Below are 70,189 nucleotides of genomic sequence, written 5' to 3' on the forward strand. Positions count from 1 at the left end.
AGTGCTCATTTTCACCGAACGCAGCAGGGCCAATACAAAGAAGTAACATGAAAAACCTCATGTCTCCTTCCAGGCCCCTTCATTACCTCTCACCCTGTCAAATAATCCCTTAACCTGAAAACCTCAGTTCTCACCAAATTACATCTAAGTATGTGACTCTAATAAGATAATTAATACTGTCTGGGACGTTCACCCATCTTCAGTTTTGTGACATGAGATGGTAGTTTTCTTTTGTTGTTTCTTTACATATTTTTCTCTATCTGTGTGCATTCTCTCTCTCTTTTTCCTTCCTCCTGTTCTTTCCCTCCTTCCTCTCTCACCTTTCCTCATTCTCTTTCTCCCTCCCTCCTTTTCCCACCACCCTTCCAGATGATTTGAATTTTGTATTTGGATTATTTGAATGTGGGTCTCCTGTCTCATTCTCTATATCCCTTCCTCGCGGCTTCTCATTTCCATCTCTCCAGGTTTTTAATATTGTGAACAATTTTTTTCCACCAGATCTTCTGGATCTCAGATTTGCTCAACCTGGCTCACTTTCCTTTTGGTTTAGTTCTTAAGTTTAACTTCCATTGACTTCTGGGAAGTCTGTTTTCAGACACTGATTGGATCCTCTTGAATGCCCCCCATCAATGGTGTTTTCCAGCTTCTTTTATAGGTTCATGTCCTTGGAGCACAGGCTTGGTCTTTCTCCACTCATCTTAGAGACCCTTAACTGCTCATGACTTTACAGTCCACTGTCAAGCAGCTTAGACATGAAACATTCATCAAGCTGTGGCAAAGCCAGCAAACAATGGGAGGCTTAGAAGTACCTGCTCTTTGGAGCCAGGATTAAACTAACTGGTCGACCTCAGCTCTGTGGCTTTGAGCAGCGCCTCTTCTCTGAGCTCTTCCTGGATCAAAGTCTAGATCTTGAAGAATACAAAGAGATAGGAATGGTGAACAAATTTAGGAGAGGTATCTTCAAATCAGAGAAGGCTCTACCTTCTCTAAGCCTACAGGACTGGCGGGGAAGACCCTGAGTATCTGTCAGTTTGTGGGCAGCAAGGTGGCTTCGTGGTAAAGATGAGCTTGGGATCTTGAGCCACTAGGACATCTTTTGGTGATGCTATCCCAGAAAGCCATAGACAAAGTAACCTTACAATAAACAGAAAATCATTTGGCTTATTGTTCTGGAGGCCTCCAAGCTCAAGGGTGATGAGTCACAGGTAGTGAGGGCCTTGTGCTTTGTATTAACATGGCAGACAGCATCACATTAGTGAGACCAGGCCAAGAGAGATGGAACCTGCAGCCTCAGGCCCTGTCATAAATGACATGAGTCCACCAGGCAAGTGGAGTTCTCATGACCTACAAGCCTCCCATTACATCCCACCTCCCAACAGTCATGTTAGAGATTTCTTCCCTCAAATGCCTGCCAGGAAGACACAAGCAAACCACAGCAGGTGGCCATCTGAGAGAAATAGTCTTGCTTCCCACCTCCCTAAGATTTCACCTCTGGTGGTCAACTCACACTGCTCACTGCTTGAGCGTGGGTTGAGCAAGGTGTCAGGAGCTATGGGGTGAAAAGGAGAATTAGGGACCCGCTTCTTCTCTTCCTCCTCAATGACTGATTGAGATACCACCTTCCTCTGAGCCACTGGGCTGCTGTCATTTGCTTGCTTCCCCTGTAGGGTTCTGGAAGGATGTCACAGCTGCCCTGGCACGGGAGGATAGCCTGTCCCTGCAGGCACAGCAGGCTCCACAGGAAGGCCTCTAGGCTCTGGCTGCCCTGTGATGCCCTTGTTTTGCTTGTGGTGGGAATGAGACTGTAGGAAGAAGCCCAAGGCCGGGCTGGGGACACAGCTGGTTCTCTGAGGAGGGTCTATGGGAAGTCAGTCAGAAAAGGTCCAGCCACCAGGAGCAGGAGACCTCTACCCACACCACTGCAGCCTTTACCCACTGTCTATAGCACAACTGCACCAAGAGTGCTGAGCTAGCCCACCACCTTGACATGGCCAAACCACCACCACCACCACATACTTCTAAAGGCCCTGGCCACCTTGAGACCAGAGAAGAGAAATCACAGCAATACTTAGACTTTGTGTTTGTTTTTGTTTTTCCTGGAAAGACTAAGCAAAACCAGAAAAGCTACCTAGATTTTAGTTACAAAGCAAATGAGATGACACATTAATCTTTCCCTTATTAACCAGCAGTAAAGCTCAGGAAGGAAACCAGGAAGCTTTGGAGACTTTATTTTATTTTCCACTCAGGCAAGTTCTTCTGTGAGTTTGAATTCATCACCCACTCACTCACACACACACACACACACACACACACACACACACACACACACACACACACACAATTTTTGTGTCTGTGAAACCCTTTCTTTACCCCATGGGCTAGTGAGTGGTCTCAATTCCATAGGCCTCAACAACCAAAATATACATAACTTGTATAAAAAAATGAGTTAAAGACTTTTGGGGAACCAAAGAAGATATTCAAATGGCCAACAAGCAAAATATAAACCAAAACCACAATGAGACACTGCTTCACATCCATTAAAATGGTCACAATTTAAAAAAGAGAGAAAGAGAAGAATAGAAAATAATGTTGGCAGAGATGCAGAAAAAAAAAATAAGAGTCCCATACTTTGCTGGAGGGAATATAAGATGGCAGGTCCTCTATGGAACATGATTTGGTGGTTTATCTTATCAATAAATTATACCTAGAATTATCATATAAGCTCACACTTTCGCTGCTATGTATATATACAGTCCCCCCAGTGAAAAACATGTCCTCAAACCCAAACTTGTACATAAATGGTCTCATCGTCTCTGTTTATAACAGCCAAATTATTATTTACAAATGTCTATTTACAGGCTAATAGCTCTTCAAAGTGTGGAATATTCATACACTTGAAGGTAAGCTCATAAATAAAACGTTGGCATGTTACAAGCTAAGTGAGCCTTGAAAACATGGTGCTGAATCAAACAAAATGAAAACCCAGACATAAAGGTCCTATGACTCAGCTCATAGGAAGTATTTAAAATAAGTAAGTCCCCTGATACAGACATGAGTGAGTGGTGGCCAGTTGTTGGGGGAGGGGGAGGGGGGCAGGTAATTATACCACAGTATTTTACAGAAATCACGAGAGGCAATATAGCTGAACTCTATCTCATAGCAAGAGCCTGCCTTCGAAGGGCAGTGCAGGCTGAGTGATTGGTGTGCACTGGCCTCTTTGAGCCTCACATGGTCCTAGGAGGTGATACCATCTCTCTCATTTTGCAGGAGACAGAGCAGAGAGAAGCAAAGCCATGAGTCGTGTCTCCGTGACCATGTGCATCCAGCAGCCAGGTGGGACACCGTATCTTCAACATGTCTCGGCCTTGGAGATGGAGATTCTTCCACTCCAGCACGTCACATTCGTTCCCAATAAACTTAGATCTGCTGAGAGAGGGGGATGGGAACACACGACGGGGAGCCAAGGTTCGCCCAGAACTGTCCCAGTGTTCACTTTGGGTTGGCAGCCAGTTCTATTCCCACTCTTGCAGATCAGCCGCAGCCCTGGCTGCTGAGCCTGGTCTCCCTGGAAGTCCAATCCAGAGGTCCCATCCGCAAAGCCAGCACCAGGGGGTACACGCCTGAGAGTCAGCATGGTGACTTTTTGGCCGTGTTCAGCATCCATACCACAACCCTGAGTACAGTGTCACCCCTCTCTCTTCTCAGACACCTTCTAAAGACATTCTGTTTGCGTGCCTTCTGAGCTACTGAATTGGAGCTTTCATATCAACTCCTGTCCATTTGTTCTGGCTTCTTGGAGATCAGCATTGAGAAGGATTCTGGCTCTATGCCATCACCTTGGTAGTAAAGATAACCACTGTTGATTAGTGATGCCTGCCGTGGACACAAGAATACAGCAGAGGAGTAACTGGTTCCAGACAGTTGACCACTACTAAGATGGCGGCCTACCTATGGATTGGGATAAGCATCCTGTTTTGTTCTCAAAACATGGCTGACAAAATCTAGGGAGGTGAAAAAGCTAACACCCCTCTCTTCTCCATACTCCATGCTCCTGGGAAGAGCAGCAGCTCAAGGAATACCTCCCCTCCTTCCCTCCCCAGGAAGCACACTGATTGTGGACCGGAGGTGTAGGGCCTTTTCCTCCAAGGCTGCTCTGGAGCTCTTGTTTGCCCAGGGCAGCTGCGGCCTGCCGTCTGTTTCTGGTCTTGCGGAGCCAAAGCTTCTTGGAGCCCAAGCTAAATACCGAAGGCTACAGACCATCCAGGAGGTTTTTTTGGTTTGGTTTTTGTTTTGTTTTGTTTTTTCATGGGCCCCTGGTGAATTGAAAACCAGAAGCCAGCAGCCCACCTGCCAATTATTACAGTTAATTTGGTGCAGACTGGACTAGGCCGCCAGGACAGAGAGGGTTCAGTCTGCTGCAGGGGGTGTGCAGAGCCGGCGGGCGGGGGTGGGGGGTAGCTGTGGCCACAGGGCAGTCAATGCTTCGGTGTGTGCCCGGCTGGCCTGCTTTGCACCGTGAGCTTGGCCGGGAGTGCGTCTCCAGAGGGGCCTCTTTCTCCTCCAGTCTGCCTCTGAGATCGGAGATTTTATGTGCCAACAACTCTTCCTTCCTCCTGCCACTTCCTGTCCCCTCAGAAGGCCAGTGACCATCACTTGCTTTCGTTCTTTCCAAAGAAAAAGCGAAGAACAACCCCCAGCTGAGAACAGTGGGCTTTTATCTATTGTCTTTTCGCTTGTGACCCAGTTGCCTGAAAAGACCCCAGGAACGTCAGGCAGAGAGCAGTCACCCTTAGCTGCGGGAACCCCTGGCGTGGGGCATGGTGGAGCTCAGCCGTGATCTTGCCATTTGGTGACATTGGTTCTGGTTTTCTCAGGGCATTCTGTCTCTGTCTCTCTGTCTGTCTGTCTGTCTCTGTCTCTGTCTCTGTCTCTCTCTATCTCTCTCTATATATCTTCCTCTCTCTCTTTTCACTGTCCTTCAGGCCTCATCTGCACATCCGTTAGTTCATCCATTAGTCCATTCTTTGTTAGGCACTGGGACACTAGGAGGAGAGGAGCAGATGGATTTCTCACCCTTCCCCAGGAAAACAGACAGGAAAAGAACAGCTGAGCTCTCTGCAAGGGGCAGGCTTAGGAGTCCTGGTCAGATTCCCTGGGGTCAAAACCCAGCACTGCCCCTCAGTGGGGGCAGAGAAGGCATCCACAGAGCAGCCTGGGTGTGGTACCACAGGCAAGAAGCGCGGTTCATCTAGGTGGAAGGGAGATGCTGCCCAGGAAGCTGTCTTTGAGGAAGTGCGCTCCATTCGTCCTGAGCAGTAAGGGGATGAGGCCGAGTGTACACAGGGAGGAAATGGGGTATGAAGGCGCCCACAACTCACAGTGCCTTATACATCTGAGACGTCCTGGAGGGCAGAGCTTGTAGACTCCTGTGATGCAAGCTGCAGCCAGCAGGGGGCGCCATGTATGGCCTAGGAAGCCATGATGGGAGCCTCCTTAAGGAGGCGGAGTTGATTGAGGGTAGGCAAAGGCTTGGATACTGAGTGTGCCCCCCCTGCCACGCCCCAACCTCCAAGGTTCATGTCTTGGGGGCTTGGTGTAGAGAGGGTGGACCCAGGTGAACCCCACAGAAGAAGGTCTTCCCTGGCCTCTCCCCGACTCTCTCGGTTCTCTGTCTGGTAATGTGGTCGTTCTCACATCTGTCTCTGCCATGGTGGTGCAGAACCTCACCAGAGCTGAGCTGGTGGGAGCCCCTCCCTCGAATATGTAGAAGATGAGATAAAGGAACCTCTTTTCTTCACACAGTTATCCAGCCTCAGACATTTCATGATCATCACAGAAAGCAGACTGACATAGGCAGCCCTAATTTGGGGCATAACAAACGCTGTCACTTTTGCCCTCTGGATTTTAGTCCCTAGATGACAACGGAGAAAAATTAACCATTTGGAGTCACACATCCCCCTGGGTGAAGTGGAGAGACAGAGAGATTGCCAAGAAAGACTCTGTGACTTCTGGTGGGAGGGGTTGGAGACTAGGGAGGAGAAAGTGCGCTTGAGCTGTATCTCCAGGAAGAGCATCTGGGAAGAAGGCCATCACAACCACGAGGCTGGGCTTCCTGAGGTGTGAAGACATGGTGAATTGGAGACCAGGGCTTCGAAGGAATGTTTGCTCAGCCTGTATGTCTCCTGACTCGGGAACATTCAAACCTCCTATTAGCTCAGACAGTAGGGGGCTGTGTCAATCACCCTTTGAATGGACTATCTCTGCCCTGTGTGTCCATCAGCAAAGAAAGGATGCTGTATGATGCGTTTCTCAGTTTTCCCAGGTTGGTCCGAGAAGAGCCTATCTTGGGAGACTTCTGGACCAGAGAACTAGTCTAAAAAATGTCCTACCTGCCCAGGGCCCCCAGAGAGCCTTGTACTGCCCTCTGGCCTCCACCGTAATAAACATCTCCTCAGAGGGACCCAACTCCCAGTAGCCACCATAATCACATGGCATAAGTGTCTATTTTAGTTCTATAAACAGAGTTGTCTACATTTGGATTCCAGGGCCGGCTGCAGGAATTTGTAAACACCGTGGTGTACGTGTTTCACAGAAAGTTGCCAGGACAGGCCTCCTTTTCCCACTGCGTGTCCAGTTTTCCCTTTTATGGCAAGTCTGACCAGGAAAGAGACAGAACTTGGGAACAGAGGATCATCTCTCAGGCAGATTCTTTTCCCCAACTTCAGCCACTGCAGCCTCCTTTCCAAAAAGCTTCTTGAACATGGAAACTTCAGGAAGATCAAGTTTGGATAGATTCCAGAATGGAAGCAAGGGAGATTGAGGCTTGAGACAGATTGTTTAGACTGTTGGGCACTGATGTGTGCTCTGAGCCAAGCCCCACTGTAGCATCATGGTGTCCTGTGTTGTTCCCACCACCACCACTTTTTTTTTTTTTTTGTCCATTGTGGGGCTTGAACTCTGGGCCTGGCCCTGTGCTTTTCAGCTCAAGGTGAGCACTCTACCACTTGAGCCACAGTGCCACTTCCAGTTTTCTAGTGGTTTATTGGAGATAAGAGTCTCAAGGACTTTCCTGCCCCGGCTGGCTTTGAACCATGATCCTCAGATCTCAACCTCCTGAGTAGCTAAGGATTACAGGCGTGAGCCACCAGCACCAGGTTTGTTGTCCCCCTTTTAATCCCTCCCAGGGTTGGCCTCAATAGGCATTAGGAGATAGAAAGCATAATGTGCTGGCATCAGAGCACTGCAGTGGAAGGTGGAGAGGTTGAGTCGCGTAGATGAATGGTAGAGGAGCTGAGAGCTCCTTACATCCTAGCTGAATGAAGGCGTAGGTGAATGATCACTGTGGTTGAGAAGAGAGCCTGCAACCATGGTTATAGTTGAATTTCAATCTTAAATGACTGCAAGTTCACTTATGCTCAGATTCAATGCCCGAAAGCCAGATGCCAGTGACTCCTAACTATAATCCTAACTAATCAGGAGGCTGAGATCTGAGGATCATGGTTCAAAGCCAGCCTGGGCAGAAAAAAAAATCTGTGAGACTCTTATCTCAAATTAACCAGCAAAAAAGCCAGAAGTGAAATTGTGATTCAAGTGGTAGAATACCGTCCTTGAGAGTGAAAGCTAGGGACTGCCCCCAGACCCTGAGATTAAGCCCTAGCACACACACACACACACACACACACACACACACACACACACACACACACACACACAATCTGTAATTCAAACGTTTGAAGATAAAAGAACCTGGTCAAGGTCATCCTTTGTACCACCTCACAAAATGAATAAAATATAGCTTAGTGATCATAGTGGCCTTCCCATCATTATTATCATGGCTTAAATGGGCTCTTGTCTTAGGTTTTATACCTGAAATGTGGGTATCTGCCTGTAGGGGTGCCAGAGCAGAGTTCTGGATCAGCTAGACACCCCAAGAACACAATCAATTGATTGCACCACCCTTGTGCACGTTCCCAACTCAACTCTAGTGTTTCTAGCACATTAAGCTCAAAATCAAAGTGACACATATCCTCGCATCATTGGAAATCACTGTTAGCATGTGCACATCTTTATTAGAGAGTAAAAGAGTGCAGTATTCAATTGTAATATAGAACCTGCCCACTAAACATCAATTCTTAAGACACACTGACTCTAATTTCAATTTTTCTAAATATGGGTACTCCTGAGAAATAATTGCTTCAAAGCCTTATTCATCAAGAGTGATTTTAAAACCACACATTGTTTCATTTGCACAGATCACTATAAAGTAGCTCTGGTTCCTATTGTTTGGGGGTGTCAAGAATGGAAACCCTTAGGTTTTACATATAAATTCCCAATTTCTCATAGCCTGTGAATTTTCCCAATTCTTTCTACATTAAAAAATTATTTTCTGCTTCTCAATTCTCCCCTACTAAAACCATGAATGGAGAAAACAAATGGTTTCTCATGCTCAAAGGCCTCTCATGATGATATTTCCCGATTTGGGTAACTTCCTACACAGGAACTTTTCTTCTGAGTTTTCTTTTCTTCGAATTTCAAGTAGTATGACTAATGTGCACTAGTTTGTTTGGGAACTTTTCCATCCTGAGTTCTAAGGAGCCCTTGGGCCCCAGCAAAGAGGATGGTTTACAATTCTAGCTTTTTTTTTTCTTTACTGGTACTGGGAAAAATTAGTTATTCATATTTACATTATTTGGATGAATCTTGAAGATATTAGATTGAGTGGGAAAAAGTCTGTCTCCAAAAGTTACCTATTGTGTGTTCAAATTCTAGAACATTCTTAAAATGACAGATTTATATGAATAGGTACCCTATTGGAGAGAAAGAGGCCATATTCCCACTAATGGGAAAATTCTGTTCCTTGATGATGGTGGTGGTTCCCCAAATCTAGACATCAGCTACACACACACACACACACACACACACACACACACACACACACACACACACACACACACACACACACACACACACACACACACACCTTGTAACAGCAGTGAAATGTGACTGTGGTCTGTGGTCCCGTACTGGTATCCATGTGCGTTCTTTTTTCTAATATAATACTATGGACATGAGAAATCTTTACCATTTGGGGCTCATTAGAAGTTCCAGAGTCTATAATTATTTCAAGAAATTTTTTTAATGTATAAATGTATAAAGAAATATTCTCTCTGGTCTACCCCCTTCCTCTTTTAATGTAAAGATTTTTCTTCTTTGTTGTTTGTACTTAGGGTATACCAAATGATATTTTCACACACACACACACACACACACGCACACACACGCACACACTGAAATGATTACTACAGGCATGCATTGTGTCCATCACTCTTCAAAAACAAAAAATGCAGTCTTCTGGTGGGCTGCTGGCGCAAGGGCTGAGGAGGGGGTGCAGCCTGCCCAGAGCCTGTGATCCCTGCTTTTCCTTGTCGACAGGGGTAAAAACCTCTGGAGGCCGACTGCTTGTGTGTGAACTTTGCACACTCCACAGCACCGTGGGGACACGGTGTGGCCGCCAGGAGCACCACAGCCTCTAAACTTCCATTTTCTCTCCCCAGTTGTAGTGGAGAAGAACCTGTGGTGAACATCCCACCTAACCAGGATTGAAAGAGAATAAATTTGAATGTGATCAAAAGAAATCTCCCAGAAATACTTCCACACCTGGACAACCCACACCTTTTCTAGGCATTCAGTGAAGCTGTGGTCTCCTGGTAACTTCTTGTCAGAAGCAAGTTCTTTTGTTGTTGTTGTTGTTCCAATCATGAGGCTGTAACTCAGGGCCTGGCACTCTTTTCTAGCACTTTCCTTTCCCTCCAGCTGGCAGAATTCCTTAACATTTATTTATTTATTTTATTTTTATTTTTTTGTCGGTCGTGGGGCCTGAACTCTGGGTCTGGGCACTGTCCCTCAGCTCTTCAGCTCAAGGCTAGTGCTCTACCACTTGAACCACAGCACCAGTTCTGGCTTGTTTCTGCTTCTGTGGTGCTGAGGAATCAAACCCAGGGCCTCATGCACGCAAGGCAAGCACCCTACCACTGAGCCACCTTCCCAGCCCCCCCTAACATTTGTTATAGGTCTGCTTTAGCCTTTCCTTTAGCCTTAATTTTGCCATCACACTTGAAGAATAGTCTTTGAAGAGATAGAGCTTGAGCTTGATCATTATTTCCTTTCACTACTTTGAAGATGTCGTTCCATTTTTGTTTTGAAGATTACATATTCTAGTTTTAAGATTTTTTTCCCCTCCCTTCTCTTGGCCTTCTACATGATTTCTATCAAGTGGTCAAGTGCAACTTTCTTTGAAATAAGCCTAATGCTTTCCATACTTATTTAACCCATGGTTTGATTAAAATAACAATAATAATAATAATAATATTTCTGGAAAAAATCTGGGTCATGATTTTATCAGAGATTGCTTCTGGTTTTGTTCCTTTTCTCTTTTCTTCCGGAGACTGACATTATTTTAGTCTCTTCCTTTATACCACTCAATTCTTTCTGGTATTTTCTCCTATCCCCTCTCTTCCCCCCTCCCCCCTCACCTCTGCACTTCACTCCAGATATTTTTTACTGCCTAAGCCTCTAATTCACTAATCCTCTCTTCAGCTTCATCTGCCCAGCTAGTCAATCTGTCTGCTGAATTGGTACACTTAAAAAATAGGTTGAAATGAACTTCATAGTACAATAATTGTCTAGCAATCATGAGGCCCTGGGGTTTAATCCCAGCACTGCAAACATAAAACTCTTTGGTAATGTTGATATTGGAAATTTATGTTATTCTGAGAAATTATATATTTTACCCAAATTTTCAAATGGTTTTTATTAGGCAAATTTTTAATTGGTTGATTTTTTTTTTCTTGCTTTACCTCTGTCAATTTCTGTTCTTACCTTAAAATATTATTTATTCTTCACTTTTAGTATATAGTTTCGTTGCAGGGGTCTAAATTTAATTTCATTTTAGATTTTTCATTCAAATAAATGCTTTTATGTTATCAACTCTCCTTTAAGACTTGCGTTCCAAACAGAGGTTTGCATAGATGCCATTTGCTTTGTCATTGAGAGCTTAGTATTTTTATATTTTATCTTTAACCATGAAATAAGTCATAATGTACTTACATTTTGGTTTTCAGATATATCAGAGTATATTGATTATATTTTTATTGCTTATAACTTAATTGTGATCAGAGAAAATTTAATGTTTAAAATTATTTAAAATTTTTGGTAATTTAGTATATGGTCAATTTTAAAATCATTCCATGGGAGCTTATAAAAATGCAGATTATTTGTTGGTTGGATATAGCAATTTTTTCTCTACCTCTTAAATAAGGTTTATTATTAGTTATTATTTTGCCAGGAGTTGGACTCAAGGCTTTATTCTTGCTTGGCTTGCTTGCTCATGGCTGGCACTCTATCACTTGAACCATGCCTTCAGCCTAGTTTATTTTGTCAGTTGTGGGGCCTGAACTCTGGGCCTGGGCGCTGTCCCTCAGCTCTTCAGTTCAAGGCTAGTTCTCTACCACTTGAGCCACAGCACCACTTCCAGCTTTTTCTGCTTATGTGGTGCTGAGGAATTGAACCCAGGGCTTCATGCATGCAAGGCAAGCACTCTACCACTGAGCCACCTTCCCAGCCCCAGCCTAGCTTTTTGCTGGTTAGTTAGACATGGAATCTTATCGACTGTTCTCAATGGACTATCTTCAAACCACGACTCTCAGATCTCAACCTCCTACATAGCTGAGGAATGTAAGTATATCTTATATGTTGAGTCTACACAGAACCCCATAATTACTGTCTTCCTGACAGATTGTTCCCTCTATAAAATTGTTATGGCATTTACTACCCTATGAATCACCTGAAATTCTATTTTTCCTCAGATCTCTGTGGTTGAGGTTTAGCTTTCTACATTTTTTCATAGTTATTTTCAACTTTTTGTTTTTATTTTAGAAGTCTGTCTTTTAAGCATATAGCTAGATTTCAGTCTTACTTAAGATAAGTCTTTTAATGTGAAGTTATTCTACTTAAGAATATTGTGGTTACTGATATATTTGGGTAATTTTTCTGTCAGCTTTAGTTGGTGATTTGTATTTTAAAAACAGTTTTCCCATTCTTACAGTATTTTAACCATCTTGTTATCATTGATTGGACAAAACATTGTAGATATGCTTTTTTCTCTCTCTCTTTCCCTCCTTCCCTCCTTCCCTCCTCCCCCCTCTCTCTCTTTCTCTCTCTGTTGAGATTTGTGTTCCCTACTTCAGCCTCCCAAGTGCTGGGATTACACCCATGTACCACTACACCCAGTTTACATTTGCTTTTATTTAGAGAAACTACTTTTGCTGTGTCCCAGTTTGTAACCTACTTTCCTTACTTCCTTCTACCTCCCCTCCTTCCTTCCCTCCTCCTTCTTTTCTTCCCTTCCTCCTTCCTTCCTTTCTTCTTTCCTTCCTTCCCATCATCTTTCTTTTCATGTTCACTCACCCTTTCTAACATGAAGTCAACTGTTACTGAAAAGTAGAGTGACGCCCTGAATTCAAACCCCAGTCTAGGGGTGAGGAGTGGGGTGGGAGGAAGAAACATATCCAAAGAGAGGGCTGAAGAGCCTTCTTGGGGCGGAGATGAGTGGAGACGTGAGGAGGAGAGCTGTGGCAGGCTTAGGAAGCAGCAGAGAGGGAGAAGGAAGCGAGTGTCTCTGAGGTTTTCTCTTGGAAAAATTGGAACAGCTTATCTGGCAAATGAGACTATGTAGAAAATATCACCGAAAGCATGACACATAGCTGGCGAGGACTTTAGGGAGAGAGTCAAAGGTATCTAAGTAAAAAATGAAAGAAAAAAAACAGGAATAATTATTCACTTTTCCTAGATACAAACTTGTATCATGGGGGATGAAGGGAATTGAACTTCCAGGCTTTGTTCATCGAGGAAAGCTCTATATGTATTACAACATGAGTGCTAAAGTTGGATTTAACCTTTAATTGAGATGCAACTGTATTCAGAGGTTGTGGAGAGGGGAAGAGAGTGTGGCCATATAAGTACTATCAGCAGATAGCCGAAAACCATGAAACCATAGGAGTAGAGTAGCCTTTACTGAAGGCTAGAGAGAGGATGGAGGCTGAGGAGGGACTGCAGGACAGAAAGCTTCAGATGGCAGACGTAAGCTTGAGTTGTATTTCTGCAGTCTATGGCATGGTGTGCTGACTAGATAGTAGCTGATTGCTGTTTATTTCATTACAAGAAGGAAAATGGCACGTGTTCTCAGCATGAACCATGACAAGCTGTTGAGGTGATGGGTAGGTATATTAGCCTGACTTAATAATTTCACATTCAGGGGCTGGGAAGGTGGCTCAGTGGTAGAGCGCTTGCCTTGCATGCCTGAGGCCCTGGGTTTGATTCCCCAGCACCACATAAGCAAAAAGAAAAAAGCTGGAAGTGGCGCTGTGGCCCAAATGGTAGAGCGCTAGCCTTGAGCTGAAGAGCTGAGGAACAGCGCCCAGGCCCAGAGTTCAGGCCCCACAACCGGACCCAAAAAAAAATAATTTCACTTTCAATGAAAACCGTAATGTCATTTTGGACTGTATAAAACTATACAGCCATAATAGCAATATTTGCTTTTAATCCTGCCCATAGCAGGATTGGCTTAAGGCAAAGAGGGAGAAACGAATTCAAAGATCCCCCAAGAAAATAACCCAACTCCATGCCCCACGCCCCCCCCCTCCCCCTGTCATCTGACAGAAGCGGTCAGTCTGTGTAAGGAGTTCTGGCCTCCTTGCTCTGTATCTCTGGGGGGACCCGAACAACAGTGATTAGTGGCTGGAAAGGCAAAGTTGACTGGAAACATAACCTCCTACGTGTCCTCTCTCTTAAAAGAATTCTGGGCTTTGTTCCTACTGGTAGTGGGACCAAATAACATACAATTGTAAAATCCAAATGCAGTCTGAACTTCCTGCATTCAGAACCATGAGCCGTCCGGAGGCAGAAGGGCCCTGTTAAAAGTGGGGGCTGCGATTTGATTTTTGAAAAGAACATTTGGCTTTTCTCTACCTTGTTTCCTGGCAGGTGCCATTGTGCTGTCTGGTTGGAAGCAATCATGTGCCCTGTGAGGAGAATGCTCTAGAGATGAAGGAGGTTGGAGCCCGCTGGGGGGAAAAGAGTGTGTTAACTCTTTCCTCTCCACCTCCTCCTGGGACATGCTTAGACTCCTACTTCTCCATCTGTTCCTTCAGGATCCTGTCTAGCTGACCCCCAATCTTAGTTTTGTGAATTGTGGAGGGAGGAGTATTTAAATGTAAATGACTAAAGAGCTGCTCTTTATGTGGTGCTGGAATATTCTTTTCCAGTGGGAAGGGCTGGTTAAGCTCTACAATTTTCACTGGCCTGACTTTTTGCTTATTTCTTCCAAAAAAGAAGAGCAAAAGCTACTGTATCTAGTGTGCATGTCAACTTTATAGATATTGCTGTTTTATTGAGTGCTGAGTGTTGTCAGTCCTTATTTAATGATAGCTCATTGAGGAAAGAACTTTTTTGTTGTTGTTGTTGTTGTTTTGGTTGGTTGTGGGGTTTGAACTCTGAGCTTGGGTGCTGTCCCTGTGCTCTTCAGCTCAAGGCAAGCGCTCTACCGCTTGAGCCACAGCACCGCTTCTGGTTTTCTGGTGGTTAATTGAGATAAGAGTCTCACAGACTTTCCTGCCTGGGCTAGCTTTGAACTGTTATCCTCAAATCTCAGCCTCCTGAGTAGCTAGGATTACAGGCGTGAGCCTCCCAGCTGGAAAGAACTTTTTTATTCATTAGCTCCATTTTCCAAATGAAGCTTTCCAAATGGCTTCAAAACTTCCCATTTTTCCTTCAATTCCCCAACTGCAGGCTCACCACTGTTTTCCTTGGCACTAGAATTTAAAGGTGAAGTTAGACCTCAGGTGCTGCGTTAGGTCGCATCCGTTCCTCTTTCTACCAGCAGGTGGCACACTCACCCAGTGAAATCCTCTGAAATTGAGCTGGACCATTGCTCTGGAGGTGCAAACTGCTCAGTTGGGTTATCAGGCCAGCCCTTTCTGGTTTTGGGCTTGTCTTATTCAGTGAAGATAATCCATGTGGTCAAGCAGTGACTGTGAAAGTCCTGCAGCATTGTATTACATTGCATTAAACTACAGCTTACATTAAAGTTTCCTTTACCCTACATGATACACATGCTAACACTACCTTTGTCACCCACTATGCTTCAAATCATGTAGTTCAGAGAGCCACTTGATGAGAAAAACCACCTAAGACCAAGTTAACTTTCCACTTACACAGTCCTGACCAGCTGTATGATCTTCGAGTGACTGGCTGACCCTGTGCGGAACAGGTTCAAATCCTGAGTGTACTAGACCACCCTGGCCTCTCCATTCTTCCACCTGGATTCCGCACCTGTCAAGATCACCACCATTTCAGTTTTGGGTGTGGCACCGCGAGCATGACGCTGGTACACCCAGCTCTTGGGGAAGTCGTACCTGGCCCGTGGTGAGTATGGATCAGCAGGAGTCCTCAGGAAGCCCCCCTGCCCCCACCCCAATTCCAGGGCTTCCCATCTGCTTTGGTAAATCCAGTTGGTTTAGCTCTTTGTACGTCTTTATATACTTGGTTGGACTTGGTTCTAACTCCTCAACTTAGTACTGCTGGTGTCCAGTTTCTATTTTATGAGGAAGCAATGGTACAAAATCACTAGGAATTGTCAGAGGGAGGGGGGGTGGGAGAAGGGGAGAGGAGAGGGGGAGGGGGCAGGGGAAAAGGAGGAGGGGAAAGATGAGTGGGAGAGGGGAAATGGAAGAAGAGGAAGGGGAGAGAGGAGGGGAGAAAGAGGAGAGGGAGGGGGAGGGGGAAGGGGAAAGGTGAAGAGGGGGAAGGGGAGAGGAAGGTAGAGGAGGAGAGGGGGAGGGGAGAGAGAATTTAACAAAGTGTAGTTTATGGAAAACCCTCCGAAGAGCAACACTTCCCCCTAACCTTCTCCTCAACCGACACCAGCCACCCAGAGAGAGCTGTGTTCATCTCACCTGCCCCAGGCCCCGTTCGTTCATATTTCCTGCAGGGAATGGCACTGTCTCCCGGTGCCCTGCCAAGAAAACTAAGAGGAATCTGGAGAGAGATGTTCACTGTGCCCAGGTACTGTCCAAGCTGGAGCTGGTATCGCCGGGCTCCAAGAGAGAACTTGTCCCACTCTGCCCAAAGCCAGGTACCCTTCCCACCACCCCTTCCCGATCAGGCATCAAGGTTAATTCCCACCTGCCAGCCAGTATTTAACTTTCCATGTTAAGATTAGATTAAACACTTGGGTTTGCAAGAGCTTAGGGTTGCAGACTGCAGCTAGCAAGGGCTTAGGTGGTTACAAGCCGAAGGAACTTTCAGACTTGCGTGCAATTGTGAAGAGCCTGCCAACACCCGCAGACAGGCTTTGCAAAGGGATCCAAGTGCCCACACACTGTCATAGGTAAGTTTTATGACAAATTTTTAATTGTTTAAGGAATTATGTAGCAACATTTATCTATTTTTCTTTCCCAGAAAAAAAATGAAAAGACATTGTTTTGCTGGCGTATGGCCTGGCTTGAATGCTTGGTTTTTGCTGGCGTATGGCCTTGGCTTGTATGCTTGGTTTTTCTCCTTTCCTCCGTCTCTTTCATGTCATCCATCCTTTCTGTTTTCCTTGCTCATTTCTTCAATGCCTTTAGATATAAATGTTGAAAAATCGTATTTCTAGATTTATGCTAAATTGAGAAACTCATATCTCTTTGTGTCTGTGGTATAAAGGTAGAAGACGTCACTGTCTTTTGCAGTGTCTTTTGCAGGTCCAAGCAGTAAGATTGTCAATGCCTCTGGCTACATCCCCACTCCCATCACTTATTAATGAGTCACTGATTTGTTTGTTAAGTGCTTGTTGTGGATAAACCATAGTGCTAGCTGTGGTGAAGTTTATAGGGTTTTTTTTCTTTTCTCTCTCTCTCTCTCTCTCTCTCTCTCTCTCTCTCTCTCTCTCTCTCTCTCTCTCTCTCTCTCTCTCTCTCTCTCTCTCTCTCTCTCTCTGTCTTTTGTGGGTTGTGGGCTTGAACTCTGGGTCTGGGCGCTGTCCCTCAGCTCTTCAGCTCAAGGCTAGCACTCTGCCACTTGAGCCACAGCACCACTTCCAGTTTTCTGAGTTTTCTGAATGGTTTATTGGAGATGAGTCTCACAGACTTTCTGCCTGGGCTGGTTTTGAACTGCAATCCTCATATCTCAGCCTCCTGAGTAGCTAAGATTACAGGCGTGAGCCACCAGTGCCCAGTGGGTTGTTGGTTTTTTAAGAACAAAAGCAATACAAGATTATTTATGAATATTTTGGCCTAAGAGCAGAGCATAATGAGCAAAACGATATGTATATCTGTAAGCATACCACCCCTTACCCACATTTCCATCTAGTTATTTTATCTTTTTCCCATTTTCATATGCATTTGTCTATTTATTTACATAGGTATGTGTGTCTAAATGCAGCTCTATGCCCCTCGATTCCAGTTTTATTGTGAACAGTCATGGATGCAAAAGAATGAATAAAATGTATAGGATCTGTTCAAAGACTAACCAAGTGTGCATTCAGTCAACTGTGAAGAGGGCTAGGAAAAAAAATAATATTACTTCTCTCCTTGTGTCCCCCTCTCTGAAAGTAGCCAAATGGGCAAAGGATCTTAACCTCGTGCATCTATGTTATCATTTGAATTGCAGCAGGAGGGAGCCATGCCTACGTTATCCAACTTCACCCAGACTCTGGAAGATGTCTTCAGAAGGATTTTCATCACCTATATGGACAGCTGGCGCAGGAACACAACGGCCGAGCAAGAGGTGCTGCAGGCCAAGGTGGACGCCGAGAACTTCTACTATGTCATCCTGTACCTCATGGTGATGATTGGGATGTTCTCCTTCATCGTCGTCGCCATCCTGGTGAGCACGGTGAAATCCAAGCGGCGGGAGCACTCCCAGGACCCCTACCACCAGTACATTGTGGACGACTGGAAGGAGAAGTACAAAAGTCAGATTTTGCACCTCGAAGAATCCAAGGCCACCGTCCATGAGAATCCAGGTGCGGCAGGGTTCACGCTGTCCCCGTGATGGGGGGAGGTGGGAAGCAAGCCACCGATGGCTGACTGGCGCAGTGTTTTTGTGCTGGAGATCTCTTTTACTGTCCATGCAATGTAAATGTCATTCAAATCAATGTCAATAGTGAAAATAAAGGCAAACTTGGATGTCAAGGACCTGGGACAGTTGGCAGTGGAAACAGAAGGAGAGATATACAAATCACTGAAGCTTCTCTTTCATAAAATATGAATGTTGGAAGTGACAAGTTCAGTGTAGGAACAACTCAAATGTATTATGTAGAAGGTGAGTTTCCCAAATCTATCACTTGCTCACTGCATTGATATAGGAACCCTGGCTTGTTCATTATGAGTGCAGCATCTGAAATGATGCATGGACTAAAGGTGAGGCGAGTTTACACTTATTGTTTTCCTGGTATGTAGTTTATTTGGAATTCTGAAGGCAGAACACGAATGGCAAAGAGCACACGTTCACACTATGGAAGACAGAAAGAGCACACATACACACTATGGAAGACAGAACGAGCACACGTACACACTATGGAAGACGGTTATTTCAGAGCCACCCAATGCAAGACAAGAGTATTTGTAAACTAGCATCTAAATTTTTGTAGAAAACAAACATTTGAAAGTTCCTGGGCTCTGGTGGCTCACACCTGTCATCCTAGCTACTTAAGAAGTGGAGATGTGAAGATCACTGTTTGAAGCCAATCTGGGCAGAAAAGTCCATGAGACTCTTATCTCCAGTTAACCACTAACAGTTATAGGTGGAGCTGGGGCTCAAGTGATAGAGCACAAGCCTGGCACAAAAAAAAGCTGAGGGACAGGGCCTAATCCTTGATTTTTAAGCCCCAGGACACCACACACACACACACACACACACACACACACACACACACACACACACACAGTTCTTGGTGCTTGCTTCAGATGCTCAAGATCATGAATTTAAGTCCCAGTCCTCCACACACACAAAAATAATTCTCAGTATTTGAGGAAAAAATTACCAAAGTATGGCATTGCTTTGTAAACAACATCTTTTATTTTGTTCTATTTACAGTCACTTAGCTTATATTTGCAGAGACTAAAGCTATAAAGTATCTAAATTTCAGATGTCAGTTGCAAAGCCAGACTGCTTAATGTTGTGCACCATGGAGGGAAGCAGTTGGTCAAAGAATATGACACACAATTTTAGTCTGTTAGGAAGAATAAGTATGGTATGGTGACCATAGTTAGTAACAATATTTTGTATTCTTGTGTGTGTGTGTGTGTGTGTGTGTGTGTGTGTGTGTGTGTGTGTGTGTGTGTGTGTGTGCATGCCAGGGCTTAATCTCAGAGCCTTTCATTCTTGCTCAGTTTTTAGCTCATGGTTGGCACTTGAGCCATGCCTCCAGTTCTGGTTTTTAGCTGGCTAATTGGGGATCAGAGTCTCCAGGATTTGTCTGCCTGGCTGACTTCAAGTGAAGAAGCTTTTAGCCTCCAGGGTAGCTTGGATTATAGGCATGAGCTACCAGCACTCTAATAGGCATTGTATTCTTGAAAAACACTGAGAGAGTGGATATCAAGTGTTCTTATCATCAAATGATAACTGTGTGAGTTAGTGTATATCTTAGTTAGCTAGGTTTAATCATTGTACAATGTGTATTTGCTGCAAATCATCACCTCATACTTGATAACCACACACAACTTTATTTGGCCCTGAAAATAATAAAAGGAATGACTTGGCACCATGGAGTGGGTGATATCAAGGAATGTCAGAGGCACCTGAGGGATGATTCTGTTCCAATCAAAGCACTTTATTTATAGATGAGGAAATGGCTTCGCCGAGATGAGATGATTGTGAATTCAACTGGACAACTTGCATCTACGGGCGGGTGATCTTCCCGGCCCCCAAGGAAGGTGGAGATGAATGAGGTCCCTGAGTGGAGGATTCTCACACAGGACAGAGGGAGTCAGATTCCTAACAGAGTGAGATTAGGAAGAAGAGAGATCAGCACCAAGTAAAGTAAACAGGACCTGGAGGTGGTCTTCCTGTCCTTTCTTGGATTAAGGGCTCTCTCTCAGAGCAGCTGAGAGTGGGAAGGGCATAGCACAGAGATGGAAAGGAGTCTAAGCATCCTGTAGCTTCTGGCTTCATGTCCTCCTCTTTCACTAGCCAAGGCCCAGCAGTTTCGAGCCTCAAGCAACAACAGCAGCAGCAGCAGCAATCCAAAACACAACTACAACATCCAAAAGAGGAGCTCCTCAAAACTACTGCAGGACAGCTGGGCATGGGAGTGGATGTCAATAATCGCAGCTATGTGGGAGGCATGGGTAGGAAGATCTTGGCCTGAGACCAGCCCCTGGCAAAACACAGAAGCCCATCTGAAAAATCAAAATCAAAATTAAAAAAAAAAAAAGCCAAAAGGGCTGGAGATGTGGCGCAAGAAGTAGTTTCCAAACAAGGGCAAACTCTTGAGTTCAAGTCCAAGTTCACAGAGAGAGAGAGAGAGAGAGAGAGAGAGAGAGAGAGAGAGAGAGAGAGAGAGAGAGAGAGAGAGAGAGAGAGAGAGAGAGAGAGAGAGACATACAGACACACAGAGACAGAAACACAGAGAAAGGGAACACACTTAAAGGGCTCCTTAACCAACCAACTTATTCTGCTTTCCGTTGCTATAACACCACCTCTGAGACTGGGTAATTCATAAAGAGGGTTGTTTTGACTCCTGGTTCTGGAAGTTGGTTGGAAGCCTCAAAGCCTGGCACTGGCACCTGCAAGGCTTCTGGTTATTTCTACTTAGAGCCGAAGGCAGACGGCTACGCAGGTGTGTAGAAGAGGCAAGTCTGTCACCGCCTCTTTCCTGGGCGGCTGACTTAGTCCCTGACAGGAAGAAGTCATTCTCACAGGAGGGTTTGTCCTTGCGGTGAGGCAAACGCTCACGATCCAAATGCCTCCTCGCCGCCTCGCCACGCCTCCAACAACACTATTCCACCCAGGACCAAGACTCAATGTGAATTTGGGTGGCGGCAAAACAGATTCAAACCATTGCACCAACTACAAAGTTCCTTGCTCTAACATGATGGCGTAGGAGACCTTCAAAGCACGTGTTTCCAGTGACAAACTTGTATTTATGCTGCCAGAAGCATTAGTTATGTATTTAGAAAGTTGTTCATCTCCCAAGAGCAGTTGTGGCCGGAGAGGCCTCCTCAGATCAGAATCCTACATGTGCTTTTGCACTCAGGCGGCTCCATGCCAGATGGTCTGGAGCTGGACTTCAGCTAGAAACCCGGGGCCTCAGGTCTAATCCAGACCCTCCCCATACAGCCCTTCTTTTTGATTCAACTCTGGGCAGGCTTTTCTGAGCCTTCTTCTAGGCTTGGCTGGAAACTTGACCTATAAATACACAGACTCTTGGTAGGAACAATTTCCACACACTAAGAGACTTAAACAAATACCAGCATTGTTCCTAACCACTCAAGGCTGGGTCCTTGTGGAGACTCCAGCCCCCCGAGCCTCAGGAAAAATGAACACTGCAACAAGAATTTGATTGTTCGAGCCTAAACTTGGTGACAGGCAGGCAAATCTCCTGCTCCCCTCTGGGGGCAACTCAGCAAGCTTGCAATTAGAAACCCTTTCTCCCTTTGAAGTATAAATCTTCTACCATTGAGAAAGGTCTCCTTGTGCTGTCTCTGAAATGCAAACATTAGAACTCTCCCTGCTGGGTGTGCACTGGGCGCAGACTTATACCAGGGGCCCCGCGTCCTAGATAAGATCAATTGATTTCTTTGCCTGATAGCAGTCAGAGCAAATCACACAGACCAATGACCTCTTGCTTTCCCTTCCCTGATATTACTTGAGCTCTGAAGAGTAGAGCGAAGTTCATGCTGGGGCCTCTTCTCTGAGGCAGTGAATGCTCAGTTTAGACTATCCTTTCTCCTTTAGTGTCCAGCTTTGTTTATCTTTGATCCAGGAAAACAAATAGAGGGGGGAAAATTCTAGGCTTCCAGAGTTAAGTATATTTTATTATCATCATTAAAAATACTGGAGTCATTACTCGAAATCTATGAAATGTGCAAAAAAATGGTTATCAGTCAACTTCAACTGTTAACTTTCCACTTTGGGGGAATGGGAGAAAGACCAAAAGTTTGGAATCATGTTGAGTGTACAGTCGGCAAAAACATCTACCCCAGTTTCTCCTCCAGTATCAACACTCACCAAAATGGGGCTTTTCAAATGCCAATGCCAATTCAAACAATCTGATGTTTGTTTTTTCGACCCTATTTGCTTACTGTTCTAGAAGAGAACTACTGACAGTCTTGAGTATCACTTCTTAAAGCTCAGCTCAGAAGCTATTTAAAGCTGTTTAAGTCACTACCCCAGTGGCTGATCTGGTAGATTCGAGCCCCCCTTTTCCCAGAGTGGGTCCCATGTCTGGTGTTTGCTGGTATTAAATTCTGGACAAATTAATCTCTTTGTGTCTTTATTTCTTTATTTGTTCAATGGTTCTCATTATAGCACGTCCTTTATAGGCTTCTTATGACAGTTTTTATATTAAAAGTGTGTCAAAAGGACTTTAGAACACGGGTGTTTCTGTTCCTTTCCCCGGGGACACTTCCCTTGTTAACCGCGCTCAGTGTGTTCCCCGCTGGTGTTCCTTTTCAGTACTCCAGTGCCACAGAAAGTCATGGATGGGATTTGGAGCTAGCCTTCTAGGTTCACTATGAGCCCTTCCACCATAGTGCCTGCGTTTCGTGGCCTCAGTTTCCCTTCCATCGAAGGCTGCGCTGGAGCGTGTGGTAGAACGCTGTGGTCAGCAGCCCTGTCCTGTGGGGGCCTTTGCGCTCGGGTCCGCGGTGGGAACTGAGCATGCTCACGCTGCTCTGCAGGGGTCGGGAAGGGCGTGCTGAGGACGGCGGGATGCACGGCGTGGCGGGCCGAGGCGCCCTGTGTGCAGGCACTGCTGTCCACACGCATTTAAAGGCTACTTTTAAGACGTGCTTGTTGCACGAACAAAGAACCATCTGAGACGCTACTCCTGGAGCATCTCAGTCATCCTACAGGAAAACGCACGCGAGCTGGCCTCAAAGGAGCCCCCACGACTCCCGGCCTTCCTGCCGCCACTCTCCTCCACGTCAGCCAGGGACCAGAGAAGGCTGTGGATGAGCGCCCCAGCCCACACCACACCCCAGGGAGCGCCCCACCCTGGCGGCCACTGCGCCTGCGTCCGGAGCGGTCTCCCCCCCCTCCCCCGTGTGCGCCAGAAAGCTGCATGGACCCACTGCGCCTGCGTATGCTGCGGCACGCTTCATTGCGTCGGCGCGAGAAGCGGTGCATTTCGGGACTTGTAGTTTTCCCAGCAGGATGGGGCGGGGGAAGGGGAGGTCTGGGGTGGCGGCGGGTGGGGCAGAGGGCTTGGCGCTGGAGGCTCCGCCGCCGGGAGTGGTGAGTGTGTGACGTCGGGGTTGGGTCGAACCTGAGCGGAAGCCGCCAAGCTCTTTGTAGGGGGGGCGCTGGGGATCCGGCGGTCGCCCCTGGTAATGGTTGCTGGCCGCCCGCGGCGCTGAGGCGGGGTGGGTGGGCCCGGGAAGGTGGCGGCCGCCATGGCGTGGCCGCCGCCGCTGCGCTCGGGCGCGCGCCCCGGGTTGATGGGGCCTGAGGGGGTCGTCATGAAGTCCTTGGAAATGTGCCGCGAGCAGCGTCAGCCCTCGGCCCTCGGGATCCTCCGTGGGGTGGGGGTCCCCTCCCGCGGGTCCCGGGGTGCGGAGAGGCAGAGGCCAGACCCGGGTCCCGGGGCCGCCGGAGCGCAGCGGCCAGGGCCTGGTCACCCAGGCTCAGCGGCCAGGAGAACGGCCGCCGGGGACGGGCCTGGCCCCATCGCTCTCATTAGCCTAGCCCGAAGGAGTGAGCAGCTTTGTTTCTAAAGAAACCTGGCAGCCGGGCTCCCACCTGCAATCCTAACTGCTCAGGCGGCCGGGATCTGAGGATACAGGTTCAAAGCCAACCCTGGCAGCAAAGCCTGTGAGACGCCTGTGTCCAAGTAGTGAAGCTGTGGCTCAAGTGGTAGAGAGCCAGCCTGGAGCAAAAAGGAAAAAAAGAAAACAAACGCCAGCTAAGGACCAGGACCCCACACACCCACTCAAAACAAAAGCAACACACAATAGAAAACCAGAATCGTTGAAAGACAACAGAAATGTTGGCCGTTTGCTAACTATTGCGTTTAAAACTAAGGCTATGGCTAGTGCTAGGGTAGATCTGAATTTTCCCTACAGTTCATAAATGGTATGTTCCTGGAAACGGTCTCTATCCTGGTGGGCTTTGCAGTTCCCCCTTAGATACCAGCCGCTTTATGTTTCTAATCAGGTGGATATCTGGTATCAGAGCAAATGGCTTCCTGATATTTTTTAGCTTTCTTGATTCTTTTCAGGAGACCTGATTTTTGAGGGGAGGGGGGTAATAAAAATGGCTGACCTGGAACCTGTCATTTTAGGGAGGTGGGGAAACTTGAAATTCAGATCAGTGGCAGGGAATGAACAGAGATGACAAGGGTGGTTTGAAATCTTTTAATGCTCTCAGAATATTACGATTTACCCATCCACCCAGCAGAACATTGATTCGTACTAACTGCAAACCAAATATGTTAATGTATGTTTGTAGTCAAGTTCTCTGATATCAGAGAGTTGTTGATCCCAAAACTGGGGACTCATTCTTTGTGGATTCTGATTTTTACCAGTATTAGCACCTCGGTATTTCCCACACATTTTCTGAAGGTGCACAGCTTGTCCTGGGTCATCTGCTGCCCTTGATGCTACCAGGAACAGAGTCCAGATCTCTGGTCCTCCTCATTGTCCGCATTATTCCTTGTTTCATGCCATGTTGTGCAGTGACTGGATTGGGCCCTGGATGTCACTTGCTTAATACCATTCAGCTTAGCTTACCCATTAATGGGAGGAGAGGGATTTATCATAAGACTAGTGGCTAACATTGGACTTGGAACTTTCTATGTGCTGAACATGGTGATTAGTGCTTACCAGCCAATTTCTGAAGGAGACTTTTCAGAGGAAGCTTAAGGGGCCACCTGTCTCCTCCAAGGTCACATTGCTAGTACATGTGACATGTTTGTCGCCCCCTGCATGTTCTTTTATTTCCACTGATAAATATTTTGGGCCTATTATTTCCTGCTTGACCTTGGAAATCAATATCCTGCCTTCATCAGCACATAAAGTATGTCATTTTGCTTCAGGAAATTTGTAGGAAACACCAGACTCACCTACTGTATTATAAAACCTGCACATAACTCAATTATGTCCAGAATTATAAAAATAAAATGTAATGAACCAAAACATTTTGTTTCATTCTCCAATATAGCTAATCCATAAGATTTTTAGTGATTTCATTTATTTCTAGAAACATGTTAAGGATGTCCTTCTCCAGGATAGGTCAGAATCCATTATTACTTAAAGCAAGTGGGCCATTCATTTATACATGACGGTAACGAAGGCGCTCACCATTGTCACATTTAATCAGAGCTGTGCTTTGAAGTCCTGCCCTGAGCTTATCTGACTTTGGAAAAGTCATGGGGGAAACTGGGTTATCTTGTGCCAGTTGCTAGGTTTTCCAGGTAGTATAACCTTCAGTAGATGAGACTGGAACATTTTATTTAGATGCTCTTGTAATTGAAAAATTTTCTAACACATCTCCCGAAAGTTCATCTAAAGGAAGTCCAAAGCCCTGTGACATTTTCTGCTTTTCTTAGTTGTAGGTTCATTTAAAGAAAAGTGTTGCCATGATTTTTAAGTGCAAAGCTCTCTGCCTGCGACTCGAGAGCACTGAGATTAAGTGTGCAGAGCCAGACCGGGTCGGCTCAAATCCCATCTAGATGTATTCCTTAAACTTTGTTTCCTCTTCTATACAGTGGAGATAATGAATAGTAAAGTGTCTGATGGGGAAATTATATAGGCTAAGTGGATTCATTCACCTAAGCTCTTTAGCACTGCCTGGCATAATAGAGTTACATGGTAACTATTGTGCCATCAGGTTTCAGAAAAAGTAGGGCCCTTACTGGCCTGTCTTCACTTACAGTTGAACCAAGGTCCTAGAAGAAAGTCCCTCAGCAGAGCGTGGTGGTGATTTATCTAGAGTTACTCTTGATATATATATATATGTCATATTCTAAGAGTAGTGACCAGTGAGACCTCAGAGCAAGCCCGGTGCTTGGACTCTGCCTCTCACCTCCAGCCCTGACTTCTACAAGGTCTCCTTTACTCTTTAGAGAGAACTTCGTATAAATTGCTTTCATAGGACATTTTGTTTCCTCCCCTCCAGAAAAACTTCTTTAAACTCAAGATGAGCTCAGTGGGAGACTTTAAAAACAGAAGGACATTCATCTCCAAACCAGCTAGTGTTCTGGGCAGGAGGTGGGGGGCGCCTTTTAGGGTTTTGGGGGGTGTTCTTAGGTGCAGGAGGAATGGGGTGGGCGCCCACGTTCCTTCGGAGCAGCGCCATCACCTCTGCTGGGACTGTGAAGAGTCCCAGGAGCGCATTTTGCTCAGAGGAGCCAGCCCAGTGTCGGCCCTGTCCCAGGCTTCTGCTCACACCGGGCTTTGGTTGCCTTGCTGCGAATAGTAATCCCAAAGCAGTCTGCCCTGAAACCTCAAGTTGATACGTTTTTCTTCCACCCCAGATCCGAACTTCCAGCTCCTGGACCTGACCTTTCCACTCCTGCTCATGCCCTTGTCTTGGGGAGCTACGTTGATCAGCAGTGAACTTATAGTTGGCCCATAATGAACTGGAAGGTGAGAATGGTTTTAAACATTTATAGCTTGGGTTTCTTTTCCTGCCTATAACTCTCTGACATCCCTGAGATACTTTATAGATAGAAGAGACAAGGCTGCTTAGTGATTGCAGTCCAGGGTCACTTGGAGACCTCCTTGCACGCCATACCCTGTGGTAGGGGTGCCCAATGGCATGATGGGGCTGTGGGGGAGTAACCTGGGACCACAGTCCCATAGTCCCATAGTCCTCTCTGCAGGCATGTCTCCAGGGACCAGAGGCTGTCCCATAAGGCCTCACTTCCTAAACGTCCACAGCATCTTAACAGCACCAGCCAGGCGGCCAAGCCTTTCTTTCATATACGGCCTTTGTGAGACATTACCCACCTTCAAGCCGAAGCTCCTGATGGTAAACATCACAACTGTTAGTGAGAATAACAGTCTTTATAAGTAGACTGATTAAAACAGGAAATGAGGCTGACACTGGTGGCTCACGCCTATAATTCTAGCTATTCAGGAGGCTGAGATCAGACGATCATGATTCAAAGCCAGCCTAGGCGGGAGAGTCCATGAGACTCTTATTTCCACTTAACTGCCAAAAAGCCAGAAGGAGAGCTGGGGCTTAAGTGGTAGAATGCCAGTCTTGAGCAAAAATGCTCAGGCCCTGACATCAAGCCCCAGGACTGGCAAAAAAGAAAAAAAGAAAGATTGTTGATCAAATTGAGCAATAGTTCTCTTTTTCTTCCATAAAAGTAGGAAAAGTCCAGTGTCTCAAGGATCACAGAGGTCATTAGACACAGCTGAAGCCGGAGACTTTCCCCCACCCCCTCTCCACAGAGCACTCCAAGGTCCTTTTGGGGTCCTTGACCTCAGCTGCTGTCATTCTGCCTTCCTTTTGGTCCTGAAACTCCTCCTGTCCCTTCTCTTCTCCATGCTATAAAAAGAAAGTCAATACCGAAACCACTTGCCCGTGTCTGTCAGCTGAGGTTTCCTTTCCGATGAGTCTTCAAACTTCTCATTCAGATAACACAGCCTCACGAGTGCCAGAGCCAAGTTTCAGGTTTAGACCAGGCTGTCTCACGTGAGCTCCAGGGTGTCAGCCACGGAGATGAAGTGCATGGGCAGAGAAGGCCAGCCAGCCTAGAACACCTCAGGTGCAGCAACATTCCATTCCCTTTGCCCCTGGAATGCGAACCTTTAGAAAGTGGGTGGAAAAGGCTTGTGGGGCTGGGCGAGGCCTGGCAGCCAAACCAGAGCAAGTCATTCCTGAAACCAGGGTAATTGGTGCCAGTACTAGTGTCACGCTCTCACCTGTCATTTGGCTTTTAACTCAAGGCTGGTGTACTCCACTTGAGCCATACCTTCACTTCCTGTTTTTTGCTGGTTAGTGATAAAGAGTCCCAAGGACTTTTCTGCCTCCTGGAAAGCTAGGATTCCAGGTGTGAGCCACCAGCAACCAGCTTCTACTGGGTTACAACCGTCTACTGCTGTCAGAATCATCTTTCATAGTGCATGGTTCTGTTTCTACAGGTATCTCATTATTGAATTAAATGAAAACAACTTGAATAGCTGGACTGCCCATCACGGGTGGTATTCAGTGCATAATATAAGTACACCACGCGACAGCCGTCCTCAGAGGTCTATGCTAACAATTAAATAACGTCTGCAGTATTAGGCCTGGTTACCTTTTGTAAATTCAGGAGCTGAGCATTGTTGGTTTGCGTGATTTCAGGCAGTGCTGGTGGCGGGGAGGAATGCATGGTCTGTATTAGCAGCTTCAAGCTCCAGAACCGTCTGGTGTAGACCAGACCCTTCCCTACCTGTTACTGACCTTCTGAACTCTTCAGTCTGGACCATTTGCCTGCCCCACGATGGCAGAGAGAAATCTACATATGGCCGTCCGCGCACAGGAAGTTCCCTGGCAGCTCTATGCAAACTCCTTGTCTAAGTTTTGAGCACAGAGAACTGAGATAAAATGATAGGACTGTAGCTGGGCGCCTGTGGCTCATGCTTACAATCCTAGCTCCAAAGAAGCTGAGATCTGAGGATCACAGTTCAAAGCCACCCCGAGCAGGAAAGTCCCTGAGACTCTTATCTCCAAATAAACCACCAGAAAACGGGAAGTGGCACTGTAGCTCAAGTGGTAGAGCTCTGGCCTTGAGCTGAAGAGCTGAGGAGCAGCGCCCAGGCCCAGAGTTCAGGCCCCACGACCACCACCAGCAGCAGCAGCAACAAACAACAAAAACAAGAACAAATTATAGGACTGTAACTGTGTATAAGTGATTTCACAAATTCCATTTCATTCAGAATCAGAAATTGACCTGTCTGGGGTTAGAATCTTCCCTTCCAGTTTTGGAATGGATTAGCACAGGAGTGAGCCATGTGACAAGGGCAGGACTGTCAACTTCCATCAACTTTACTTCCTTGTCTTTTGTTTGTTTGTATCCTTGTGCTGGGTAAGGACTTGAACTCAGGGCCTTACACTCTCATTTATTTTTTTCTTGTCAAGAATGGTGCTTTACCATTTGATCTGTACCTCAACTTCTGGCTTTTTGCTGTTTGACTGGGGATAGGAGTCTCATGGATTTATCTGCCCAGCCTGGCTCAAACTGAGATCCTCCAATCTCCGCCTCTTGGGAGTCAGCGAGTGGCAGAACAGAGCTGTAACCAGAACTCAGCTACTCTGGAGCAGGGGCCTCCGGTCAGTGCATCACATTGTACCAGCCAGACTTCATTATGTCTGGAGTTGCCGGCTGTTCCCCTGTGAGAAGTCGAGAACAGGAGGACAGAGCTGTTAGTGACATGGGCAGGGAGCTGAGACCTTGTGTAATATACGTCTCCAGTGCCTAGCCTCGGGCTTGTAGCATAACAATTACTCAGTACATATCTGTTGGGTGAAGGAGCCTACGAGAAACATGCCGTATCGTGAATGGAACACTTGGAATGATTTCTTTCTTCCTGAAGGTCCTTGAACACGTGCCTCTGCTGCTGTATATCCTGGCTGCGAAAACACTGATTCTCTGCCTGGCATTTGCAGGAGTAAAAATGTACCAGAGGAAAAGACTGGAAGCAAAACAGCAAAAGCTAGAAGCTGAAAAGCAGCAGCAATCAGAGAAGAAAGACAACTGAAGGTACCGTGCAACTCACTGAGAACTCTGTGACGCTTAGACCTGCAGGGCAGAGGGCGGGAGGGGGCTCCTGCAGACAGGCCTGTGGGGCCTTGGGCTCCTGAATACTGTAAGGACCGCTCTGGGCCTTCTCCACAGAGAAGCCAACATGCCAAGATCATCAGCCATGGTGCCTACGTTTGCTCGTGTGCATAGAACAGGGGAGGCAGGGACCCTCAGGGCTTGCGAAGCCCCAAGATTAAGGGGCTCTGATACCAGACGAAGTCATCCCCAAGACTCTGGCATGGCAAATAAGTTCCTTCCCAGTCTGTCCTTTACCTAACTGAACGTTACTTTCCCCTCTGCTGCCCACGTTGCATCCTCCTGCATTTCTGGACCGTGATCTTGCAAACATTTTCATGTCCTGGCCTTTGAGCCCTTCCTGCCAACCTCGTCCCCACGCCTGAGTGCTTGGTTGTCCCTGGAGCCGGCTACCCCACAGTGTCCACAGGAGCGCCCAGACAGTGCTTGTGTGTTCCAAGACCAAAGGTTCCAGAAGCGGTAGTTGAGGCTGTGACTGGCCGGGTGTCCTCCAGCTCCGCGTGGGCCACATCCACGGTTACAGCTGAGCACCTGTTCTCTTGAAAACCCCTCAGAGGGTTCTTACCAGCAGCAGGTTACTGTGGAAACCACAGGGTTTGGTGGCTCCAGAGCCCTGCCCACCTGCAATGCTGTGTTTCTGAAATTAGGCTTTCCCTCAGCTCCAGAGCCATTTTAAAAGCTTTCAGCTCCTGGAGCTTAAAGGCAGGTATATTCGTAACAGTAGCAGTGCATGATGGGTGTGTGCTGTAGCCCTTCTGCAGATTCTGAAAAAACATGATGAAAGCAACCAGGTGAAACATGCAGCCACCCTGCCCAGCCCTGGACCGCACCGAGCCCTGAACTTCTGTCCCCCACCAGCCTGCCTCCACTCGCTCATCCTCCCTAAGCTGTGGGCTTTTGCCAGGCCAAAGTTACCGTTACAGGACCTTGTCTTTAAAAAGAATGTTTTTATTAATGGGAACGGAGGAGTAGCCAGACCTAGAAATACAGAAAGTTCTTGGGGTCATTGCGGATGGCCACATCCAAAATGTTTTATCTACTATTGGGTGGAGGAAGAGGGTGCGCTTAGAAACTAGGAATGTTGACGGAAGAGAGTTTTAACCAGCATTGATTGGACTTATATTCTAGACAGTCATCAAAAGGGCTTTAAGCTACAAAGAGGAGGGAGAAATGAAGTGGGAGCTCATAAATGCCTCGTTCCTCCTGCAGATGTCACCAGAGTCAGTGATATTAGGTGGCTGTGAACAGACGTGTTTGGGGCTGACTCAGGAAGCACGCTGCTTTCCTCGTAGGCCGCTGGCTTGTCAGAGGGCTCCTTGCCTTACTCAGCTAGAAGGAGAATTGTGACACCCCGAACAGATTCACTAAGAGATAAACCAATTGTTTCTGTTTGTTGATGCTAACCACCCAAACATTGGGTTAATGTGGACCAAGAAAGGCCTTGGCTATAACTTCAGCAAACCTTCCCTACTCACCCTCACCCCTTTGGTCTTCCTTTCTAGATTTTGCTATTGGAATGGCATCTTGAGTGGATTCCAGCTGTGAAGAAAGAGAAGAAAGGCTTAGTAGTTACTGAATATGTCAGAGAATAAACTCCCAAATGCATACTTCTAACTTAAAATGAGGGCAGTTTTTTTATATAGTTAAAAAAAATCAAGTATTTTGTTCTTGAAATAAAAGCAGTCTCTGGTCTTTTGAATACATTTAGTCTCTCCTCTCTCTCTCTCTCTCTCTCTCTCTCTCTCTCTCTCTCTCACACACACACACACACACACACACACACACACACACACACACACACGGTTGTGGGAGAGGAGAGTTTTGCGTGCCATCTTTTTTGAAGTATTTCCTAGTGGGAGAACAGGTTTCAGATCCATTTGCACAGAGGCCTGGACACACAAGTTTCCCTACTGTGTGGGATGAGATCCTGCAGACTGGAAACTTCTGCCTGCGCCTCCTCACCCCTGCTCCCCCCACACTCCCACTGCCACAGTTTGTTGCCATCCTGAGTGCCATTCTCGCCATGTGCTGTGCGCTGCTCCAGGAGCGTTGGTCCCCGCTGGCCCGAGAAGGGAGTTAGGGACAGATTCCTGTGTCAGTGATCCTGTTAACGCTCATTTCACCCCTTCCAGCTGGACCTGAGTCATGCGCTGGCCGCCACCGCCATTTCGAGGCCCAGCCCTCTTTAAGCCTCCTGAAGAAATCCATACAACTTCTTTTATTTCATGTGATTGCTGAGCTAGTCTAGAATGACAGTTCCAAGTAGAGTGAATCCTGAGCTGTGGTGCCCAAAGTGTCTAGAGGAGACGTTCTTGTTCTTTTTCTTTTCTATTATTCTTAAGTAGGTGTAGAAAAGGGTTTCAATTCATCATGCCAGTTTGTAAGAACAATGCCTCTTTATCGGTGTCCCCCATCTCTCCCAACTCCACCTTGCCCCTCAATTTACCTGGTTTGATTTACCCTCCACCTGAGCTCCTTGGAGAGGCCTGCTCAGCCTTGACAAAGTGTTCGATTGGTTCCACTGAGGCCAGCACCCTCCTAGCATGAACAGAGAGGCAGAGGTCTAAAGCTTTGGACTCCAAGGACTTCCAGGTGGGGCCCACACCACGGCAGGTCCGCTCCCGCCCCTCACCTGCGCCAGGGCCTCGGCTCCGCCTGCTGCCCACCCTGCAGGGCTAGGGCACCACCTGTTCTCAGCATGTATGGTCCAGACTGCAGGCACCATTTTGTTCATACACAACCATTCATGTGCCTCCAAAACTTGAGATAGAGCATCGGCTATTGATACAGAATGAAGTTTGCTTAACCAGTAGATAATCATTTATTTCAAATACAGAAGCCTAACTAGACAGCTATTTAAGGCTTGGCTTTGGAATGTGCAGAATATCTAGCTTCTTTAGTAGACGTTGAGTACAGGTTGAATAAAAAGCCATGGCTTTCCTGTGAACCGCTTGGGGTTGGTGTGTTCTGCGACACGGCCTGGCACTCTTGTACCGCTAGGGGGAGATGACCAGCAGCTCACTGGGGTTGGCATCACTTGTCTGTACATTTTGGTTGTAAATGGTTGGACACAATGGATGGAAGTAGGTAGGTAGACGGTTTGTAAAGCTCGGCCAGGGCTCTTGTCAGGACCGTGGCTGTCCAGTGGCTCTGGAGTAACAGGAGTATGTGGGAAGCAGACAATCATCTTGGAGCAGATGAAAGATTCCACAGAAAGCCTGAACTCAGAACCACATTTTCTACCCACGGCACCAGCCAGGACCTCTCCTGCAGCTCCTGATCAATGTTACTGCATGCGTGCCTGACATAGCTACTTCTTTTTTTAAAGCTTAACAACACATTAGGAGCAGAGGGAAGAACGGCTGTTGGCAGCAAGCATCGCTTCAAGTAAGAAATCCAAACAGATCAGGCCTGAGAACTCATTGTCTTCAAAGCCGCCAGGTGGAGCGGCCCACAGTCCCCACCAGGACGCGCTGATGAAGATGGCCTCAGTCAGGAAGAAGAGGTTAAACTGCGGTGTGCATTAGGAGTTTGAGAAGTCAAATAACCTCACCAGAGAAGAGGATTGTGGTCCACGGCCAGCCAAAGCAAAAAGATGAATGAGATCCCCTCTCAGCCACCAAGCCAGGTCTGATGGCCACAGGTATAGTCCTGGGAGCAGGAAGGACTGTACTTCGGAGTGTGGATCATGAAATCAGCAACGTCAGTGACACTGGGGAGGCCGGGGTGAAACGAGGATCTAACGAGACAGGGCCGAGCTCACGGCATGCAGAGCTCACACCCGTGCAGTGGTGCGTGCACCTGTGTGCACACTCGCTCACGTGCACACGCACCGCGTCTGCTCTCCCAAGGCCAAGCGCTCCCACTGGGCGTTCATAGTGGGCGTGCAAGGTGGGCACGAGGAAGCAGCAACCGGGGAGAGCGGGCTGGTGAGCACAGGGATCTTCTGTGAGGGTTGAACCCGGCCATCCCTGTGTTCACTCAGCTGGACTGGACTCAACTCTTTAGGAGCAGCCGCTTGGTTTCAGCATCTCCCTTGTTTCCTGAAGGTACCCGTGGCATTTAGCACAAGTGACTCCATCTTGGTGTGGATGTGGCCAGGAACTCAGCGTTCTTCTATCTTGTCCAGACACAGGAGTCCTAGGCTTGGCACACTGCCTGGGGGGAGGTAGAGGCCCTGCCTCCTCCCCACCCCCCATGAAGTCCCCCTCCTCTCCGTCTCGGCTCCAGGCTCTCCCTTCTTCTGGAAGCTTTTCCCCCAGTCCGCAATAACAGGGCCTGGACTCAGCCTTTACTGCCAACATCTCCCATCATAGAGCAGTGGTCCCACCTCTGGGCTGTGGCTGCCTTGGGGACCCTGGCTTATTTTCTTTGAGGTCCCCAGCCCTGGCACACCCTTCCACATCTGCTGAAGGCCCTGCAGTGTTTGATTCTGGTTCCCACCGCCCTGTGACTAGCTGCACGGGCATCTCGGTGAGTTACCATCCAGCCTTGCCTTTGTAAATTGAGCTTAATGTCCCCTGTCCTGTGTGTTGCTTGTCTGAACTGAGGTCAAGATGTGAAAAGCCAGTTGGTATGTAAAAAGTACAAGTGCTCACACCTGGAGGGGAAGTGTGAGCAACTCAGCCCCACCGGGTGCCAGGTGTGGCCGGAACTCATCTCACAGGGATTGAGCCAATCAATCGGTAGCAGGCTCCATTTGCTGCTTTGCTCTGAGCTGGTTCTCGGGCAGCTCGGCTTCCTGATGCGTCACTCAAGCTGTAGGAAGGGAGAATAGCCATCACCATGAGCTTATTCCCAAGGACTTGCGTGTGTGGCTCAACCCTGTGGTGCCATGTGTGGACATCAGTGGAAAATGCTCTAGACTTGACTATTCCCAGAGAGATTCTGGGCCACACTCACCGGCCCCTGTCCAGCCCCACCAGAAGAAATCTCAAGGTTAATTCTCTAACCTGTTGCTGCTGATCTTAAAAAGCAAGGCCAGAGAACAAAATTTCCTTTGATCAAAGCACCTTGCATGTTTCTACTCTTGCTTCCCAGTGGTAAAAGAAGTAAAAACTCTCCTCTAAGAGTAAAAAGAAAGGAAGGGTCAGCCACATTAGACCTAATGGCGGCCACCTTCTCTTAGAGCTCAGCCTCATGAGCTTCGGTTTTCTGAGCACACACGGGTGTGTGACAATCTTAAAGCCTTCAACTGATTTTCACTAGAGCGAACTGAGCCTCAGGAAGTAAACTAACTTATCCACAGTATCACAGCTAAAAATAAGCTGTAACTTTCTAAACTTCAGATTCCCAACTAGGTCCATTCAATTCCCAAGTCCCTGTGTGCTTCTGGCTGGCACTTCCCATGCCTTCTATAAAACAACACTTCTGACTTATGAAGGCACTCTTATGTAACTGAATTGCACATTAAAGTTGGCCAGTTCGATCTCTCTGATTACATGCAGGTTCTCTTTCTCCTGCTGGCATTTCTAATGACTAAAAGAGATCTCCAAGGAATAGAACTCTAAACTCAGATTATTAAATTGGCTTGGTTTTCAAACAAAAGAAAAAATAGCTCCTGTTGGCTTATTTTGTTCGATAACCTAAACACATGCCATTATTTTTCTCAGAGGAACATAACGTACTCTAAAAAGGTATCCTACCTCCCCCTCTGCCCCGTGACATATGTTCTTGCTGTGACATGCAGCTGGACATGGCCACTTTGCCAGCTCATGTCTGGAAAGGTCAGGCATCATTATCCTTCTTCTATCATATAAATAAGACAAGGCTGGACCTGAATAATCCAGCAGTAAGCATGGTGGCTTGGGAACATGGCCTGAGAACCCGACAGCCCCCGGGGCTGCTTCTTGTCTCCGTTTCCTCATCTGTGCAATGGGAGGGATGGCCACGGCTGTCCATAGGGTTGTCATGACGACAGAGGTGCAGCTGCTCATTGTTAGGGAGGCTTCGTGATTAATGGATCAAATGTGACCTCTAGATTGAATATCAGCTCCTCTGCACAGAAGAATAGTAGCAAGCTTACATCACCGCCAATGGTGAAGATCAGATAAGTTAACTCAGACACACACACACACACACACACACACACACACACACACACACACACACACACGACAGGAAAGTCACCATCAGAATAATAACCTTGAATCTACCTCTGACTGGTCCTATGTAAAACTGTTAGTGCTTATTACCCTAGAACTCAGGGTACTTGTGAACTAAGTGTGAGGTGAGTGCAAAAGCCACTTGTATCCTCATTATCTTGTCCATGCAATTGTAACCCCCCTATATGGTATTTTCACAATTAAAAAATAAAAATCAACACTTATATCATCACGCCCCAGCCACCTACAGTTAGACTCATGCGATGGCAGGAATTGAAGAGACCCAGGACATTTGAATACTGTTATTTGCTCTCTAGAGAATAAAATCCTAAAATATGTGAAACATAGGTGGGAAAAAAGGTTACACAAGCCAGGTGGCAGTGGCTCACGCCTGTAATCCTAGCTACTCAGGAGGCTGAGATCTGAGGATCACGGTTCAAAGCCAGACCAAGCAAGGAAAGTCCACGAGACTCTTATCTCCAATGAAGCACCAGAAAGCCGGAGGAGGATCTGTGGCTTCAATGGTAAAGCACTTGTCTTGAGCTGAAGAGCTCAGGGACAGTGCCCAGGCCCAGAGTTCAAACCCCATCACTGACCAAGATTACACACATATACTGCACAGTAAGAGTTGGTTCATCAGGTAAATTGCCGGTTAAAAGTAACATTTTAATTAGCAAGATAAATTATTCATTAGTAGCCATAAACCTAATTGGCCTTAATCCTTGCATTAATGTGGCCCTCGCAGAGATTTTAACAAGATGAGAGTTGAGACCCCCTAATTTACCAACAAGCTTTTAATGAATCCTCCAATAAACGCAGGACTTGGCCAACTTCCCTGGGAGCTCCCAGGCTCCGGCGCATTCCCCTGAGATCACCACTGAAGTCTCTGGTGGCAGTGGCGCAGAATCCAGCCCAGCAGAACTGGTGGTGAGGGCCATACTTCCTGCTTGCTGGAAGGATCATTCTAAGCAAATTTCCCCAGATAATAGTTTTCCCATCTCCGTACCTTGTTCGTCAGTGTTTTCCACTTGGTTAGGTTTATCCTGTTGATCCCTTTGCTAATTAAATCATTGAAAAGTATATACTGATAAGAATAGACACTGTCAATAGACTGCAAACAAAACTCTTTCCTGTTATTGATGATAAACCATTTCATAGAAGACCAGGCTGAGTCTAGGGGATTCAGGTAATTATAAGGGGAAGGCAGAATGAGAAGCTCATGGCCGTAGGACTTGGCCACCTGCGGACAGCACGCAATACTTGTTAAGTTAATGCCCATCGGACTGTCCGGCTGGGCGCTCGCTTTCTTGTCTTCCTTTGGCTTTGCTCCATCCTGTTGCCTTTTCCCTTTCACCACGATGGCACACTTCCCGTAGGCCTTCTTCACCACTTCGCAGAACTCGAAGAAAATGTTCTCTTCCTGTCTGATGCAGAGTTCATCTCTGAGGAATATCCGGTACTTCCAGGGCACCCATCCTTGACTGCCTCCACCGTGAACGATGCACCAGGTCGGCGTCTGCATGAAATACCCATCACTGAAATCCTCCCCTGTGACGAGACTTTCCGGGATGTCCGTCTCCCCCAGATACACAGTCTTGAATCCGTCGTATTGCAGGGTCCGCAGGGCTTTCAGGTACTGGAGACATTGCTTCCTCTTAATGCTATCAAACTGATTTCTGATAATGATGTTTTTTAAAAGAGGGTTTGCAAAATGAAGCATCGTGGCTCCTGGAGCGTTTACCTGTCTCCATCGGGGAGCTCCGATAGCTGAAGGACAATGACCTCACAAAGGGCTTCCTTCTGGCTGCGCTACTCCCATAGTTACACCAGACCCTGAGCATCATGGGAGACACAGGCTCAGAATGGCTCCCTTCTGGCCTATAGGATATCAGAATGGAAAACGGTACTTTGACATCACTCCTGCCATAGATGTAAGTCTTTTGGTTCAGCAGGATGGAAAGAAATACGGAGACACCTTCATCCGTACCAGAAATATTTATGGAACACCCATGTGAAGTAGGTATTGTGCCACGCATCAGAGGGACAGACCGACACAATTCAAGGAGGCTGGTGGGGGTCACTGTGCACACAGAACTCTCACCAGCTGCCTGCCCACTTGCTTATGCAATCACCAGTGGATTTACCAGGAGGCAGAAAGAAATGGTAAAGATCAGAACTGAAATGAATAAATGTGGGAGCCAAACAGTACAGAAGATCAACAAAATAATTGTCTTTAATAAACAAGATCGATACACCCTAAGCCAAAGTCACTAAAAGGGAGAGACACCCCCAATTAACAAGATTAGAGATTAAAAGAGAATTTATGGGGCTGGGAAGGTGGCTCAGTGGTAGAGTGCTCGCCTTGCATGCATGAGGCCCTGGGTTCGATTCCTCAGCACCACATAAGCAGAAAAGGCCAGAAGTGACGCTGTGGCTCAAGTGGTAGAGCGCTAGCCTTGAGCTGAAGATCTGAGGTCACGAACATTGCCAGAGGGATATTAAGACTCTGGCCTGCCCCAAGCAATGGGGGCAAGCCACCGTGGGCTGAAAAATTTGGTATGAGCCAAAGTAAATTTTCCTCCTTACAGTCATTTATCTCAGGATTAACCAATAAGACTGACAATAAGTAACATGCGGCTAGCGTGGAGAGAACTCTCAGTCCACACTTTGAAGTGGAATTTCTACTGCATGTGACTGTTTTCACCAGCACGGAGTATTTGATGGGCCGATGGGGAGTTCTGTCTCCCACTTCACCTGCCTAGGTGGGCCACGCCAAGCCACGGTCTGCCTAGGGGTGATTCCAGCAAGCCACATGGAGGAGGGCAGGACATTTGGAGAGCTGCTTTGCCTTAACTGACTTTGTGCTCTCTCGCTCGCTCGCTCTCACTGTCTTTGCTAAATCTGTGCACACGTCTATGAGAGGCTGCCCTTTTCTGGATGAGAGTGTGTACATGGGAGTATATGGATACCTGTGTGTATGTCCATGCGGATGGTGGTGGTTGTTGGTGTGTGTATTCCTGGGAGTGTATTTACACATGAGAGTGTGCATGTATGAAAGTGTTTGGGATGTGTACGTCAACATGTGTGAGCTTGTGTGTGATGGGGCATGTATAAGTGTGTGTGTGTGTGTGTTGAATGTGTGTGTACACATGTGTGTGGATCGTAAATCCCTGCACCTGCCAGTGCACGCCCAGCTACACTTCCTGTTTTCTGGAAGCTGGGCCAGAAGGGGAAGGGGGAAGCCCATGCTGAGCACGGCCCTCCTCCCACGGCCTCCCTGCTGTGCAGCTGGGGAGAGGCTGGGATCATTAGTAGTCAGGGTCATTGTCAAATTCTCTCCAGCCTCCTTTGTCACACGATGGGCGGAGGCTGGACGGCACCCCGGCCTTCTCCTGGTCCTCAGCTGGACCAGAAGCAGGTGGCCACAGAGGAGGCTCTGCCCAAAGCTGGACGCCGCTGACGCGTGCGCCACCCAGAGATGGGAGGCTCTCACTGCAGCCTGGCCTGAGCTGGAGCTCTCCACCAATTGTCCACATGGTTGAGAGGACGTCAAGGTCAGACAAGGACACCTCACCCTCCTGGAACCTGTCTTCACGCAGGATGGAGACGTGTGGGTGGAGAGCACCACAGCTGTGAGCATCTGGGTCAGTTCTAAAAGGAACAGAATTCCTTTGTCCTCTGCTAGATGGCCATGCAGACATTTCCATGCAGACACGTTTGTTTCTGTGTAAATGAGGAGATGGAGGATGGGGTGGGGCTTCCTGCCTCCCCAGGAGGACCCTAAGGGGCTGGGAGCTGTGGAACCTCGTTGGAGAACCTCAGGCCGGTGGTAGCCATTACTGCTGCTCCCCAGTTTGGAGCTCTGAGCCTCCTAGGTGCAGGAGTCTGCACCCCCTACCCCTGGTGGTCTGTTGGTGCTTGTTACCCTAGAACTCTGGGCACAGTGGAAGCCACTCATCCTTTCCATACTGACACACGTCATTGTCCAAGTTTCATGACTCCTTCCTCCAACGCTGTGAAGCCGGAAGGGACGGCTGCAGGAACCTGTCCGGATGGCATGGAACCAGCTGCCCTACTGTATGCAGGGGAAAGACATAAACCTAGCTGTCTTCAGCTACTGAAGTCTGGGGATGCTTGTTCTTGCCACTCCTGCAGCCCACCATGACTCTAGTCCTCAGTTACACTGATGAAGCTCTTGGGCTGGGAAGGTGGCTCAGTGATAGAGCGCTTGCCTTGCATGCCTGAGGCCCTGGGTTCGATTCCTCAGCACCACATAAGCAAAAAGAAAAAAGCCAGAAGTGGCGCTGTGGCTCAAGTGGTACAGTGCTAGCCTTGAGCTGAAGAGCTGGGGGACAGCGCCCAGGCCCAGAGTTCAGGCCCCATGACCAGACCTGCCCCCCCGCAAAAAAAAGATGAAGCTCTTGAGGTCTCCCTCCTGAAAACAGGATGGTCGGGCGGGGCTTGTACAGAGGAAGAAGAGGAGGAGGAGGTGTCCCGCCCTACCCCACCCCATCTCTCATGAATTCAAGGAATGGATCTGGAGTGGGCGTTGGCCACCAGTCCCTGCGAGCACCCAGACAGGTGCGCCTCTCACCAAGTCCAGCTCTGAGCTAGCTGCCGGCTACCGGGCTCCTGACCCACACAAGTAATTTTCTTTCTTCTTACCTGAAAGGAGAAGTCATGCTTGAACAAAGACTTAATGAAACCTTCCAGGGCTTTGGAACCTCATAGACTTCCCTTTGAATCTCTTGTCAGCTGTGGGACCCTATTCAAGCTTTTTTGTGTCTGTGAGCCTCAGTAACGCATAGAGTTTATAAGAAGGCCACCAGGGCTGACGTATGGGAATGCACCTGCAATGTCATGATGGTCTTAGAATTCATTTTCTTCCTAGTGCACCTTTAACAGACAGATGGTGTCTGTTCAGCTTTCATTTCTTCTGCTCCTTCCCCAGTGAAATCCCAAGTTTGGATCAGGTGGTCACTGTCTCAGGAGAAGCTCGGGTTCTTGGGGAGGAAATCACACCCACTCCCATGCAAGGCTTAGACCTATCAGCATATTCCATTCCCAAGCCCATTTCCATTCTCCATCTGTGACCAGGAAGCTCAGATGAACCTCAGAATCTTGTTTGAACCTTAACCACCACCACTATCAACATCCACCAGCGTCAGTTACCACCAAAGCCGCCAACACCGGGCTACCCCCATCCATGTCACCCACCAGCACAGTTACCCCCACTACCACCACGGTTACTCCCATAACACACACACACACACACACACACACACACACACACACACACACACACACACACATCCCCCCCCAAAACCCATTCACCTGAATGACCGCATTAGATCTTTCAGTGTGGCCAGTCTGCCAGCATTGTCCCCATTTTCTCTGTAAAGTGTGTTTTAGCGAATGGATGCGCTATGCCAGGATACTAAAGCAGCGATGAGAAAGCTCAGATTCGTGCCCAATACTTCTGCATCCAAGACCAATGCTGCTCTCAATGCACTCTATTCTTTGGGAGAAAATAGTTTCCAACTTCTTTATTTTTCAGTGTTTAAACGTTTTTAATAGTTACTCTAAAGGTAACATATGTCAGGTAGCGAGTGCATTTCTTTGTGGGCAGTGTCAGGCCTTTCCTCGCTGTCACTTCTGATAGGAGTAACCTTAGTCTTTAAAACAGAATTGCCCTTTCGGATCATCTCAATCCTGTCTGCTACAGATGAGCAGCATTTCTACAGCACCCCCAGAGTGTCCGATCCCCAGTCCAGCCCCCCTGCTCTGGCAGCAGGCCACCCCTCTTCCTGCCCTGGACTCTTCTGGATTCCCGAGCGCACCGGGTGTCCGCCTGAGCACAGGCTTTGCTGGTGAACAGTGTGGCTTCTTCGCACGCCCTTGCTCTTCCTAAAGCACCCGAGAGTGGGAGGAAGACGTAGGCCGCCTTCCAAAGTGAGTGCCGGCTTGGCGCGGCTCCTTGAGGCCCATGCTAGGCTCAGCTTCCTCCACAGGGTTCCAAGTAGTATCAGGCTGCTCTCTCCACGGCCTTGCTTTTCAGGGGATGTGCTGAGCTCCAGCGTCCGGGCCGGCCCGGCTGGGCTGCAGGGCCGCGGCACTGCTAACGGTCAGCGAGGAACATTTCGGCACCCTGCGCTGGAGCTCTTTCCTCGTGAGCTCAGAGGTCAAATTTGAATAATAGACATCTTCTGAGACCTTGTCATTTTTCCTAAGGATGTTGCTGGCCAACCGGAAGAGGATAATCACACTGTAGATGCCAACGATGGTGAGAATGTACCAGGCGGCGCTTGTCCCATCTGGCAGCCACAGGGCCCGGGTGGAGTTGGTGCCATTCCTCCACTCCATGGGGCCACGCAGCAGAGAGCGGGCCTGGCCTGGCTGAGGGCCTGGGCCTGGCTGGCTCCTTCAGCGTCTATATGACCTCAGAGAGAGAGAGAGAGAGAGAGATGAGATGCAGCGTTCAGAGCTACCGACTTCCTGGCCAAGCCAAAGAGTGTGGGAGCTACACACACGTGTGCACATGTGCACACACACACACACACACACACACACACATATGAAAAATGAAAATCTCGGATTGCTTGAAAAGGCAATGGAATGAACAGGAGCTCAACAACATTTGCGTTCATATGTTTTCTAAAAACATGACGTAAAACACCAAGTGTTTGATTAGGGGAATGTAAAATCATAACAGTATCTGTTGTCACTAAAGTAATCTATCTAGCCAACACTTGCATTGAAAAAATACCCACTATTGGGCTGGGAAGGTGGCTCAGTGGTAGAGTGCTTGCCTTGCATGCATGAGGCCCTGGGTTCGATTCCTCAGCACCATATAAGCAGAAAAACCTGGAAGTGGTGCTATGCTCAGGTGGTAGAGTGCTCGCCTTGAGCTGAAGAGCTGAGGGACAGAGTTCAGGCCTCATGATTGACCAAAAAAAAAAAAAATTAGGATTTTATGGTGAGATCAGCAGATGATTCATATAGGAAAAAAAAGCAATTGTCAAGAGAAGTAGGGGAAAAAAATATCTGAAAAGAATAACATGTGAATTAGCTTCACCAGAAATTTAAATCTAGCCAGCCAGAAAAGTTAACTTATGTTAATTCTTAAATAAATGAAGCTTTATCAGCTCGTGAAACAGCTGGGGTTTAAAAGTGGCTCACACCTGTAATCCTAGCTACTCAGGTGGCTGCGATCAGAGGATCGCAGTTTGAAGCCAGCTCAGGTAGGAAGGTCCCCGTGAGACTCTTATCTCCAATTAACCACCAGAAAACCAGAACTGGTGCCCTGGCTCACGTAGTAGAGTGCTAGCCTTGAACACAAGGAGGTTCAGGGACAGTGCCAAGGCTGTGAGTTCAAACCCCACCACAAGTACACACACACACACACACACACACACACACACAGACAAAATGCAAATTTAAGCTGAAAAATAATATTTTGATAACAGGTTTGCAAACTCAAGATGTTTTAGAGCTGGGCACCGGTGGCTCACACCTATAATCCTAGCTACTCAGGAGGCTGAGATCTGAGGATCGCGGTTCAAAGCCAGCCCAGGCAGAAAAGTCCGTGAGGTGCTTATCTCCAATTAACCACCAGAAAACCAGAAGTGGTGCTATGGCTCAAGTGGTAGAGTGCTCACCTTGACCTGAAGAGTTGAGGGACAGTGCCCAGGCTAGAGTTCAAGCCCCACAACCAACAACAACAACAAAAGATGTTTTAGGATTGGCCACATGAAAACATCCCTGGGTATCAAGTGTGAACCCACACCCTGATATTGGAGACATGCTGGCAAGTTCTGGTAGTACAAATACATTTACTCTTGACTAGCCATTTCCCCTCTAATGACTTATCCCAAAGATGCTCTAAAACACATCTGAACCAATGGGCAGTCAGGCCTCTGAATCATTGAGTCCTACCATCCCCGGACTTGACTGGCAAAGAAAGAGATTGGAGCCAGGTGTCAGCGGCTCACACCTGTAATCCAAATCAGGAGGCTGAGATCTGAAGATTACTGCTTGAATCTGGCCCAGGAATAAAAATCTGTGAGACTCCAATTCACTGCTGGATGGAGATGTATTTCAAGTGATAGAACACCAGTCACGAGGAAGAAGAAGAGCTTGAGATCCCAGGACCAGCAACAAAAGAAAAAGACACATAGTTTGTACTGAGCACGTACACGTATTTGGTTGATGTTATTCCCTAAACAGTGCGCCCCAAGAAATTCTGAGTGTGCCTCAGTTATCCTAAGTAATGTAGAGGTGATTTAGAGTATGTGAGAAGATGTACATCTGAGAGGGGCCAATACGGTGCTATGTTACGGTGAATGATTTCAGCTTCTGTTGAATTTCTATCTGTGAGGGCCCTGAAATGTAAGCCCTCAGGAACACCAAGGGACAGCTGGGTGCTTAAGGATAGTCATTACAGCCTTGCTTGTGTTGGCTGAGGTTTCGGAACAGCCTGAATCGTGTTATCGGGGAGACGGTTAATCCACTTTGGAACTTCCGTGTCATGGGACAATATATACTCATAGAAAGGAGATGTTTTTTTTAAAAGCATTAACTATTAATAAATAACTTTAAGAACCCTCAGTCACATAGAAAGGCTAGCATATTTTGTCTGCTGTTTGTGAATGTGTATGTGTCAGCTTTCCTCCTCTGAAACAGAGAAATCCAGAGTCAGAGGATTCAGGCTGTGTGGGCCACAGTCTCAGAGGATTCAGGCTGTGCGGGTGCCGCTGCTTTGGGGCCTGTAGCAGGCAGCACAGCAGGGAGGGAGCTTGTGAGCGGAGAAGCTGCTTTCCTCATGGTGGCCAGGAAGAGAAGAAAGTAGGGGGGGGAGCAGAGACAGAGAGGCAAGAGAGAAGAGAGACACGTGTGAGGTGTGCAAAGCCCGTGAGGACGCTTCCCCAGCTGCAGCAATACACCACGCCTCGGGGAGAGTGTTCAGGAAACGAGCCCCTGCAGTGGCCCCTGAGGAGGAGAACTGGGTAGGGGAGATGGCCATTTCTCTGCACATACTTTGGCAGATCCCAGATGCACTTATTTTCAGGAGAAGACTAGAAGCGAACAAGCACAAGCTGGCGCTTTCTCATCTCCCGGGTGCAGTCCCGCCCGGGAAAGACACCAGTGCCCTGCACAGTTCAGGAGATTGCGATCTTAATTGCTGTTGAATTCAAAACTTTCCCTGCTGAGGAGAAAAGGAAACCAAGAACACAGCACGTGACCCTCCAGGCAGCGCCCGGCCGGCTTCGTGGATTCTGGACCCCACTGCACCCCGCGTGCCGTTCCTTGCTCTGCGTGGACATGTGTGGAGCAGACATGAGACAGTTACATCTCAGCCTCGCGTGCACAGCCTTGGCTTGTGTGTCCCACTTGACATACATTTGTCGCTATTGTGGCTAATGGAAGGCTGGGAGAAGCTGTGTTATTTTTCTGACAGTTTCAGAGGGAGGGAATTAGCTTCTCCGTTTTAGATGGAGAGAGAAACTGCTTAAAGAAGAACTTGCTAAACCACATCCAACAAGCCCGGGATAAAGCAGCAGATTTAATTACATCCAATCAGTCATTCAGAAGTAAGGGTACAACTGTGTGTTTTATACCAGCTTCATGGAAAGATTTATGACCTTAAAGTAAGAAAGCAAGGTGTGTGTGGGGGGATCTCATCATTATTTTCCCTAAAACAACAAACCAACCCCCAAATAAAAAAATTTTAATTGACACAAGAGAAATTACATTCAGAACAGAGGTCCAGGCTCCTAAAACTTTCTGGAAAGGGTTACATAGGATGTGATTTGCTATCTCCAGTACAGAATAACATCCACCCAGCTAAGCTTAGGAAGACATTTGAAACCAGGCCATGCTTTCCCGCACGAGAGAAACGCAGTACATTCATTACTGCAATGCCTTTCTTTAAAAAAAAAAATAGATGAGAGGAAGCCAGGTTGTATGTCAGTGAATAAACCCAGCCTGCGTCCTGTAGGCTATGCATGCAGTCTGTAAGTTCATGCTGGGAAAGAAAGAAAGAATTCTAGTATGGCACACCTGTGTCCTCGCCAGATACTCACAGTGCAGGCGCCGGCGGTGTCCTTGGCGGGGGTCAGCCGCCGCCGTGGGAGGGGGCAGGAGGGCGCTGGGTGCCCACACAGCCAGGCCCACGAGGGCGTGGGAGACGTCCTGAGCCGAAGCTGAGCGGACAGCGAGCGGGTGGATTTCCTCTCGTTTAATTCATTCTAGGTCTTCAGTAGATCGGTCTTCGGCTGGCTCAGAAGAAACAACCACGGCAGCAACAAAAATCACTTCCTGGCTTTGGCTTATTAAAAATAAATGGTTCTAAAGCAAAAGAACAGCTGAAGAGGTGTTGGTTTGGGGGAGCCTGGGAGCCCTCCCGCGCCCACAAGGACGGCAGCGGTGCCTTCCGGAACCAGCTCTCCAGCTGGGATGCTGGATGGCTCCTGTTCGTCCTGCTCTACACCTGCAGCAGGCGTGGTCAACAGCCAGGCGTGCCCAGGGTCACAAGCCCAGGAAGCTCCCTGGCCAGAAGTCACCAGCTTCCTCTTGCACAGAAAGGGTGCCCCACAGGAGGGAGGAAGCCCAGCACAAGGGCAGCGGGGAGTGGGTTCTTGAGCCAGCCTGTGTGAGCCATGCTCTTCTTTTCCCAGACCCAAGACTCACAGAGCACGGTGGGGAGACTTGGCTAGACAATACTGGAATAAGAGTCTAGAGAAATAGTTGTCCAGAACAGGCTCAGGGTGAGGCAAAGGTGAAGGCTAGCGGGGCCCACAGTCCCGGACCCTAGCCTTGCTTTTCAGGGCCAAGGTGCTGCCACATTGGCCAGGGCTGATGGCTTTCAAGATGTATTTTAATTTGCCATCAGTGGGAGCTGGTTAAGTATATTATAACACAGACCACAGATTCCGTGCTTCTGTCCCTGGTCTACATAAGAGAAATGAGAATTCAAGCCCACACAGAAACTGGAATACAAACTTTAATATTAGCATTATTGATAATAACCCAAAATGAATAGAAGGAAAGGATGGATGAACCATGGAGTAGCCATGCACTGGGGTATTCTGCAACGAGAAGCAAGGGGCAGTGATGTACTCTGCGAACAATCCTTGGAAATCCCACGTTTAGTAGAAGAAACCAATTAGTATGGATCACATATTGTATGGGTGCATGTCTATAAAATAGGCAATCTCTAAAAACTCATTACTGCCTTAGGAGAATTGAGGAGAAGGGTGGTGACTGACGCTACAAAATTTCTTTCAGGGGTAATTAAAGATATAAAATTGCACTGGTTATATTAGAAATCATAAAAATGGGTGAATTTTATGAGATGTGAATTTATATTCTAATAAAACCATGGAAAGTTATAATATAGGCATAGATTAGAATGCTATGCAGCCATGGGAAAAGATAGTTTTTTGAGTAATGATGTGGAGAGATGTGGGAGGCAGCTTGTTACATGGAGAAAAAAAGCAGAAGAGAGAGAATATGAGACTCAGGAGAGAGGGGGGGAAGAGAGAGAAAGAGAAAGAGAAAGAGAGGGGGAGAGAGAGAAAGAGAGGGAGAGAGAGGGAGAGAGAGGGAGAGAACGAGAGAGAATCTGATTTTGCTTGTAGAGGCACTGAGGATTTATGTGGGGGAGGAGAGAGAGCTAGGGAGATGGAGGGTTGGAGTAGGAACTTCTCACCGAATGTTCTTTCCCTTCAAAGGATTTTAACTGTGAGTAACTGGAAATTCAGTAAGAAATGCACCCAGGAACGGTGTGTGGGCTTTTTGCTGCTCTGCTTGGGTTCATGTTTCCCGAGGCTCCAGTCCCCAGCTCTGTGGACCTGGGAAGAGGCTGGCCTGGGTATGCAGCTAAGCTGCTTACCTATGGCAGCCAGGGAGCAGAGAGAGCAAGAAGATTGGATAAAGGGCGGAGGTTAAGATGCCCCTCGAAGTCACACCCCAGAGACCATTTTCCTCCAGCTTGCCCCCACCTCTTGATGGCCAGTTCTGCTAGGACCTCACTAACGGCTCTGACCATCGGTGAACTTAGCATTCTTATGGGGGGATCTCATCAGGCCTAGACTCTAACAAATGGAGTCCACGACTTGGCCTCCATTTCCTCATCTGTGAGTCAAGGTGGAGGCATCTCATTCCCTCCTTTCCCCCCATTTCCTCCCCAAGGCGGCTGCACAGAGAAGTCATGTCCTGGGAAAGTCTGTATCCACCAACATCCAGGCCTTTCAGGGCAGCTGGACAGAAACAAGGAAGCTCTGCAGAGTTCCTGATTTGTAAAATTGAGGCATTTGCCATTCGTGGCCGGATGTTGGTCCCAGAAAAATGGGAGAGACTCAGAGAAGATGGCCTTTAAGTAAGCTACTCTTCTGCTCCACATGCAGCCCAGGTGCTGCTGACCTGGGGAGACTGTCCATGGCGGGTGCTTTCTCCTCCTCAGAATGCTGTGAGACAGGGGCACTTAGTCCTCCTGAAAGAGGAGCGCATTGGCTCAAGCCTTTAATCCTGGCTGCTAGGGAGGTGGAGATTGGAGGATTTCGATTTGAGGACAGCCTCGGCAAAAACATTCATGAGACTCCGTGCCCAGCTTGTGAAGGGGCACCTGCCAATCCAGAGCCTCAGGGATGTTCAAGGAGTGTGTCACTGAAGTCAGGGATTCAGCAAGACCCAAGCTCAAAATATATCCAGCACAAAAAGGGCTGGTGGAGTGGCTGCGGTGGTAGAGCTCCTGCCTAGCAAGCACAAGGACTTGAGGTCAAATCCCAATAACATTGAAAGAAGAGCACAGAGACATTGATGCTCAAGGAAGCGGCCAGTGTGGTGCCACATCGCTCTCCGGTTTCTGAGATGGCGTGTCTGACATTCTCCTTCTATTCGTTGAACATCGCCTTCAAGCCAGAACTTGTTTTATGCCCCAGATCGAATTGTCAGCTGTGTTTACGGAGACATAGGGATGACCTTCAAACTCCCTGGTGGCCAAAACTGACCTGTGTCCTTAATCACCCCTGACCAGCCAGCGTTCTGTTTGGGACAACTCACAGAACCACATTTGTGCTTCCGTACCAAGTTCTTCCTGTTGTTTCTTTACTGCAGAACACCCGTGGGGGGGGGAGGAAAGAGGATGGAAAACGCAAACACCGCTGGGAGTCCGTGAGGCCCGGCTGCGGACAGCTCCGTGCACAAGGCCCAACGCTGGTCAGAGGCTCCGGCTAGGCAGGAAGTGTCAGCCACCTGCCCAGTCCAGCTGTGTGGCCGACACCAAGTCCTTGTCATTCCTGAGAGCTTACGCAACAGTGCCCTGGGACAGCCTGAACCCCGCCAGGGTGAGGATCACCTTCCAGCAGGGGGAGGATCGCCTTCCAGCCTGTGTGCGCCTTTGTTTCCATCTAAACAATCTTGGCAGACAAACAAAACCACTCACCCGGGCAGTGCCGCTCTGGAAGGGAGAACTTCAGCCTCCTTCCCCATGGACCTGAGTCTCTCAAGACTTCTTGAAAAGAGAAGAAACAAGGGCTTTGGCATTTCAGGATGTCTGTGTCTTTTTAATGTCCGTGGACACATGCTGAGATCCACACTTGAGGTTCTGTCTCAGGAGAATGTTCTAGAAGCAGACCTCACCAGCCAGTTTCCATGGTCTAGAGATTGAGCCCGGTGCTGGTGGCTCATGCCTGTAAGCCTCGCTAATCAGAGAAGTCTGAGAAATGCCAATGAACCAGCAGAATGCTGGGCTAGAGGTATGGCTTAAGTGGTAAAACACCAGTCATGAGAAAGAAAAGCATCTAGAATGAACAGGAGGCTCTGAGTTTTGCCGGTAACGCGCACACGTGCACACGCGCGCACACACACACACACGCACACACATACACACAAATACACGCATGCATATGCACGAATGCTCTGCGTATTTGTTCCCTTCCCTGACCTTTTAATGTCACTGTCCTCTAGGATTTGAGGTCACTTCATGTCACCTCATATCTAGCTTGGGAAGACTCACCTGACATTTGGGGACATATTGTTTATAGTGGGGGGCCGGGTCAGGTCATTTTATCCCCCATGAACTGTGACAATAAAAATGACCCCACAAAGCTAAGGGTGGCAAATGTGTTCACATTGATTCTCTGTCCCCAGCTGCTGGATGATGCCTACAAAGCACTCGATAAGTTCAAACAAGAGCAAAAGAGACTTTATTGTCTACCCTGAATATTTAAGAGCATGAGGATCAATGCAACAGGTAACTAAGAATCAGAACTTATAAAGTAACATTACTCAGAAATAAGAGACGACAAAAAAAATTGCCTTAAAAACATTTAGAAAGCCGGGCGCTGGTGGCTCACGCCTGTAATCCTAACTACTCAGGAGACTGAGATCCAAGGATCATGGTTCAAAACCAGCCAGGCACGAACATCCATGAGATGTTTATCTCCAAAAAACCAGAAGGTTCACTGTGGCTCAAGTGGCAGAGCACTTGCCTTGAGCTGAAGAGCTCAGGGACAGCATCCAGGCCCAGAATTCAAGACCCATGACCGACAAAATAACAACAACAAAAAACCCAAAAGCATTTAGAAGAAGGCAATTTTCATTTATCACTCCATGCAAAATGAACTAGACAAAACATGTTAAGTAAAATATAAACATCTAGCTGGCACTGGTGGCTCATGCCTGTAATCCTAGCTACTCAGGAGGTTGAGATCTGAGGATCATGGTTCAAAGCCAACCCAGGCAGGAAAGTCTGTGAGACTCTTAACTCCAAATAAACCACTAGAAAACCAGAAGTGGTGCTGTGGCTCAAGCGGTAGAGTGCTAATAGCCTTGGGCTGAAGAGTACAAGGACAGCGCCCAGGCCCAGAGTTCAAGCCCCACGACCAATATATGTGTGTGTGTGTGTGTGTGTGTATATATATATATATATATATATATATATATATATATATATATATAGAGAGAGAGAGAGAGAGAGAGAGAGAGAGAGAGAGATCTATATAGATATATATAGATATATATCTATATAGATATATATAGAGACAGACAGACAGAGAGACAGAGAGAGAGAGATCTAAATATGTAATTGTGGTCAATAAGGCAGATCTAATCTGACAATTCTGAGCTCCATACTCTCAAAATATAAAATACATTTTTTAGAACCACAGAATTTAACCACACACATGATGACATACATTTGGCTGTTAGTATCTCAGGAATATTAAACATTAACAACCAACAAGAATAAAAATTAACTTTAAAGCCACAGAAATTAAAAGTGGTTGATCCTAGGCATATCAATGGGCAGACAAATTAAAAGTGCAGAAGAAAGTCTGGAAGGAGACTCAAAACTTGCAGGAATTTTGGACTTTCTGTCATCCTAATTACTCAGCAGGATGAGCTCTGATGATTGTGGTTTGAACCAGGTCCAGCCAGAAAAAATATGCTGGCTCTTGCTCAGAATAGCATCCATACAAATTAAAATTATGAAGCGTGGATGAGAAAAGCTAATCTGTAAAATGGGTCTGTTCACTGTCCACAGATTAGCTGACCCCCACAGCTGTCAGCAGTGTCATCATGATCACTATTAGGATAATTGGCATCATTAACCTTGAACATTCATACGCTCGCTTTCTGACCTGTCACTCATAGTCTAGGACTTTGGGGCTCCAGGTGTGAGTGTGTTTACTGGACACACGCAGATCCTGTCCCCACCCCGCTGTTGTTTTTTGTTGTTGTTGTTGCTGTTGTTTGTTTGTTTTAAGACAAAGATAGGAAACCACCTGGATGTCCATCGAGAGTGGAAAGTTAGAGGTGGTGTGGAAATGCACATGACTGGCTCTTTTGCAGGCATCAAAACAATGAAGTAATAATCTTATCCAATCAGGAGGCTGAGATCCAGAGATCAAGGGTCAAAGCTAGGCCAAGTCTGTGAGACTTCACTTCCAAAATAACCAGTAACATAGCCAGTAACATAGAGGTGTGACTCAAGTGGTAGAGAACCAGCCATGAGCAAGCAAGTGGAGGAAGAGCATGTGGCATGATTTCACATCTTGTACCTCCACCTCCCCCAAAAAAGAATGAAGCAGATGCCTGTGTAGTAATAAAGAATCGTTAATATGGTGCTAAATTGGAGGGGCAGTATGGTGCAGATTCCTGTGTCATACACCTTGTTTGCAAATAAGAGTGGAATATCCTTGTATAGTCAAAGTATCTCTGTTTCTGGGTGGTAACTTTTAATGACTCATTTAGTTTTCACCTGGTTTCTATGTTAAAAAATAAAACAATTCTCTTTTTTTTTTTCAGAGTGAAAAGTTTGGAGCTGCACAAATTGGCTGAGGCTTGTCATCCCAACTACTCAGGAGGCAGAGAATAGGAGGATTACTGTTTGAGGACAGCCCAAGGGAAAACAAGTGAGACCCCATCTCAACAAATAAGCCAGGTGTGGTGACATAGCCCTAATATGCAAGAGGCCTAGGTAAGAAGATTACAGTTCTGGGAAAACAAATCAACAAACAAGCAACAGCAACAACCCCTCGACCTGATCTGAAAAATACTAAATTGAAATTCTTGTCGCAAGTATTTTAAATCTAATCCACCTGTGCACCTGATTTGCCTTTTCTTACAGGCTGATCTGAATTAGTGAAATTGAGAGAGTTCAGTCAGCCTTTCAAAATCAAGAGATGGCCACACCCACTCACCTGCAGGTTGTCCTGATGTGATCGATATGGGCTTTTGGTAATTCAGTGGTTCCCTGGCAGAGTGACCTGGTGCTGCCCGCAAGCCTCTCATCAACATGCCCTGGAAGTCAAGTTGCACCTCGGAATTCTTGCACCCAGAACTAGGTGGTACGGAAGGATGCTCTTCCCCCTTGTGGTGAGAGCCTGCTATAACCACCAGGCCCCTAAGGGAGCGGCTACTGAACACCAGTCCAAGAACTTCCAACAGAGGGTGCTGTTGAGACAGGAAAGGGGGCTAGAAAGTTGAGGCACAGAGACTTCTCATTTTATTCTTTTATTTGCTTTTTGTTTATGTGGTACTGAGGAATGGAACCAGGGCCTCATGCAAGCCAGGCAAGCACTCTACCACTAAGCCACCTTCCCAGACCCAGCACAGAGACTTTTTAGGGTAGAAAAACGATTCTAGGACATTACAATGCTGGATCCATGCACTGCCTGTTTGTCCAAACAACACCAAGACTGAATGGGAAGTCTGGGCTTCGCGTGATCATGACAGTGACATCAGCGTGGTTCATCAGTTACAACCAACAGCCAACGCTGGTGTGGACAGTGGGCAGGCCCAGGGCATGTGAGAAATCCCTGTGCCTTCCTCCTGATTCATCTGGGAGCCTAGAACTGCTCTAAGAGCCCCTTTCTTGGGCAGCCACAGTCCTACTCCAGGGGCCGCGCTCAGCTATAGCAGAAGGTTAACTTTTCTTCCCACCGCACCCCTAAGCCTGTGCTGAGACCTCGTGCCCACCCCACCTGGCCAAACTGTGTAGTGGCAGGGGGCCTAACATGAAGGTCTCTGTCACAAGCCCTCTTGACACCTAAAACTTGAATGGCCGAAGCCATGCTGCCCCCGTTGATTAAGTCACCTGCCAGGAACTCCTCCGTACTGTGGGACCAGATGCAGCTCCTGTGTGACTCTGAGGAGTGACCAGTCGCTGGGAATCGTTCCTGTCATCCTCAGGGAAGCAGGGGCTGGTGGGCGTGGTGATGTGTGCTGTCTGTTCTCCCCCACAATGGCCCACACCCCCCCTTTTGGACACACCTGCCCAGGGCTGGGAGTCTCATCCTTAGCCGTCGCCAGAGTCCTTCATCGAGGAGGGGTGGGGTGAGTAGAAAGTCTTCCAGGGGTGTGCAGATGTGAATCCCTTTCCCCAGGCGGAACACCAACAGTCACAGGCCTGGAAATGAAGGGATCTTGGGTCAGGGCAGGTGATTATTGTCCAAGGGCTGGAAAGAAGAGTAGTGCAGCCCTAGAATGCAAAGGGCCCAGAAGAGCCCAGAAAAAGAAAGGAGACATGGTTGCCAAGAATTCCAATCTGTGACTTCAGAGGCTCTTCCCTCTCTCTGAGCATTCCTCCTCCTACTTCAGAGGGGGGGACGCACAGTGGGTCCTGTCTCCCCCCAAATAGATGGCAAGATGGAGCTTTAACCTCTAACCTTTCACCTTAGGGTGTTTGAGGCCATTTAGAGCACCTCACTTTGTCTTACGCAGGCCCTGGCTTGACTGGCTACACAAACTCAGGCTTCCCATGCAGTGAGAAGTATTCTCCAAGTGGCCACCAGGGGGCAGCCACGCCCGGAAGGCCTTCAGAGGGTCGTGGTCCAGTGTTCTAGCACATCTCTGACTAGGCTTTACTCAGGTCAGGCTAACGCCTGTGTGATGTCGATTGCTCTCTGCCTTTCTCCTCTTCTCTTTTAGAATTTAAAAAGTGTGTCCTGTGGCAGCGCACGCTGAAAGAATGTACCAGTCATCATCTGTGTGCATTTCTTCAGTGGCCCCAGCCCTGCTAGCCTGCGCTTGGCAACGTCAGCCTGAGTTAGCATTTGTGTCTTGTTTGTGCCCCTGGGGATGTCACCTCCTGGTTAGGATTCAGGACAGTCACTCTGTCCTGTGTTCCTGGCCTGTGAGCCCCTTTCTAACTCTCACTGTGGAGTTACCATAGCGTCCCGTCCGGAGGGGACAGAAGCTCCAGGCATGGGTGAAGGCAGCACTTCAGATCACGGTGTCATCATCTGGAACTCGGCTTCTTCAATGCCTCATCTATTATTATTATTATTATTAATGGTTAAGCCCAGTGCTGCTGTAAGCTTAGTTCTCTGGAGTCTGAGACATGGAGGGTTGTGATTCAAAGGACAGAAAAGTCCTCAAGACTCCTCCATCTCCAAAAATGCCAGCCTGGAGGCATGGCTCAAGGAGTAGTGCACCAGCTGTGAACAAGTAAGCTGAACAAGCATGACACCCTGAGTTCAAGGCATGATGCACACACAAACATTGTAATTGCGTGCCAGCATCTAAAAACGAAGAGGTTGCACAGCTACTCAAAAAAAGAACAAAAACAAAAACAAAAAAGAACAGAAATCTGCCAAGACTTTCTGTGCATTGTCACTGCCTGCAGAAATGAGGAATTGAGTAGCAGCCCCCAACTTTTTTTTTTTTCTTGGCCAGTCGTGGGCCTTGAACTCTGGGCCTGGCGCTGTCCCTCAGCTCTTCAGCTCAAGGCAAGCGCTCTACCACTTGAGCTACAGTGCCACTTCCGGTTTTCTAGTGGTTTATTGGAGATAAGAGTCTCACGGACTTTCCTGCCCTGGCTGGCTTTGAACCATGATCCTCAGATCTCAGCCTCCTGGGTATCCAGGATGACAGGCTGAGCCACCGGCTCCCGGCTGGTCCCCAGCTTTACAAGGACACCTCCACAGCATGCCACCTTCCTCTGCTGTGACTTTGCTCCTTTGCTTTTGATCTCCAGCATCAAGAGGGCCTGTGTTTCTCCATTCTGTTATGCTGTATGTCAATGGCATATGTTTCTGTCCAGCAGCCACATTTTCCATTTCCTCAAGTCCCTGGGCTTCAAAAACTATTATCCACAATCGAACAGCATCATAGTTATATTAATAGCAAACACCAGTGCCGTTGTACAACTACTTAAAGATAACTTAAAAAAAAGAGCAAACACACCAGAGTGTGATAAAAGTCTTTACTTATGATTGTTTTCTTAATATAGCAAAAAGTGTTGTTCAATGTGCTACCCACCTACAATGTTGCAGACAAAATACTCTGTTTGTAAGGAGCTGAGATCACAGTATCTGTGCAGCAAGCGATCTATGCGTGTGGAGTCAGACTTTCAAACATGGAAGTGAGCACATGACAATCCATGGTTCTACTGATTCCCCCCTACCTTTCCCCAGCTCCCTTTAAAAACAAAGAAGGGAGCAAAGAGGAGAGAGAGAGAGAGAGAGAGAGAGAGAGAGAGAGAGAGAGAGAGAGAGAGAGAGAGAGAGAGAGAGAGAGAGAGAGAGAGAGAGAGAGAGGGGAGAGAAACTGAGCAAGAGGCCTGTCCACCAGGGCAGGAAGTACTAACAACACCGGCCTGGCCACCCCTGCCTTATTAGGCACAGGAATCTCAGTGAGACGTGATAAGGGCCTGGCTGTGTGTCTGGGACAGCAAGGTCAGAGTGCCACCCAAGGTCACACTGCACGTCATGAGTGCTCTGGGCCCCTCCCCGCGTCTTCCACACGTGTCTGTGTGGAGCAGGGTCTGCCTCGCACTGGGGCTGGGAGTTGCCAGCAGCCACAGCTGGGCACCCGTGGCCCAGGGAGCTTCCAGGGGTCAGATCGAATATCATGTCCATTGCTGTCCTTGAAGTTCCACAGAGCTCCAGGAACGGAAGAATCACCCACCAGGGACATTGGGACTCACAGGCAGGAGCCCCCCAGGGTCCCCCGCAGGGATGTCCTGACACTCACTGAGAATCGTCTAGCACAGAGCAGAGAGCAGAGCACGCAGGCCAGGTTTGTCTGTCCGAGGAGGGCCAGAGCCGCCCCTGGGCTGCGTTTCGTCAGTAATGCGTGGGGGTTTTAAACTGCTTCCTGGGAAGCAGCCCCTCCCCTCCAGCCAGGCCCAGACAGGTGAGTTTCCAGATGCCACCGTGCCATAGGCCCCAGTGCCACAGGTGGCAGTGGGAGGAGGCTGGCACCCAGGAGCCCTGGTTCTCAGAGACTGCCAGGGCAGAGGGCCCTGGGAAAGGAGGGCTGGCTCAGCGGGGGGGGGGGGGGGGCGGGGGGGGGAGCAGATGCTACCTTCGTTGGTGAGTCTCTTAAGCTGAGGGCTCGAACAACAAACAGACATCTCACAACTCGAGGGTCAGAAGTCTGAAACCCAGACACCCAGGACGGGAACGGTTCCTTGCTCCTCCCCAGCTTCTATCCCTGGCCATCCACCCTCCGTGGACCTGGGCTTCTGCCCACATCCCTTCCACCTCTGCGGTCTCATCTCAGGGCATTTTCCCCAGTCCCATGTCCACGTGTCCTGTCTATCAGGACACTGGGAGCACCGGATGAAGATGAAGACCCCCCCCCCCCGTTTGATGATCTCACCTCCATTCGATTATCTGCAAAGACCACGTCCCAGTAAGGTTATACTCACTGGAGCCAGGGCTGAGCATCTCAACGTATCTTTCTAGAAACACAATCCAACCCACAAAACAGGAATTTTGCCTCAAAAAACCCTACCACCATGGTGCCCACCCCCACCCCTTGCCCTGGGCTATTTGAGGTGGGGGAGCTCCTCTCTCCTTCTGTTGGAACTGAGGAACGTCCCTCTCGGTATATTCTGAAGGGGACATTAGTTTTACTCCTCTACTCAGTCTTATTAGAAAGTAAGTTCCTCCTAGACTGGGGGGCGGGGGTTCTGGGGAAGGGGTGAGAATATGGAAGATGTGTGCGTGGTGTGTGCGTGGAGTCGCTGCGCATAGAAATGACAAGGGTAAAGGCTGGTCCATGCTTGTGGCAAGTTTGGGGATGTCATTCTTCTTTTTTGTTTATGTGATTACGAGGATTTGAACCCAGGGCTTCATGCATGCTAGGCAAGCACTCTACCACTGAGCCACATTCCCTGCCCTGGGGAATATCACTCTTAAGGGGTCCTCTAAGGTAGGTGTGTTAGTAGGAATACAGACTCTGCTACTTGAACAGAGACTTAAACAATGGATGGAGTAGGGCTGTATTCCACTTCCCAGGAGCTGTGACTGGGTAGGCAAGCCAGCCAGGTGAGGAATTCCTGCCTCAGGACCTTGCCCAGGCCCCAGATTCCTCCTCTGCCTATCTGGGAGTCAATTGTTCTTTCCTAGTCAAACCCACTCAACACCTGTCCATGTCTTAGCCAGAGGGAAGGGAAGCCAGGCAGTGGCAGGCAGGTCCTGTTCTTTTCAAAGATGACTTGGACTCATCACTCCCACCTCTACTAGCTTCAAGGAATTGTAGGAAACACATTGTCTGGGATTCTAGTAGTTGTACAAAGGAGTTGGTGTATGCTCTTGATATGACTACGATTCTTTTAGAATATGGATAATGTTTTTGGAGGGGCTCAAAAACTCAAGCCCAGGAGCTTGAGATTAAGGAAAATGTGGCCACCTGGGACAGTTAGATCTGCCAGCACTCTACAGCATAGCGGAATGGAGAAAGGCGAGTCCGGAGTGACGCTGCAGCGAGGTGGGGCGCGGGGGAGGGGTCCTGCTCGTAGAGCTGGGGCTGCTGCTCATCCCTGGCTTTTGCAGGCAGGGGGTAACACCCATAAAACCTGGGCAGATTTCTGGTTTTTGTAAGAGAAGCTGTGCAATCTCTTAATTTTTTACATGCTGACCACTAATTAAAAAGCTGCCAGACCTAACGAGACAAAGACAGACATGGTGGGAACAAAATAATAGTCTAGTACAGAAGAAATATGATTTCAAATAAAAAGGTGTCCCTAATTTCTCCTTCACCTGACAGTAACACAAGAAATCTGGAAGAATTCATACGGGAGAGAAGAGAATTATGTTATTCCAAAGACAGGGTTTCCATGCGGTGCTCCTGACCATCCGCTGGGACCCCTGATGAAGGCCTGGGCTCGGGAAGGTGCGTGTGGGGCTGTTCTACAGCCGCCTGGTTTTCCAGGACATAACAGGCTCTGAAGCTCTCCAGGACTCGGGCCTGGAACACGGCCTTGTCCTTCACCTGCCAGGCGTCTGACTGGATGTACACGTTGAACGGGTCGTGCGAGTGCTCCAGCTTCTTGGAGCGGATGTAACTCAGCATGATGCCCAGGGTGAAGAAACCGAAGAAGCCCAGCACCATGAGGATGTAGAGCGCCTCCAGCCTGCCATCGTCCCCAAGCGGGGGCGCCCTGCGGGCCAGGCCTGACGCGGACGCGTTGCTGCCCTGCGGAATTGTCCCTGGCCACCAGGTGGTCAGAAACGATGTCCCAGCCGTGGAATTCGGCAGGATCATACTGGATGGACTTCCACGCTCCCCGGTGGGAAAAGTGAACTTCCTGGGTAAACTTTCTAAAAGAAAAAAAAAAAAGCAACATGAAATCAAATGCACGCGTCGGGTCAGTGTTCTTCAATATCTCAGGAGAGGGACGGAGCTGATAGGGGCCATCTTGGTTCTGTACAATTCTTTCCTATGGATCAATGGATACATTGGTTTTCTTTCCTTTCCATTCATTACGTCATCCCTCCTCCTCCCCCTTTCCCCCCACATACATCAAAATGGCAGTTAGACTGAGTTCTAATAATGTGTATCACTGGCTATGGTGCGGTGTGTGCATGCATTTTAGTTGACATAAAAAGCACTGGATCATATAATTTCACTGGGCCTTTCTTTTCTGCCCTACAACTGTGCCACCCTTACATATAGCTGTTGCCCAAAGCTTGTGGAGGCCCACACAGGTGGGTGCTGCATGGACCGTGAACTCCATGGGCAAAGATGAACAGACAACTTCATCTTTGCTCTCCTGCAAATCTGAGGAAAACCCACATTCTGTACACGTGTTCTTGGTGGCTAATCTGACTAAGTGGACAGAGCGACTCCAGGCCACCCTCGGGGGTAATGCCCACTGGGAGGTTGCTATGGTTTTAATGGGTCTCCCTAGAAGTTCAAGGGCTGGAAATTTAGTCCCCAGTGTAACAGGGGACCCAAGAAGGGCCAGGGGCCCCAGCCCACGCCACTGTCTCAGAACATGTACAGAGGAGCAAAAGGACGCAGATGTTGGACTGGCACCTTGGTCCTGCAACTTCACAATCATACAGTCTGGGCAATTGCCTGGACGCTGGCCAGCTGCCTTTCTCTCTTTTGAGACAGGAAGGCATTTGGCTTCTGGCTTTGAATTGCTGGCATATGCTAGGAAATGAACACACTGATTTCACTGGGTTTCCCACCTTGCTAAGAAATTGAAGCTGAAAACCTTGAGGTGTTGAGGTTTTAGGTTCTCTTTGCCCATAGCTGTCTCCCTCCTTTACCTTGTGGAGAGGATCAGTCAGGAAGGATAAGCAAAGCTTGTCTGTGGCTTTCACAGATTGCTACAAAGACCTACTAAAAGTAGGAAGGTTGTGTGACCTGAAGAGACTGAAGGTAAACATGGTGTCTGTAGGACTTACTTGACAACAGATTCAAACTCAAAGCTCAACAATGTCTTTTTAAATGACTAGAAACCACTCAGGGACGCATAGCACATTGCCCCAAAAAAGGACAAGTCGAGCTGACGATGTAATTTTCTTTCCCAAACCCTAGAGCAACTACACATGACAAATCATTCTGCTACCAATTACTATTAGGGAGTTCTTACAGACCAGAAATTATGGCAGGCAACATTTGAGGACCCAAATGATCATTGGTTTAGAACCTATAACTCCATAAGGTAAATTCTGCAGTTAATTCATGTTGTATTTACTCAAAGGACTTATTACTTAAAACCAGATGAAAATTTCTGTAGCTAGAGAAAGCAATCAGAAATATCTGTTTTTGAAAACCTGGGCCATTTTCTGTAGCTAGAGAAAGCAATCAGAAATATCTGTTTTTGAAAACCTGGGCCATTTAACATACTTGAGAAGTGCTTGGTTGAAATGTAGGTTTCTGAGAATTTATGATCCAGTAGGTCTGGGTGGAAAAACTGAAGCTTTGGGTTTGTTTTATTTGGGTCCCGTCCTGGGGTTTGAACTCAGAGCCTGGGTGCTTTCCTTGCACTTTTTTTGCTCAAGGCTAGCACTCGACCACTAAAGCCACACACCCCTACTTCTGACTTTATTGGTGATCAGTTGGAGATAAGAATCTCTAGGCTTTCCTGCTGGGGCTGGCTTTGAAGCTGGATGGTCAGATCTCAGCCTCTTGTGTAGCTAGGATTACAGGCGTGGGGTACTGGCACGTTCAGATGCTGCTGACCTGGAGAGAAGCCCTGTTAGAAGCCTTGTTGGAAGCCCTCACAACATTTTATGACTGGACCCCACCTCTAGAGACTTTCGTGCCTGTGTCCAAATTCTAGAATCATTGGTTTTTACCCCCTAGCAGGTAAGAAGACAACAGGAGCCATCTGTTCCTTCTGAGCTGGGAGCTAGCCTTGTCTTGGTCTTCTGTGTGTCCATCTCCTCAGGGTTACAGGTCACTGGGTGGTCAGGTCTCTAGGACCTGGGATGAGCTGCACAGGCACAGAACCTGACTGATCTCATGATCAGAAAGGTGAGTGACATTGCCTAGGGAGTCTGGTTCTGGGACCAGGTCCTTCTGTGGGTTACAGACTGGGATGTGGGCTCTATGGATGACAAACACTGAACATCAGAGGGTCCACTCGGCACACTGGGACCCAGGACCCAGTCACACTCAGGGTGGAAAGAGCTGAGCATTTTGGAAAGAGAATGGACAACAGTTGAAATAAAGCCAGTGAGCCTCGGTTTCTCCATCTAAGAGGTGGGAATAATGAAATGAACCATGATCACATACCACAGGGTTTTTCTCAAGTGGTCTCACCTCTTCATTTTGCTTCTGATGCTCTCTATAGGGGGAGCATGTATATCATTTCATTTTAAAAATTCTTTGCTGAGAACTGGCGGCTCAGGCCTGTAATCCAAATCAGGAGGCTGAGATCTGAGGATCACAGTTTGAAGCCAGCCTGAGTAGGAAAGACCATGAGACTCCAATGAAGCACACACACACACACACACACACACACACACACACACACACACACACACACACACAGAGCCAGAAGTGGAGCTATGGCTCAAGTGGCAGAGCTAGCCTTGAGCAAAATAAAGTCTCACAGATGTTACCCAGGCCCTGAGTTCAATAATAATAATAATAATAATAATAATAATAATAATAATAATATAATTCTACTGGTCCTTGCAAATCTGGCTCTGTGACAAACTATGCGTGACGCTCTCCTTTCCTACCCTCCCTACCTACCTGGGCCTCATCTACCCTCCTTAGTCCCTAAGAATGCCTTGCTTATATCTCTCCTCTAATGTGGATTCTAGTCTAATTATATGGGAATGATTTATAGCTGTGCCTGAGCTTTTCCTTCTAGAAGCTTCTGAAGGTGAGATACAAACATCCTGTCTATGTAAATCCCAATTCAAGCACTCAAGAATGCTAGTTACAACAAGGGTTTGCTGAGTTGATGGGAATTAAAAGTGCATTCAATACCATTGCGATGGGAATAAAAATAGTGAATAGTTGATAAAGCACACCAGACTCTGCAAATAGGCTACTGGACAGATCATCAGAGGTGTGTTTTTCTATATGTCTTCTATTTCTTTAAATGACTTATTTTCATTTAACAATCTGTATTGTCCATATAGTTACATATGTAGTACAATCTACCAATCTACTTTATTCTTAAGAGAATTAAGGCACTCAGTAATTGTGTGTGTGTGTGTGTGTGTGTGTGTGTGTGTGTGTGTGTGTGTGTGTGTGTGTTCCAGTCCTGGGGCTTGAATTCAAGGCCTGGGCTCTGTCTCTGAGGGTTTTTTGTTTGTTTGTTTCTTTCTTTCTTTTTGCTCAACGCTGGTGCTCTAGTAAAATCACAACTCCATTTCTGACTTTTTGGTGGTTAAGTGGAGAGTCTCAAAGATTTTCCTTCTCAGGCTGGCTTCAAACTGAGATCCTCAGATCTTAGCTTCCCAAATAGCTACCAGCATCCGTATCAGGAATTCTTTCTTTTTCTTTTTTATTGTGAAAATACTGTACAGCGGGGTTACGATTACATGGGCAAGGTAATGAGTACATTTCTTATCAAGCATTGTTGCCTCCTCCTTTGTTTCCCCTTCCCATCCCTTCCCATCTCCACCCCCCCCCGTTCCCCCCCACCCCATCAGGAGTTCTTATTAGTGAGGTACAATTTATGACATACTAGTGTAATATAGTTTTTTTTTTACCTGTGCTCATCATTCGATGTTTGTCTTTTGTGTCAAAGGTAAGCTTTTGAAGGTAGGGATCTTGGTCCCTTTTCATTTTGTCTGGAGTAACTAGGAAGGGCATGTCTGGCGATGGTGGGAACGCAATACCCATTCACTACAGGCAAGCATGCACGAATGCCCCGGGGCCAGAAGAAAGACTCCAGACCTCACAGGGGCCATCTCACCCTCCGAAACTCAGGAGCACCGCGTGGACACTCCCGAGCCCCGCTGAAGCCTGGTCTAGTTTTCAGCACGACTCCCTTTCCATTCACCTGTGCCTGGCAAGGCCTACCAGATGGTTCCCTGGGGGAGAGTGGGATGCGTGGCCTGATGGGGAGCCTCAAGCACCCAGAAAGAACATGTTCCCTCTCAGGTACGGGTGAATCCGGGCCTTGCCATCTTGACCATAAATGACAGCTAGGTACAGGGCTCCTTCACGGAGCCGGAAGTTCTGCCATATGCATTGCCGTTCACACTCAAGGGAGGGATCAGTCACATGCAGCCAGGGAGAGGGGTATTAGGTGAGGTGGACTCGGGGCTGCCACCAGTGGATTCGGAAAGTTCCCGACAGCGATCACCATTCCAAGTTCTGATAGGCATGCTGTCCCCGGTTTTCTCGTGCGATGCCACATGGCTGGCCACCCACCTGAGCACCTTGGGGGGCCGGGGGGGAGCAAGCCAGCAAGCCCTGAGACAACAAACTGAAATCCTTCCTCTCCTTGGGGTGGATCGCACTCTTGTGGCGGCCAGCTACACAGCTTGCTTCGCTGCTTTAAGTATTTCCCATTTTCTTTTTGATGGGTTCGGTGTTGTTCCTAATCTTCTACAAGGATATCCATATAATAATAATGGTCATCATCATAATAGGGAAACGTTTTGTTGCCATGGTGGCAGATGGGTTTCTGGGGTTTCTAAATAGTGAAGACAGGCAAGGAGCAGGAAGGAGAGAGGCGCTGAACCACTCACTGCAGGGACCCGGGGGTCCTCTGTGCGGGAGCCAGAGCCCAGAGACTGAGCCCAGACTGGGACTTACCCTCGCCTTCTGTCTGTCCAGCGGGCGCAGAGAGCCGGCTGCAGTCCTGGCCTGGAGTGCTGGGCCGCAGAATGGCCCTGGCCCGGGAGGTGACAACCTGCTCCCGCCGGCTCGGCTCGGGGGAGGGAGGGGGAGGAGGGAGAGGGAGGAGGGTCAGGAGGGGCCTCTGAGTACCCGCGGGGCGCCCAGCCTGTGCGTCCTAAGCCAGCAGCTGGGGCACAGACCGCCCAGCCCCGGACACCCCGCGCCCTGCCTCCCCCCACCTCCCCCGGGGCCTCTGCGGCCAGGAAAACTGAATTCCACAAAGACCCTGGGGAGAATAGAGAAACGACAGGCAGACAGACGGGCAGACAGGAAGACAGACAGACAGGCAAGCAGGCAGGCAGGCCGATAGACAGACAGGCAAAGCAGGCAGGCAGGCAGACAGACAGGCAGGCAGGCAGGCAGAAAGACAGAAAGACAGACAGACAGGCAGACAGACAGGAAGACAGAAAGACAGGCAAGCAGACAGACAGACAAGCAGGCAGGCAGACAGGCAGGCAGACAGACAGGCAGACAGACAGAGAGACAGACAACCAGACAGACAGACAGGCAGGCAGGCAGGCAGGCAGGCAGACAGACAACCAGACAGACAGACAGACAGGCAGGTATGCAGAGAGACAGACTAACAGGCAGGCAGGTAGGCAGGCAGACAGACTGACAGGCAGGCAGGCAGACAGGCAGGCAGGCAGACAGACAGACTGACAGGCAGGCAGGCAGGCAGGCAGGCAGGCAGGCAGACAGGCAGACAGGCAAGCAGACAGACCGACAGACAGACAGACAGGCAGGCAGGCAGGCAGACAGAGAGACAGACTGACAGACTGACAGACAGGCAGGCAGACCTTCTCGTGCGAATTCGGGGTGGCAGGCTAGAAACCATGGTGATCAAGGTAAAAGCCCCTCTGAGGGACCCCTGCCTCCCACACCTGGCACCACACTTGGATAAATAGCTCTTTAAATATCTCCAAACAGAAGCATTTCAAAGATGGCTCAAAACCCCACCAGCCTCCTTTTTATCTTTATCCTGCACCCCAAATGTGAATTGAGCACTTACTTACTGGGTCCCTGTTGGTTAGACAGTCTCCAAGCCCCCAAGTCGCCTTCCTATCCAAACAGAGGTCAGCCACGCAATGGCTCCAGTGACTCCCGCTAAGTTCACAGCATTTCCCATGGGGCAGTCAGCAAATGCTGCCAGGCTGCCCAGCTGAGGCAGGCTGACCAACCTAGAGCAAAAGCCAGCAGAGGGGCACCAGCCCCGGTCATAGCTCCTGGGATCCTGGGCGATGGGGAGCTGGAGGGTCCCACCACGGATCTGCTTGGGTGGCATTTCGGGGTGCCCCTCCTGGTGACAGGGTAGATCTGTCGGGGAAGAGGGTTTCTCTCTCAAGGCCTTGGACGTGGGATTGTCTCCTGTGAAATCTGTGAAACTCTGTGGAAAGGATTTGAAGGTAGAAAAGCCTTGCACATATAAAGGTTCTTTGTAGTTTTACTGATAATGACTAGAATCTAACCTTCTAAAAATAGAAAAACTGATTAAGTTATGGCATATATAATAGAATGCTCTTCCACCCGGGGGAATATTATATGCAATTACTAATAGTGCTTACAAATATTTTGTCATAACATGGAGTGTCTTTATGTTATCATGGTACATAAAAATTACAAGGAATGGAATTCACTGGGCACTGTGTTGAAAATGAACTATAGAACTTATGGGTACCAAAATCAAATACAATGACAACAGGGGATATACCATAGGAGGAAGAACATACGAAAGAAACAACAAATTACATAGCACATTAAAAACAACAAAGAAAAACCTTGTGTCCATGTCTTAGAGTTCATTTCGCTTAGCATCCTCCTGTATAATCATATGTACTTAACTATTGAGCTATTCTGCTCATCTGCTAAGATTATCCTAGATGTATACTAGTTATTGCAGATAAGGGAAACCATGGGACCTATGTTTCTTTGGATCTGGCTTACTTCACTTAATATGATTTTTTTCCAAGTCCTTCCATTTCCTTACAAATGGGGGTGGTGTCATTCTTTCTGATAGAAGCACAGAATTCCATTGTGTGTGTGAGTGTGTGTGTGTGTGTGTGTGTGTGTGTGTGTGTGTGTATCACACTTGAATTAGGGAAGGGACAGGGAACAACAGAATGGTGAGACAAAGGACAAATGGGAACCAATGCCACAGCGATACTCACAAGACAACATGTTGGAAATAATTTTTACAGTGGGGGAGGATGGGGTGAGGGAAAGTGGGAGAAAAATGAAGGAAGGGGAAACAAGTTTGACAAGAAATGTACTTATTACCTTACTCATGTAACTGCAACCCTCTGTAATCACCTTGACAATAAAAAAACAAACAAAAACTTTGTGGGTGGGGGTTGGAGGGGAAAACTGGGAGAGAGAGAGGGAAGGGGTGACACTGTCCCAAAAGAAATGTACTCTATCTGACTTATTTAGCTGCAACCCCTCTGTGCATCACCTTTATAATAAAAACAATTACAAGGACTTAATTTTTATTGTATTTCCTTGCGTCACTGGGGGTTTGCGCTCGGGCACTTGTGTGCCTAGACAGGCGCTCTTACTGTTGAGCCACGCTTCTGGCCCTGTCTCTTGCTGGTTATCTTTGAGACAGGGACTTTCTTCCTGCCAGAGTGCACACTTGAGTGTGATCCATGTATTTTAGGCTCCCCAAAACAGTCGTTGTGCATGGAACAATTTCCCAAAAGACTAAGCTCTGTGTAAATGGTACAGCTCATCTTTTTCTGATTCTCTCCCTCACATATGATGGGTGTTTTATTAGGGTACTGGGGCTGGCATTGTCCATTGGTCACAGGGGACATGATTATAGATGACAATGTATTCTGTTACCCTTAAACTTGAAATGGTTTCCCCTTTCTTTCCTCTTTTTCTTCCTCTTCCTTCTCTCTTTGCTTTCTTCTCTTACAGGTATGACAGCTTCAGAATGATCATAACATGAAACCCAGAGCTTGCTCCCCTTCCTTCCTTCCTTCCTTCCTTCCTTCCTTCCTTCCTTCCTTCCTTCCTTTCTTCCTTCCTTTCTTCCTTCCTTTCTTCCTTCCTTCCTCCCTCCCTCCCTCCCTTCCTTCCTTCCTTCTTTCTTTTCCCTCTCTCTCTCTATTTCTACCATATTTCTCTCTGTCCCTTTGCTTTTCTCTGTGTGTCTTTTTTTTCTCCTCCTTCTCTTCCTTTCTTTACTATAAGGCCTGCCCCTCTCAGAGTGTCAATCATAATCTTCCATGAGTTTCCACCTCAGTGCATGTGAGAAAAACTCTGGCATTCCTCCTCTTCGCATACCTGAGAGTTGATTTCCTCATCAAATAGTTTTGACCTTGCTTATGTCTTCTGCAGTTGTTTCAGCTGTATCAGATGCCTGTGCTGTGATCATCTATCATCTAGCTGTCTGTCTGTCTGTCTGTCTGTCTGTCTGTCTGTCTGTCTGTCTGTCTATCTATCTATCTATCTATCTATCTATCTATCTATCTATCTATCTATCTATCTAATGCCTGTCCTGGGCTTGAACTTGGGGCCTGAACACTGTCCCTGAGCATTTTTATTCAAGGCTAGCATTCTATCACCTGACCCACAGCTCCACTTCCAACTTTTTTGGTAGTTAATTGGAGATAAGAGTTTCACAGACATCTTGCCCAGGGTGGATTTGACCATGCTATTCAAATCTCAGCTTCCTACGTAACTCCTTAAGGAGTACAGGTATGAGCCACTGGTGTCTGGTGTGTTTATTATTTTAGAGCAATGCTCTCTCTCTCTCTCTCTCTCTATATATATATATATCCCTGAGCTCCTCATCTCAAGGCTAGTGCTCCACCATTTGAGCCACAGTGCCACTTCCTGCTTTATTTATTTATTTATTACAAATTCTTCTTGGGAATCTTGAAAAATACTATAGCTCTGTTTCTCCCTACTCCAAAATGGACATAGCCACAACATTTTACCTACAGTATAGGAGATTTATTGACTACTGACATGCAAGTGATGGAGACAGCCAAGTTGGAGCTCACTGATTTAGAGACAGGGACTGTCTCTTCCATTAAACAACTGGATAGAAGCTGGGCATCAGTGGCTCACACCTCTCATAGTAGCCACTCAGGAGGCTGAGATCTAAGGATCACAGTTCAAAGTCAGCCCGGGCCGGAAAGTCCGTGAGACTCTTTCTCCAATAAATTACCAAAAAAGCTGGAAGTGGAACTGTGGCTCAAGTGGTAGAGTGTTAGCCTTGAGCAAACGAAGCTCAGGGACAGCATCTAGGCTTTGAGTTCAAGCTCCAAGATCAGAGAAAAAAAACAGAAAAGAAAAGAAAAAGAAAGAACACAAGCAAAAACAAAGCAAAACAAAAAATCTGGTAGCATCCATTCTGTAGGTCTCTACTGAGTATTGAGTGTTTGACACACCCTCTGAATGTTACCCAACTAGGTGGTCAGCAAGATGTCTGTTAAAAGTCATTGTAACTGCGCTGCCCAGGGCATGGGGCACCTGCCGTCATTCACAACGCTCTCAGTAATGGAGGGCTGTCTCCAGGAAGACAACGCAGCTGCCCCGAGAACCACGACTCAGGCATCACTGCTGCCCAAACAACCATCTTCTCAACATCATGAAAAGAACAGGTAGCCCATGAAGAAAGCTTTTCCAAAAGCAATAACACGGGGGAGCTCCCTCCCCCGTGCCTTTCTCCTCCCCTGTTTTGTCCTGGAATAATGTCATGCTGATAGGAACATGGATAAATTAATTATAGTGCAGAATGTTATTCATGGTAGGAAAGAACACCAGAGCTACACACACACACAAACATTCACACACACAATGTTTGACATTTGAATGTAAACAGTGCTTTTATGCTTAAAAAAAAAAACCACCGCAATTGGTCCAGTTTATACCCATATAGGTTTAAGCCTATTACAGGATGTGGATTTAAAATTGAATAGATAACCATTTGCCAGGTGTTTTCCCAGACCATAAAATAGATGCAGAAATAAGATTACGTCTCCTCGGTGCCCGGTGTGCCAGACTTTATTCTGGTGAGCCTCCGTTCCCAGGCGCCCAGCAGCAGTGTTGAGGCTGGCCTCCTCGTAGTGGGAGAACATTGGCAATCCTGCATTTCCAGCCAGGACAGTGTGAGCAGGTCACAGGATGGTCCGTGGTCAGCCAGGAAGGCTAGGGGGGTGTGGGCTGGTGTGGGCGCCCCCATGGGCATTACATGAGTAAGTGAATATACATCAAAAGTGAAGGCTGCATGATTCAGAGAAGGGGAGAAAGCATGTTCAAATGAAATCTTTAGCAGAGTAAAAGTGAAAAAGAAACATAGTGTAACGTTGGAAGAGTGAGAAGATTTTGATGACAAACTTGGTCTAGCTCCTAAGTCACATTCTGATGTCCACCTAGACTCCTTTTCTTAAATTTGTCTCCCCTTCCCCTGCGATGACTAGTCAGTACAAGATAGTATTTGTGAAGTTCTTATACGAGTATGGGTACTGAATCAAACAACTGTTCAAACTTGCCCACCTTGCAAGGAAGAGCTACAAAGCTGGTTGCCATCCATATATTCACATCCATATCCATGTGTGTGTCGGATCTGGGGCTTGAACTCAGGGCCTGGGTGCTGTCTCTGAGCTTTTATGTTCAAAGGTGGCACTCTATTACTTGAGCCACAGCTCCATGTCTGGCTTTTTTTCTCTCTTTTTTGGTGGTTTATTGGAGATAAGTGTCTCACAAGCTTCCCTGACTGGGCTGGCTTTGAAGTGTGTCTTCAGATCTCACCCTCAAGAGTAGCTAGGATCACAGGTGTGAGCCACCGGTGCCTGGCTATCTATGATGACTTTTTTTTGGGGGGGGGGTCTGGTCATGGGGTCTGAACTCTGGGCCTGGGCGCTGTCCCTCAGCTCTTCAGCTCAAGGCTAGCGCTCTACCACTTGAGCCACAGCGCCACTTCTGGCTTTTTTCTTTTTGCTTATGTGGTGCTGAGGAATCGAACCCAGGGCCTCAGGCATGCAAG

General features: G+C 47.7%; 4 protein-coding genes across 8 annotated transcripts; 2 read left to right on the forward strand and 2 right to left on the reverse strand.

Moving 5' to 3' along the window:
- The first annotated feature begins 15,145 nt into the window (after positions 1 to 15,145).
- Positions 15,146 to 22,521, forward strand: Kcne2 (potassium voltage-gated channel subfamily E regulatory subunit 2). Of its 3 annotated transcripts, XM_070030622.1 has the most exons (3): positions 15,147 to 15,480; positions 16,046 to 16,189; positions 17,707 to 22,521. In XM_070030622.1, the coding sequence occupies exons 2-3, from the start codon at positions 16,049 to 16,051 to the stop codon at positions 18,088 to 18,090; spliced, it is 525 nt and encodes a 174-aa protein (XP_069886723.1). In that variant the 5' UTR covers positions 15,147 to 15,480; positions 16,046 to 16,048; the 3' UTR covers positions 18,091 to 22,521. The 3 variants fall into 3 exon arrangements, with proteins under 3 accessions (XP_069886725.1, XP_069886723.1, XP_069886724.1); XM_070030624.1 differs by lacking the exon at positions 16,046 to 16,189 and having other exon boundaries at positions 15,146 to 15,480; XM_070030623.1 differs by lacking the exons at positions 15,147 to 15,480; positions 16,046 to 16,189 and adding an exon at positions 16,220 to 16,444.
- A 903-nt stretch (positions 22,522 to 23,424) lies between these two features.
- Positions 23,425 to 37,039, forward strand: Smim11 (small integral membrane protein 11). 3 transcript variants are annotated; one of them, XM_070030628.1, is made up of 4 exons: positions 23,425 to 23,496; positions 26,735 to 26,846; positions 29,787 to 29,953; positions 33,360 to 37,039. In XM_070030628.1, exons 2-3 carry the CDS (start codon positions 26,835 to 26,837, stop codon positions 29,949 to 29,951), a joined length of 177 nt encoding a protein of 58 aa, XP_069886729.1. In that variant the 5' UTR covers positions 23,425 to 23,496; positions 26,735 to 26,834; the 3' UTR covers positions 29,952 to 29,953; positions 33,360 to 37,039. The 3 variants fall into 3 exon arrangements, with proteins under 3 accessions (XP_069886729.1, XP_069886727.1, XP_069886728.1); XM_070030626.1 differs by lacking the exon at positions 33,360 to 37,039 and adding an exon at positions 31,534 to 31,734; XM_070030627.1 differs by lacking the exons at positions 23,425 to 23,496; positions 33,360 to 37,039 and adding exons at positions 23,503 to 23,588; positions 31,534 to 31,734.
- Positions 36,915 to 37,908, reverse strand: CUNH21orf140 (chromosome unknown C21orf140 homolog). The gene has a single exon (XM_070030625.1). The coding sequence runs from the start codon at positions 37,853 to 37,855 to the stop codon at positions 37,100 to 37,102; it is 756 nt and encodes a 251-aa protein (XP_069886726.1). The 5' UTR covers positions 37,856 to 37,908; the 3' UTR covers positions 36,915 to 37,099.
- A 20,753-nt stretch (positions 37,909 to 58,661) lies between these two features.
- Kcne1 (potassium voltage-gated channel subfamily E regulatory subunit 1) lies at positions 58,662 to 64,182 on the reverse strand. Its single transcript, XM_070030629.1, has 2 exons — positions 64,111 to 64,182; positions 58,662 to 59,189 (listed from the first exon to the last, which is right to left on the reverse strand). Exon 2 carries the CDS (start codon positions 59,131 to 59,133, stop codon positions 58,684 to 58,686), a length of 450 nt encoding a protein of 149 aa, XP_069886730.1. The 5' UTR covers positions 59,134 to 59,189; positions 64,111 to 64,182; the 3' UTR covers positions 58,662 to 58,683.
- Positions 64,183 to 70,189: the final 6,007 nt, after the last annotated feature.

Source organism: Dipodomys merriami, unplaced genomic scaffold (assembly GCF_024711535.1).
Source record: "Dipodomys merriami isolate MVZ:Mamm:240054 unplaced genomic scaffold, mDipMer1.0.p SCAF_2, whole genome shotgun sequence".
Classification (NCBI taxonomy): domain Eukaryota; kingdom Metazoa; phylum Chordata; class Mammalia; order Rodentia; family Heteromyidae; genus Dipodomys; species Dipodomys merriami.

Excerpts from the sequence above, each read along its gene's own strand:
- Kcne1 (XM_070030629.1), bottom strand. The coding sequence starts at position 59,133 with ATGATCCTGCCGAATTCCACGGCTGGGACATCGTTTCTGACCACCTGG.
- Kcne2 (XM_070030622.1), top strand. The coding sequence starts at position 16,049 with ATGGCACTGTCTCCCGGTGCCCTGCCAAGAAAACTAAGAGGAATCTGG. Across the intron at positions 16,190-17,706 it reads CCCACTCTGCCCAAAGCCAG|CAGGAGGGAGCCATGCCTAC; the intron begins GTACCCTTCCCA and ends TTTGAATTGCAG.
- CUNH21orf140 (XM_070030625.1), bottom strand. The coding sequence starts at position 37,855 with ATGCTTCATTTTGCAAACCCTCTTTTAAAAAACATCATTATCAGAAAT.